The sequence below is a fragment of the Oncorhynchus kisutch genome, linkage group LG29 (assembly GCF_002021735.2).
Source record: "Oncorhynchus kisutch isolate 150728-3 linkage group LG29, Okis_V2, whole genome shotgun sequence".
In the NCBI taxonomy this organism is placed as follows: domain Eukaryota; kingdom Metazoa; phylum Chordata; class Actinopteri; order Salmoniformes; family Salmonidae; genus Oncorhynchus; species Oncorhynchus kisutch.
The window spans coordinates 876,621-948,709 of record NC_034202.2 but is presented as its reverse complement, the minus strand read 5'-3'; the positions used below and the strand labels follow the sequence as shown (position 1 = coordinate 948,709).

At 42.0% G+C, this 72,089-nt stretch overlaps 1 protein-coding gene and 1 pseudogene across 1 annotated transcript; both read right to left on the bottom strand.

The window, feature by feature from the left end:
- Positions 1-5,983: 5,983 nt before the first annotated feature.
- On the bottom strand, positions 5,984-31,950 carry LOC109873995 (serine/threonine-protein phosphatase 2A catalytic subunit beta isoform). The gene is made up of 7 exons (XM_020465731.2): positions 31,576-31,950; positions 12,691-12,900; positions 11,952-12,125; positions 9,927-10,016; positions 9,260-9,421; positions 8,343-8,461; positions 5,984-6,770 (listed from the first exon to the last, which is right to left on the bottom strand). Exons 1-7 carry the CDS (start codon positions 31,654-31,656, stop codon positions 6,698-6,700), a joined length of 909 nt encoding a protein of 302 aa, XP_020321320.1. The 5' UTR covers positions 31,657-31,950; the 3' UTR covers positions 5,984-6,697.
- Positions 31,951-45,531: 13,581 nt separating this feature from the next.
- On the bottom strand, positions 45,532-57,742 carry LOC116358310 (purine-rich element-binding protein gamma pseudogene; annotated as a pseudogene).
- Between the last annotated feature and the right edge of the window lie 14,347 nt (positions 57,743-72,089).

Sequence of the window (72,089 nt, the reverse complement as noted above, 5' to 3'; positions counted from 1 at the left end):
TCCAATTCTTCAAAATCCAGTATACCCCAGTTGGCGTATCTGATGCTGCACCTACAAAGCAGTCGACTTTGTCACAAAATAACCACCCAGCATGTTCGGGACCCTCAATGCTGGTCCCAGACAATCTTTTTTCTAGGAAGTCCAAATAGGGCATCACCTGCAATAATTTGATGACAGTTTTCCTTTAAAACAATAATGCAAATCATGAATTATACAAAATTATTAGGGATACAGGGAATGGACATTTGCAAGGGGATTACTTAAACCTTTGTGCTCTTTGGGAAACATAGATCATTCATGCTGTAGTTTCGTCGTGAATGCATCTGTAATTGGTATTATCCACTAAGCAGATGATTGGTCCACAAAGCTTTACAAGAGACCCGTTATTTAGCGTGTTGTGGATCCAGACAGGCCTTCACGGCAACCGTAGTGGCCTGGGTGGGAAAGCCACTCACAAAACTTTGCCCTGTCTGGCAGACCCCCCTCAGCTCCCAGCTGTGCCCTGGACACCATATGTGAATTGATTGCCCCCCATCTATCTTCAGAGTTCGTTCTGTTCGGTGACCTAAACTGGGATATGCTTAACACCCAGGCCGCCCAACAATCAACAACAAAGCTAGATGCCCTCAGTCTCACACAAATAATTAAGGAACCAACCAGCTACAACCCTAAATCCGTAAACATGGGCACCCTCATAGATATTATCCTGACCAACTTGTCCTCCAAATACACCTCTGCTGTTTTCAATGAGGATCTCAAACGACCACATCTCATCACTGTCAAACTCTCCCCAAAACACTTCTGCCAGCAGGCCTTTCTAATCGACCTGGCCCGGGTATCCTGGAAGGATATTGACCTCATCCCGTCAGTTGAGGATGCCTGGTTGTTCTTTAAAAGTAATTTCCTCACCATCTTAAATAAGAATGCCCCTTTCAAAAAATATAGAACTAAGAACAGATATAGCCTTTGGTTCACTCCAGACCTGACTGCCCTCGACCAGCACAAAAACATCCTGTGGCGGACTGCAATAGCATCGAATAGTCCCCGCGATATGCAACTTTTCAGGGAAGTCAGGAACCAACACACACAGTCAGTTAGAGATCTTCTGTTGAATCTGACAATTAATCTTAATGGTTGTACAGTCGTCTCAAATAAAACTGTGAAGGACCTCGGCGTTACTCTGGACCCTGATCTCTCTTTTGAAGAACATATCAAGACCATTTCGAGGACAGCTTTTTTCCATCTACGTAACATTGCAAAAATCAGAAACTTTCTGTCCAAAAATGATGCAGAAAAATTAATCCATGCTTTTGTCACTTCTAGGTTAGACTACTGCAATGCTCTATTTTCCGGCTACCCGGATAAAGCACTAAATAAACTTCAGTTAGAATCCTGACTAGAACCAAAAAATTTGATCATATTACTCCAGTGCTAGCCTCTCTACACTGGCTTCCTGTCAAAGCAAGGGCTGATTTCAAGGTTTTACTGCTAACCTACAAAGCATTACATGGGCTTGCTCCTACCTATCTCTCTGATTTGGTCCTGCCGTACATACCTACACGTACGCTACGGTCACAAGACGCAGGCCTCCTAATTGTCCCTAGAATTTCTAAGCAAACAGCTGGAGGCAGGGCTTTCTCCTATAGAGCTCCATTTTTATGGAACGGTCTGCCTACCCATGTCAGAGACGCAAACTCGGTCTCAACCTTTAAGTCTTTACTGAAGACTCATCTCTTCAGTGGGTCATATGATTGAGTGTAGTCTGGCCCAGGAGTGGGAAGGTGAACGGAAAGGCTCTGGAGCAACGAACCGCCCTTGCTGTCTCTGCCTGGCCGGTTCCCCTCTTTCCACTGGGATTCTCTGCCTCTAACCCTATTACAGGGGCTGAGTCACTGGCTTGCTGGGGCTCTCTCATGCCGTCCCTGGAGGGGGTGCGTCACCTGAGTGGGTTGATTCACTGTTGTGGTCATCCTGTCTGGGTTGGCGCCCCCCCCCCTTGGGTTGTGCCGTGGCGGAGATCTTTGTGGGCTATACTCAGCCTTGTCTCAGGATGGTAAGTTGGTGGTTGAAGATATCCCTCTAGTGGTGTGGGGGCTGTGCTTTGGCAAAGTGGGTGGGGTTATATCCTTCCTGTTTGGCCCTGTCCGGGGGTGTCCTCGGATGGGGCCACAGTGTCTCCTGACCCCTCCTGTCTCAGCCTCCAGTATTTATGCTGCAGTAGTTTATGTGTCGGGGGGCTGGGGTCAGTTTGTTATATCTGGAGTACTTCTCCTGTCCTATTCGGTGTCCTGTGTGAATCTAAGTGTGCGTTCTCTAATTCTCTCCTTCTCTCTTTCTTTCTCTCTCTCGGAGGACCTGAGCCCTAGGATCATGCCCCAGGACTACCTGACATGATGACTCCTTGCTGTCCCCAGTCCACCTGGCCATGCTGCTGCTCCAGTTTCAACTTCCACCTGACTGTGCTGCTGCTCTAGTTTCAACTGTTCTGCCTTATTATTATTCGACCATGCTGGTCATTTATGAACATTTGAACATCTTGGCCATGTTCTGTTATAATCTCCACCCGGCACAGCCAGAAGAGGACTGGCCACCCCACATAGCCTGGTTCCTCTCTAGGTTTCTTCCTAGGTATTGGCCTTTCTAGGGAGTTTTTCCTAGCCACCGTGCTTCTACACCTGCATTGCTTGCTGTTTGGGGTTTTAGGCTGGGTTTCTGTACAGCACTTTGAGATATCAGCTGATGTACGAAGGGCTATATAAATAAATTTGATTTGATTTGATTTGAGTTAGGAAAACTAAGGCTAGCTTTGTCAAACAAAAATTTGAATCCTGCAGCTCTCTCCAAAAAGTTCTGGAACACTGTACAGTCCATGGAGAATAAAAGCACCTCCTCCCAGCTGCCCACTGCACTGAGGCTAGGAAACACTATCACCACCAAGAAATCCATTATAATCGAGAATTTCAATAAGCATTTCTCTACGGCTGGCCATGCTTTCCTCCTGGCTACCCCAACCCAGGCCAACAGCTCCGCACCCGTCACAGCTACTTGCCCAAGCCTCCCCAGCTTCTCCTACACCCAAATCCAGATAGCAGATGTTCTGAAAGAGCTGCAAAACCTGGACCCGTACAAATCAGCTGGCCTAGACTATCTGGACCCTCTCTTTCTAAAATGATCCGCCGCGATTGTTGCAACCCCTATTACTAGTCTGTTCAACTTCTCTCTCGTATCATCCGAGATTCCTAAAGACTGGAAAGCTGCCGCGGTCATCCCCCTCTTCAAAGAGTGAGACACTCTAGACCCAAATTGCTACAGACCTATATCGATCCTGCCCTGCTATTCTAAAATCTTTGAAAGCCACGGTAACAAACAGATCAATGACCATTTCGAATCCCACCGTACCTTCTCCGATGTGCAATCCGGTTTTCGAGCTGGTCACGGGTGCACCTCAGCCACGCTCAAGGTACGAAACGATATTATAACCGCCATCGATAAAAGACAGTACTGTGCAACCATCTTCATCGACATGGCCAAGGCTTTCGACACCGTCAATCACCGTATTCTTATCGGCAGACTCAACAGCCTTGGTTTCTCCAATGATTGGTTCACCAACTACTTCTCAGATAGAATTCAGTGTGTCAAATCGGTGGGCCTGTTGTCCGGACCTCTGGCAGTCTCTGGGGGTACCACAGGGTTACATTTTCGGGCCGACTCTTTTCTCTGTACATATCAATGATGTCGCTCTTGCTGCGGGTGATTCCTTGATCCACCTCTATGTAGACGACACCATTCTGTATACATCTGGCCCCTTCTTCAGACACTGTGTTAACAAACCTCCAAACAAGCTTCAACGCCATACAACACTCTTTCCGTGGCCTCCAACTGCTCTTAAATGCTAGTAAAACTAAATGCATGCTCTTTAACTGATCGCTGCCCGCACCCGCCCGCCTCACTAACTTTAAGCATCAGCTATCTGTGCAGCTTACCGATCGCTGCAGCTGAAAGTTTGCTGGGCCAAAGTGCCTAAAGTTGCAGAATCAGTTATGTCAATTATTATTATTATTATTATTTTGACCTTTATTTAACTCGGCAGGTCAGTTAAGAACAAATTCTTATTTTCAATGACAGCCTAGGAACAATGGGTTAACTGCCTTGTTCAGGGGCAGAACGACAGATTTGTACCTTGTCAGCTCTTGGATTCAATCTTGCAACCTTGCAGTTACTAGTCCAATGCTCTAACTACTAAGCTACACTGAGCCTTGGATACAGCTGGTATTGCACCAAATGCACATCACTCATTCGCTTACAGCCAGTTGTGATCCAAAGCCCCACCCCCAAACGTTTCTCATTTGATCTACACGAATCACATAGGTCACCTATTTTGGATTCGAAACTGAGAACTAGCTTGCGTCCCTGAATAATAAAAATAAAAATAAATTGCAAATATTGTACAATGCAGGTGTGCAAACCTCTTAGACTTACCCACAAATACTGTAATCGCTGCCAAAGATGATTCTATACTGAACAAAAATATAAATGCAACATGCAACAATTTCAAAGATTTTACTGAGTTAGAAGGAAATCAGTCAATTGAAATAAATGAATTAGGCCCTAATCCATGGATATCAGATGATTGGGAATACAGATATACAGTGGGGCAGAAAAGTATTTAGTCAGCCACCAATTGTGCAAGTTCTCCCACTTAAAAAGATGAGAGAGGCCTGTAATTTTCATCATAGGTACACTCCAACTATGACAGACAAAATGAGAAAAAGAAATCCAGAAAATCACATTGTAGGGTTTTTATGAATTTATTTGCAAATTATGGTGGAAAATAAGTATTTGGTTACAGACACCTTAAAAAAAGGTAGGGGCGTGGATCAGAAAACCAGTTAGTATCTGGTGTGACCACCATTTGCCACATGAAGCATGACACATCTCCGTCGCATAGAGTTGATCAGGCCGGTTGGACGCACTGCCAAATTCTCTAAAACGATGTTCGAGGCAGCTCATGTTAGAGAAATGAACATTTGATTAACTTACAATATCTCTGGTGCACATGAATGAAGTCTGCATGCCAATTACATGCTCCCTCAAATCTTATATCTGTAGCATTGTGTTGTGACAAAATGCACATTTTAGAGTGGCCTTGTATTGTCCCCATCACAAGGTGTACCTGTGTAATGATCATGCTGTTTAATCAGCTTCTTGATATGCCACACCTGTCAGATGGGTGGATTATCTTGGCAAAGGAGAAATGCTCCCTAACAGGGATGTAAACACATTTGTGGACACAATTTGAGCATATGGAACATTTCTAGGATCTTTTATTTCAGCTCATGAAACATGGGACCAACACTTTACATGTTGAGATTATATTTTTGTTCAGTATATAAACCTGTTAAATAAATCCATATTGCCAGGATTTTACAGCTCAATGTCAGGACAGTCTACAACCCTAGTGTCAGTGGTGTAAAGTACTTAAGTAAAAATATTTGAAAGTATTAGTCATTTTCTTTACTTTTAATATTTTTGCCAACTTTAACCTCACTACATTCCAAAATAAAATGTACTTTTTACTCCATACATTTTCACTGACACCCAAAAGTACTAGTTACAATTTGAATGCAGTACAGGAAAAAGGTCAAATTCACACTTATCAAGAGAACGTCCATGGTCATCCGTACTGCCTCTGATCTGGTGGACTCACTAAACATAAATGCTTCGTTTGAGTGTTGGTGTGCCCTTGGCTGTCCAAAAAAGTAATTAAAAAGTCAATTGTGCCATTTGGTTTGCTAAATATAAGGAATTTTATGTATAGCATTTACTTTCTACTTTTACTCAAGTATAACAATTGAGTACTTTTTCCACCTCTGCCTAGTGTACTCGTCCCAATGCTCAAACAAGCTTTATTAAGACATTCTGCTACACAGATTTACTGTATGAGTGGACCATTTTGATTGAAAATATCCCTGGGAGTCAGCGATTTGGTGTCATTTACAATTATAAGTACTTTATTAGTTCAAATGCATCAAAGAGGCAATCATTTCATGACAAATATACAGAGGAAAATAAACAGGTAGATTAGCCCAAGGGGAAGAGTAGGAAGAAGTATGGTGAAGAAGAGTGGGCTGGGGATGTAAGCTTGTGCATCTGTATAAAATACCGTTATTCACATTCCAGGCATTGCCAATGGAAAATGTATCATTGTCCAGTGATATTTGGGTGGGGAAAGTAAGCAAGTTATCATGTTTTTTGTGCAGAGTAATGTACAGTTGCTCCCCCCCCGTTGGAAATCATGGCCAACCGGGTAATCAGGAGAGATCAGCCAATCGTGAAGAAAATCGACCACTTCAAAATAGAGATTGCCTCAATGGCAGTGCCTGTGCGCTCAGACGCAATAATGGGAAATACTGTATATAGGGATGCTTTCTCTCTGTGTGTAGAGCCCATGAACAAAATAACATTGCGATCAATATTATACAGCAGGCAACTACAGTAAAGGCTCAAACAGAACACTGTGTTGCATTACTGAGACACAGGGCAATTTGTATTATGTACTAAATGCGTATATGGCACATTTTGGTCCATGTCAGTGCTTTCATATTTTAACAGGTCAGATGCACACAGGTTTTGGGGGTTTGTTGATTGCTGTAGCGGTCTTGCAGTCTTCTTCCTCCACCACCAGGCCAGTGGGTGTTTATAAGAAGTAGTCGGGGGTACGGCGGGTGACATGGGGCTCCCCGCGTCGAGGTGCAGGGTCAAACTGAAGGCTGGAGGAGGACGGGAAATACAACATTAGGATGGCTCCAATGAAGACCATTACAGAACAATTACAATCAATTACAATAATGCCGGCATTTTTACCCATCTACCAATAGGTGCCCTTCTTTGCGAGGCATTGGAAAACCTCCCTGGTCTTTGTGGTTGAATCTGTGTTTGAAATTCAATGCTCGACAAAGGGACCTTACAGATAATTGTATGTGTGGGGTACAAAGATGAGGTAGTCATTCAAAAATGATGTTACACACTATTATTGCACACAGAGAGTCCATGCAACTTAAGCAACATTTGTTTTACTCTGGAACTTATTTAGGCTTGCCATAACAAAAGGGGTTGAATACTTGCCTCAAGACATTTCAGCTTTTCATTTGTAAGTGAAATAATTCCACTTTGACATTACGGAGTATTGTGTGACAATACCAGTGACAAAAACATCTCAAATGAATCCATTCTACATTCAGGCTGTAACAAAAATATCTGGAAAAAGTCCAGGGGTGTGAATCATTTCTGAAGGCACTGTATATATTTTTATTTATAATATAATCACTGAGAACTAAAAATCATCCAAATAAATGCTACACAGCTGAGAAACAACAACTATGAATTCAGCAGCATTGATAGTTATGTTTGTGCATTGATAGCAAAAGAACACAGCATTCATGGAAAAATGCATCAAATTTTGGAAAATTAGCACAAATCAAACAGACTTATTGCGGATACAGGACTATGCGTGTAGACGTACTGCAAATAAAAATAATGTAGTGTCACAAATACTGTTGCATTAAACAACAAATGTATCCACTCTGGTCTTGGCACGTGCACTATAGCAAACAGCTGGCAGATACAGTGCAGGTACCTGGACGAGATTATTAAGGACAATATGTATGTCAAACGGCAGCCATGCATTGATAAATAAACATCACCAGAATAAGAAAGGTGCATCAAGCTCCCCACCATGCACTTTCACCACTCTGTGCAGTTCATTATCATTTATTTAATCTGTGGCCTAATAAACTGCATGCTTTCCCGAGTCGCAGTGGGAGGACCACACAACATATCAAGTTGACTTCAATATGATGGTTATTATACCAATATTTGCACATAAAATGCATTTCCACCGCCATTTCTCACTTTATACATTTTACAGACACAAAAATGCCGCCCTGACGTTACTCATCCATGAATGTATATATTCTTATGCCATTCCTTTACTAGATTTGTGTGCATTAGGTATTTGTTGTGGAATTGTTAGATATTACCTGTTAGATATTGCTGCACTGTTTTTACTAGAAGCACAAGCATTTCACTACACTCACAATAACATCTGCTAACCATGTGAATGTGACCAATAAAATTTGATTTGAAAAGATCCCGTGTCGAACCAACAAATTGTCTGTCGACATTTATACAATTGTACCAGCATATCCTGTTTCCATCAGTCTGGTAGTGACTCTAATGCATCAGGTAATTAATCTGTATGAACTGGTTGGATGGAAACCTGGTTATAAACACTCATCTGAGTTCACCTGTCCTTAGAGCCTCAGAACCTCAATGTCACTTACAAAGAGTATTTAAGAGTATCGTCCAGTTCCATGATGGCAGCTTGGTTGCCACAGCGATAGCAGTAGTTTGGTGCACTGAAGATGGTGACAACGTTTCGGTCATGACACCAGTTGTAGCCCTGGAAAACAAAAATCAGCATCACCATAAAAAGTTAAGTGAACCTTAAATTGCTTATTCTAATCATTAGTTAGATCTTTCTGAGGGAATATGCCATATATGTATTTTAGGTACTTAAACCCTTCCCTTACAAGAAGTAGTTATATGTATACAGTACACAGCTTAATTTCCAACTCTACATTCTGGCCCTGGAATTCTGAGTCAGGTGAACTCCCAGGATGCGTCCCAAATAGCAATCTATTCCCCTCAGCAAATTTTAAAGAGAGGCCTGTTCAAAAATAGTGCACTACGTGCGGGATAGGGTTCCATTTTGGACACAAGCCGCCAGCTCCTCCCTCAAAGCCGGTAGTGGATAATACTATAAATGAAAACGGCGTACACAAGACTCCTGAATTATTTATCCATGTTAAACAGCTAACATTTGCACAGTAGCTTCCAGCTGAAACATCTACAAAGACATAGAGGGCAAGCTAACTCAAGTGTGTGTAGGCTACATCTGCTCTTACCGCGATATCTGTTCATTTTGACATCTCAAATTCAATTCCCCCTGGGCTGTCTTAACAGACCTTCAGGTTCCATGTACAGAACGGAAGTACTACAATATTTGACTTGAAACATTTAGAAAAATTGTCCTCTCTTCCATGGGAGAATTCAAATTCTAAACCATCTACAGAAGCATTTTACTCCCAGAATCACTGTAATTGCTACATGCTTTGATACTAAAACTACACCAACCAAGTATATAAAGACACTGAGCATAAACATTAACTGCCTAAACTAAAAGCATAACTGGGTTTACCTCCATGACAAGTTGGTGGGCACGGGACACAAGGGTAAGACCGTTGGCATGGTTGAAGGTTTCCGAGATGTCCTGCCCAAAGGTGTAGCCAGCACCTCGGGGGGAGATGCCCCAGCCCCCGCGGTCATCTGGGTCTGACCACAGCAGGTCACACATGGGCCCCTGAAATACACCCGAAAAGCAGCCCTCAATAAATTGCCGCACAGGGATTCTGACCTTATGGAGGATGGCTTGAACACAGAGATCATATTAAATATGTAATGGGCAGTAGGATTGCAAAGGAGAGAAATAATCCTAATATTTGTCATAAGACTGCAGCCATCAATGACATTGATGCATTGGAACCTGAATAGTCTAAGCCTCGAAAAGAGACCAGGGCCATGTTCATTATGGCACGACGTAGCAAAACAGACAGAAAATAAAAAGGATTATTTCACCATGGACAAGTCCAGTTAAGGTCTCCCTATTGTACTCCATTTGGTGCCTACTGAACACAACCTGGGGCTTAGCTCGAACACTGCGGTAGGTCAACACCACCACACCATGCAGTCGACCTCATACCATCTGACAGCCCCTCTCGGTGCTGACAGCTAGCTAGTATCCTACCCCCACTGTCTGCATGGTTGACAGGGCTGACTAATTAGTTCCTCTGTCAGACAACACTGACCTCGTGTGGAACTTCCTGCAGGCGATCCAGTGCCCGGATGTGATCCAGTGTGTCTATGGAGGGGGAGAGGCCACCGTGCAGGCAGAAGATCTACAGCATAGGACGAAAGAATAGACGTGATTTACCTTTACGTGAGACAAGTCACTTTGGATAAGAGGGTTGTTCCCTACATTTAAATCACAAACATAATTAGGAAGGCTTCCTTTGAACTTATGCATAACATTCAATGTATATCCCAAATTGCACCCTATTATGTACAGTTGAAGTCGGAAGTTTACATGCACCTTAGCCAAATACATTAAAACTCAGTTTCACAATTCCTGACATTTAATCCTAGTAAACATTCCCTGTCTTAGGTCAGTTAGATTCACCACTTTATTTTAAGAATGTGAAATATCAGAATAATAGCAGAGAGAAGGATTTATTTCAGGTTTATTTCTTTCGTCACATTCCCATTGGGTCAGAAGTTTACATGCACTCAATTAGTATTTGGTAGCATTGCATTTAAATGGTTTAACTTGGGTCAAACATTTCAGGTAGCCTTCCACAAGCTTCCCACAATAAGTTGGGTGAATTTTGGCCCAGTGCTCCTGACAGAGCTGGTGTAACTGAGTCAGGTTTGTAGGCCTCCTTGCTCGCACACACTTTGTCAGTTCTGCCCACAAATCTTCTATAGGATTGAGGTCAGGGATTTGTGATGGCCACTCCAATACCTTGACTTTGTTGTCCTTAAGCCATTTTGCCACAACTTTGGAAGTATGCTTGGGGTCATTGTCCATTTGGAAGACCCATTTGCAACCAAGCTTTAATTTCCTGACTGATGACTTGAGATGTTGCTTCAATATATCCACATCATTTTCCATCGTCATGATGCCATCTATTTTCCTAAGTGCACAAGTACCTCCTGCAGCAAAGCACCCCCACAACATGATGCTGCCACCCCTGTGCTTCACGATTGGATGGTGTTCTTTGGCTTGCAAGCGTCCCCCTTTTTCCTCCAAACATAACAATGGTCATTATGGCCAAACATGTTTGTTTCATCAGACCAGAGGACATTTCTCCAAAAAGTGCGATCTTTGTCCCCATGGGCAGTTGCAAATCGTAGTCTGGCTTTTTTATGGTGGTTTTGGAGCAGTGGCTTCTTCCTTGCTGAGTGGCCTTTCAGGTTATGTCGATATAGGACTCATTTGACTGTGGATATAGATACTTTTGTACCCGTTTCCTCCAGCATCTTCACAAGGTCTTTTGCTGTTGTTCTGGGATTGATTTGCACTTTTCACACCAAAGTACGTTCATCTCTAGGAGACAGAACGCATCTCCTTCCTGATCAGTATGACGGCTGCGTGGTCCCATGGTGTTTATACTTGGGTACTATAGTTTGTACAGTTGAACATAGTACCATCAGGCATTTGGAAATTGCTCCCAAGGATGAACCAGACTTGTGGAGGTCTATTTTATTTCTGAGGTCTCGGCTGATTTTGGGGGATTTTTCCCATGTCAAGCAAGGAGGCACTGAGTTTGAACGTAGGTCTTGAAATACATCAACAGGTAAACCTCCAATTGACTAAATGATGTCAATTAACCTATCAGAAGCTTCTAAAGCCATGATATCCTTTTCTGGAATATTCCAAGCTGTTTAAAGGCACAGTCAACTTAGTGTATGTAAACTTCTGACCCACTGGAATTGTGATAGTGAATTATAAGTGAAATAATCTGTCTGTAAACAAATGTTTGAAAAATTACTGGTGTCTTGCACAAAGCTGATGTCCTAACCGACTTGCCAAAACTATAGTTTGTTAACAAGAAATTTGTGGAGTGGTTGACAAATCAAGTTTTCATGACAACCTACAAGTGTATGTAAACTTCTGACTACTTTTGACCACAGCCCTATGGACCCTGGTGAAAAATCAGGCCCTGGTCAAAAGTAGTGCACTATAAAGGAAAAAGGGTGCCATTTGGGATGCACATAATGACATAAAATAACATTGTCTTTGACAATAATAATAACTTGTGCACTTGTGTTACCTGTTCGTCGACAAGGGCCGTCAGGGGGAGATAGTCGAAGAGGTCTGTGAAGTATTTCCACACGTTGGCATTGCCGTACTTCCTCAAGCACTCGTCATAGAAGCCATACACCTGGGTGATCTGTCTGCTCTCGTGGTTCCCCCGCAGTATCGTGATGCGCTTTGGGTAACGGACCTGCGGAGCAAGAGAGAGTTTAGCTCCAAAAGCTCTAGGCCTAAAAAACTTGAGTTAAGGCATTTTTCATTACAAAGAATGTGACAGCAGCACGGTGCCACCATGTGAAAACTAAACCGCATTGTAATCAAAACCATTTACAATTATGCACTCTCCGCCGCATTTGGAAAAACACACACACTTTTTTTCTACCAGTAGACTATATTTCGGAGGTGGAGGGGCAGGTAGCCTACATGCACTGGCAAAGATTTTTTACTGGCAGATAGAAACGTATTTGAGTGACAGAGTGAGGGCTTTGTATAGGCGCTTTGTTGCGCTTTTTTGTGTGACTGAAAAAAATGCCTGGAACGTAAAATAACATTATTAAGTGGTTCCCATGTGGAAAAAAAAATAATAATCGCACTTTCGCTCCTGGTTGTTTCGGTTCCTCTAAAAAATTACTAATTTTCCGGTTTTTGGTCCTGTTCACTGAACCAGTTCCAACCCCTGGCAGCAAGACAGACTTTATACTAGAAAATGAAATACTGTGGTTTCAGCCCACTCATCAAGTTCAGAGTTCACTTGCCTTTAGTGCGACAAGCAGCGAGACTGTTTCCACCGAGTAGTAGCCTCGGTCTACGTAGTCCCCCATGAATAGGTAGTTGGTGTCGGGCGATTTGCCCCCGATTCTGAAAAGCTCCATGAGGTCATGGAACTGGCCGTGCACATCTCCGCACACCGTGACAGGACAGCGCACCTCCTGCACGTTGGACTCCTTGGTCAGGATCTCTTTAGCCTGAAGAGGGGAACAAAAAGTGGATTACAGAAAACATCAGTGACTGGTGTATACAAATGTAAACATTTATTCAAGAGGGTGAATGAAAGGCTGCAAGACAAGTAACCCGACAGAGGGTTCCCCCGCTTCTTGCTCTTAGGAAACTTTGCAGTATTTTGGTTTATTAATGTATTTTTATTTCTTACATTACTAACGACATCCAAGATGACATAGCAGTCAGACGTCCTTTGTCCTCGTCTTATATATTATACAGTGGGGAGAACAAGTATTTGATACACTGCCGATTTTCCTACTTACAAAGCATGTAGAGGTCTGTAATTTTTTATCATAGGTACACTTCAACTGTGAGAGATGGAATCTAAAACAAAAATCCAGAAAATCACATTGTATGATTTTTAAGTAATTAATTTGCATTTTATTGCATGACATAAGTATTTGATCACCTACCAACCAGTAAGAATTCCAGCTCTCACAGACCTGTTAGTTTTTCTTTAAGAAGCCCTCCTGTTCTCCACTCATTACCTGTATTAACTGCACCTGTTTGAACTCGTTACCTGTATAAAAGACACCTGTCCACACACTCAATCAAACAGACTCCAACCTCTCCACAATGGCCAAGACCAGAGAGGGTGTAAGGCCATCAGGGATACAATTGCAGACCTGAACAAGACTGGGATGGGCTACAGGACAATAGGCAAGCAGCTTGGTAAGAAGGCAACAACTGTTGGCGCAATTATAAGAAAATGGAAGAAGTTCAAGATGATGGTCAATCACCCTCGGTCTGGGGCTCCCCATGCAAGATCTCACCTCATGGGGCATCAATGATCATGACGAAGGTGAGGGATCAGCCCAGAACTACATGGCAGGACCTGGTCAATGACCTGAAGAGAGCTGGACCACAGTCTCAAAGAAAATGATTAGTAACACACTATGCCGTCATGGATTAAAATCCTGCAGCACACGCAAAGGTCCCCCTGCTCAAGCCAGTGCATGTCCAGGCCCGTCTGAAGTTTGCCAATGACCATCTGGATGATCCAGAGGAGGAATGGGAGACGGTCATGTGGTCTGATGAGACAAAAATAGAGCTTTTTGGTCTAAACTCCACTCGCCGTGTTTGGAGGAAGAAGAAGGATGAGTACAACCCCAAGAATACCATCCCAACCGTGAAGCATGGAGGTGGAAACATCATTCTTTGGGGATGTTTTCCTGCAAAGGCGACAGGACGACTGCACCATATTGAGGGGAGGATGGATGGGGCCATGTATCGCAAGATCTTGGCCAACAACCTCCTTCCCTCAGTAAGAGCATTGAAGACGGGTCGTGACTGGGTCTTCCAGCATGACAACGACCTGAAACACACAGCCAGGGCAACTAAGGAGTGGCTCCGTAAGAAGCATCTTGAGGTCCTGGAGTGGCCTAGCCAGTCTACAGACCTGAACCCTATAGAACATCTTTGGAGGGAGCTGAAAGTCCGTATTGCCCAGCGACAGCCCCGAAACCTGAAGGATCTGGAGAAGGTCTGAATGGAGGAGTGGGCCAAAATCCCTGCTGCAGTGTGTGCAAACCTGGTCAAGAACGACAGGAAACATATGATCTCTGTAATTGCAAACAAAGGTTTCTGTACCAAATATTAAATTCTGCTTTTCTGATGTATCAAATACTTATGTCATGCAATAAAATGCAAACTAATTGCTTAAAAATCATACAATGTGATTTTCTGGATTTTTGTTTTAGATTCCGTCTCTCACAGTTGAAGTGTACCTATGATTAAAAAAAAAAAACTCTACATGCTTTGCAAGTAGGGAAACCTGCAAAATCGGCAGTGTATCAAATACTTGCTCTCCCCACTGTATATGGAAATATATATTTTTACCAAAACAAAAACAAATGGGGGATTGGAAATGATGCAGAGAATTACATTGATGGAATCAACAATCTTTCCACAACATTAAGCTGACCCCCCCCCCCTCAAAAAAAAAAAAAAAACATAAGTTCTATATTCATAATTAAAGAGCAGCAATAAAATAACAATAGTGAGGCTATATACAGGGGTACAGAGTCAATGTGTGGGGGCACCAGTAAGTCAAGGTAATATAGTAAAGGAGGTAATATACACATATGTGGTTAGAGTTATTAAAGTGACTTATGCATAGACAATAACAGCAGCATAAAAGAGGGGGGTAATGCAAAAAGCCATTTGATTAGATGTTCAGGAGTCTTATGGCTTGGGGGTATAAGCTGTTTAGAAGCCTCTTGGACCTAGACTTGGCTCTCCGGTACCGCTTGACGTGCGGTAGTAGAGAGAACAGTCTATGACTGGGATGGCTGGGGTCTTTGACAATTTTGAGGGCCTTCCTCTGACACCGCCTGGTACAGAGGTCCTGGCTGGCAGGAAGCTTGTCCCAAGTGATGTACTGGGAAGTGCGCACTACTCTCTGTAGTGCCTTGCGGTCAAAGGCCGAGCAGTTGCCATACCCGGAAGTGATGCAACCAGTCAGGATGCTCTCGATGGTGCAGCTGTAGATGCTTTTGAGGATCTGAGGTCCCATGCCAAATCTTTTCAGTCTCCTGAGGGGAATAGGTTTTGTCGTGCCCTCTTCATGACTGTCTTGGTGTGCTTGGACCATGTTAGTTTGTTAGTGATGTGGACACCAAGGAACTTGAAGCTCTCAACCTCCACTACAGCCCTGTCAATAAGAATGGGGGCGTGCTCAGTTCTCCTTTTCTTGATTACGTTGAGGGAAAGGTTGTTGTTGGCCAGGTCTCTGACCTCCTACCTATATGCGGTCTTGTCATTGTTGATCAGGCCTACCACCGTTGTGTCATCGGCAAACTTAAATTATGGTGTTGGAGTCGTGCCTGGCCGTGCAGTCATGTGTGAACAGGGAGTACACATGAGGGGACGGAGCACGCACCCCTGAAGGGCCCCCGTGCTGAGGATCAGAGTGGCAGATGTGTTGTTCCATACCTTTTTTTGTAGCATTGAAGGTCCCCAAGAACACAGTGGCCTCCATCATTCTTAAATATAAAAAAGTTTGGAACCACCAAGACTGTTCCTAGAGCTGGCCGCCCAGCCAAACTGAGCAATCAGGGGAGAAGGGCCTTGGTCAGGGAGCTGACCAAGAACCCAATGGTCACTTTAACAGTGCTCCTGAGTTCCTCTGTGGAGAAGGGAGAATCTTCCAGAAGGGCAACCATCTCCGCAGCCCTCCGCCAATCAGGCCTTTAGGATAGAGTGGCCAGACGGAAGCCAATCTTCAGTAAAAGGCACATGACAGCCCGCTTGGAGTTTGCCAAAAGGCACCTAAAGACTCTCAGACCATAAGAAACAACATTCTCTGGTCTGATGAATCCAAGATTGAACTCTTTGGCCTGAATGCCAAGAGTCACATCTGGAGGAAACCTGGCACCATCCCTAAGGTGAAGCATGGTGGTGGCAGCATCATGCTGTGGGGATGTTTTTCAGCGGGAAGAGGAGTCAGGATCGAAGAAAAGATGAATGGAGCAAAGTACAGAGAGATCCTTGATGAAAACCTGCTTCAGAGTGCTCAGAACCTCAGCCTCGGCGAAGGTTCACCTTCCAACAGGACAATGACCCTAAAGCACACAGCCAAGATAATGCAGGCGTGGCTTCGGGACAAGTCTCTGAATGTCCTTGAGTGGCCCAGCCAGACCTGAGACCTGAAAATAGCTGTGCAGCGATTCTCCCCATCTAACCTGACAGAGCTTGAGAGGATCTGCAGAGAATGGGAGAAACTCCCCACATACAGGTGTGCCACGCTTGTAGCGTCATACCCAAGAAGACTTGAGGCTGTAATCACTGCCAAATGTGCTTCAACAAAGTACCGAGTAAATATTCTGAATCCTCATGTAAAATGTCAATTCAGGGTTTTTTTGCAAAGAAATCTAAAAAGTTGTTTTTGTCTTGTCATTATTTTGTGTGGATTGATGAAAACAAACAATTTAATCCATTTTAGAATAAGGCTGTAAATGTACCAAAATGTGGAATAAGTCAAGGAGTCTGAATACTTTCCAAAAGCACTGTTTTGGAACTATGTGGTCAAGTTTGAAGCTACACAATACAATGAAATGCCTACTCGCAATAAAGTTGTCCTCGCAAACAGTGCAATGATATTTACATTTATATTAGGCTATAGCCTATAAATAGCTATATCACGTAGTCATAGGCATATTGTTGTTTGTTCCTGAACTGGTCGAATGTGCAGAGCTATCCTTCAGCACCACAAGCTTGTTCAACTTCTTTAACCCAATGAGTCCCACCGTATGGCTGGAGCATTTTGGACTTCCAACCACTTTTAAACATAGTGTGTTTGAGCTACAGACTTTAAATAGTTGTACACTTGGATTTGTCCATTTCTTCTGCATCCGTAGATACCAAACATTAGTCTGCATGATTAACGGGGGGCTGAGCAAGTGCAGTTTGTGAGACCGGGGCTTTTATACAAAAACGTCTGTAGAGTCCGAACTGGAGCCCGAATTCTCACTGCATAACAATCACCATGAAAAGGCATAATTCTTGTCTACCCCAGTCACGGTTATTCAAGTCTTAATGTGAACAATGGGTCTGGTCACCTCTCTTGGCAAGGGCATCAAAGTCTGGTGTCATCTTTGATGTAGAGATTCTTTGAACAGCTGACAAGTGGTAATTTGTTAAATTTGACCTATGACGGGATTGTAATTCATGACTGAGAACAACACACATATGGGGACCCAAATAAAACAAACATCCTTTGTGTGTGCTTTTTAACGTTTGGAAACTTTGTTTCATTCAGTGAGCCATAGAACTGGTCTATTGTTGCCGTTTTGTACTTCTCCTTCAGAGCACTGTCACGTTGGATGTCAATGAGCTCCAATTGTGGTGTGTGGCTGGTGGTGCTCTCACTGTCGAAAGATACAAGCTCCAGCTCAGGTCTCGGGCCGCGGCTTTTGTGGAGCGATGGGTAACGATGCTTTGAGGGTGGCTGTTGTTGATGTGTCCCTGGTTCGAGCCCAGGTAGGGGCGAGGAGAGGGACGGAAGCTATACTGTTACACTGGCAATACTATAGTGCCTATAAGAACATCCAATATTCAAAGGTATATGAGGTCTCGATCTTGGTGAAGCGGGGGGAAAACTCAGCATGCAGGTAGATTAAAGTGCTACTGTATGTCTCAGTGCGGCACTGCAATGTGGGCGCGTTCAGTGCAGGCAATGTTGGAAAATGAGTGAGACCGGCTGTTCATTTGTCTGGATAACAACATAAGTTTGGCCTTGAATGCTTCCACATTGGAATACCATTCATGCACAAAAACACAATTTCCCTGCAGTTTCACATTCAGATCGTTCAGATGCCCCAATATGTTCGCACCGAAAGCTAAGTCGCCCAGCCAGTCAGCCTCAATTCGGAGAAGTCGTCAGCTTTACCAACTGTATCAAGGAACATACCCATTTCCTATACCCCCTCTCAAAATCGTAACTCAAATATAATATTTAATGCATAAAAAAATATATATAAATTTGCGGGCTGGATTGAAGTAGATCATTGGAAATCCCAGGACATGGTGTCTATAATAGAGGTCGACAGATTAATCAGGGACGATTTCAAGTTCTCTTAACAATCAGTAATCTGCATTTTTGGACACCGATTGTGGGCGATTACATTGCACTCCACGAGGAGACTGCGTGGCAAGCTGACTACCTGTTACGCGAGTACAGCAAGAAGCCAAGGTAAGTTGCTAGCTAGCATTAAACTTATCTTATAAAAAATATCAATCTTAACATAATCACTAGTTAACTACACATGATTGATGATATTACCAGTTTATCTAGCTTGTCCTGCGTTGCATATACACAAGTATATATTTGTAAACCTGCATATTTAGTTAATATTTCCTTGCTAACATTAATTTATTTTAACTAGGGAAAGGGTGTCACTTCTCTTGTGTTCGTGCAAACAGAGTCAGAGTATATGCAGCAGTTTGGGCCGCCTGGCTCGTTGTGAACTGTGTGAAGACCATTTCTTCCTAACAAAGACCGTAATTAATTTGCCAGAATTGGACATAATTATGACATAACATTGAAGGTTGTGCAATGTACCAGCAATATTTAGACTTAGGGATGCCACCCTTTAGATAAAATACGGAACGGTTCCGTATTTCACTGAAAGAATAAATGTTTTGTTTTCAAAATGATAGTTTCCGGTTTTGACCATATTAATTACCTAAACCTAATGACCTATTTGATAGAGCAGTCTAACTGAGCAGTGGTGGGCAGCAGCAGGCTAATAAGCATTCATTCAAATAGCACTTTCGTGCATTTGCCAGCAGCTCTTCACTGTGCTTCAAGCATTGAGCTGTTTGACTTCAAGCCTATCAACTCCCGAGATTAGGCTGGTGTAACCGATGTGAAATGGCTAGCTAGTTAGCGGGGTGTGCGCTACTAGCTTTCCATCGGTGACGTCACTCTCTCTGAGACCTTGAAGCAGTTATTCCCCTTGCTCTGCAAGGGCCGCGGCTTTGAGGGTGGCTGTTGTTGATGTGTCCCTGGTTCGAGCCCAGGTAGGGGCGAGGAGAGGGACGGAAGCTATACTGTTACACTGGCAATACTATAGTGCCTATAAGAACATCCAATATTCAAAGGTATATGAAATACAAATGGTATAGAGAGAAATAGTTAACGCGTCATAATTCCTATAATAACTCCAACCTAAAACTTAACGGGGAATATTGAAGACTCATGTTAAAAGGAACCACCAACTTTCATATGTTCTCATGTTCTGAGCAAGGTACTGAAACTTTAGCTTTCTTACCTGGCACATATTGCACTTTTACTTTCTTCTCCAAAACTTAGTTTTTCCCTTATTTAAACCAACTTAAAAACACGTTTCATTATTTATTTGAGGCTAAATTGATTTTATTGATGTATTATGTTAAAATAAGTGTCCATTCAGTATTATTGTAATTGTCATTATTACAAAAAAGAGAAAAAAGTTGATTAATCAGTATCGGCTTTTTTTGGTCCTCTGCGTTGAAAAATCATAAAAATCGGTCGACCTCTAGTCTATAATTCAGTAATAAGCTCACATAGTTGCTGTCCCAAACGCCACGCAGTTGTCACCGACCAGTATATTAATTTCCCAGTGAGCAAACCATTTCTGTACTTACAGAATTCATAAACATTTATATTTAATCAAGTTTTTGCTTTGGCAGACTTTTTGTTGTTGTCAATAAAACTCATGAATGTAACTGTTTATGTCAAATTGTTTTGTGTTCTACTTCTACGGTCCTGAAAAGAAAATGGTAAAACACTTCATTGTAAGGCTAAATGTGAGGGCTGGACATGCAGATACATTAAAAGCAGATTTTTGCTGGGGTCTCAGGACTGATAGGGTTAACATCATTGCATCAAGATCTGTTACCTATGCCTAATAGTCACTCAACACTTATTATTAGAATGAATTTTATATTTATCACTTTTCACAATGGTGCTTGTTTAGTAAAGTTGCAAGATCACAATGATTAATTTGTATTTTACATAACAGAATATAATATCAGAGCATAGTAGACCTATAATGTTACTGTTCATTTCTAAAAAGATTTTAGGGTGGTTAGCTGAAGCTGAATAGTCCTCAAAAAATACAAGGCTAATAGTTAACACCTGCTCTAATTCGTTCACAAACACAGTAATTCAAGATCTAAATGCATATTCCATGAAACTGATTGAGGTCAAACAATCAAATGACTGATGTAGTTTGGACATTTCACATTTGTCAAATCCTTTCGGGCTAAATTCCAGGTAAACTTGGTGAAGACAATTAATTACAAAAAGCATGCTTCTAAAAAAGAGCTACAAAACTAAGTAAAAATACGTATTAGGCTGAAAGATATTTGCCTGGCTACCCATCCACATCGCGTCGGCCAACTGATGTTTCTTTCCACAATGAATGCATGTAGCGATCGATTGAGCAGCGGAATTAAATTCAGGGTGAGTCGCCAGGCAAGAAAGGTATAAGCCTAAAGGATTTTGACAAACTTGCTCATTAGTTGCTTATTCAACATATTTGCTGCCACTTCACTTAATCCCGTTTTTAAAATTTCCCTTCCTAACGGTTTTACATTCCGAGACCAACCAGAAATGTTTCCTTTGCCAAATACCCAGCAAACACGTTACGTAACCACGACCAACCCCCACGAAATGGATTGATAATGTCATGACCTTCCCAAAACATTAAGGCAACATAATCTGAAGATAATATCTCAACCACTGCATTTGGTGATCTTCATTATCTCAACACATGACAGCAATGTATATTCATAACGTTAGATATTGGCCACGATTCCTGATTATACCCAAGGAGAACGTCACAGTATGACTAATATGTTTTTCAAGGCTGCATGCACATTTGTATTGCTGTATTTATGAAATCATTCAGTATTCCAATTGCTGTATAGCTCACACTATTTGAGATGTGAAGAATGCACCGCATTTTGGGGGGAATGCATAGATGTACGATTTCAGTCAATTCTATGTTTAGATTGTTTTTAACAAGAAATCTGTGGAGTGGTTGAAAAACAAGTTTTAATGACCCCAAACTTCCGACTTCAACTGTTTATGCTGTGTATCGTATGGAGAGAAAATATAGCATTTTGGCTTGTATAACAATAAGACACTGGAGTGTCCACTATAAAAATAGACTTCTGCTATTGGCCCAGATCATCTGAGAGAGAGAGAGAGAGAGAGAGCGAGAAAAGTGTTTTCTGACTGGATATTTTCCTTTGCTTTGGTGAGACTCTTAGCTCTGTCTACATTGTTCGCTCTCTTTGTGTAAATATAACATATTCATTGAAATGGCCTATATCAAATAGGAGTCTTGGCAATTTACTCAATGTCAACCATGCACTGCCTGATCCAGTTCGGCAATATTTTTTGTCAATTGGACAACGCTCTGTGTTCTTCCACACGTATTGTGTGGAAGGAAATTTGCAACACAAACAAACATGGAGGAGAGTGAATGTGACACAGAGCTCATACCTAAGAGGTGCTACTTCGGTCACATGGATGTGGTTTGGGTATGAAAAGTCTGACGGACCAGAAAACCATCCTCTGCAAAATATGCTGCAGGCCAGTCCCGACAACAGGCTCAAACACCACTAACCTCTTTTACCACCTACGCAAGTATCATGTGAAACAGTACGGAGAGAGTCTACGGTCGAGTGCTCAAAACAACCCCCCCGACTCAGACGTTGCAAGAGGCTTTTGCCCTCGTCACACCATATGTCAAAGACTCACGAAGTTGGAAGGAGATAACAGCTGCCGTTACAACTTACAACTGCAAAGACATGGTCCCAATTTACACGGTCAAGAAACAGGGGTTTCGTGAGTTGGTGCTAACACACGACCCAAGGTACCAAATGCAAATTGATGTGACACGTATTAATGCCCAAAAAAAACATGCAAAACAGGCAAGCCGCTAAATATATATTTTAGGCCTATATTTATATTCTTTACAACTATAGTTACCTTTTATACATTCATATTGTATTACATGCTTAATTGAAAAAAGTACCTTTTATTTGTTGAGCATTATTAACAATGTAATAAGAAATAGGCCTTTACACGTGGTCATTTAATACATTTACAGAAAATGGGCTATATCATGATATGTATCGTTATCGGGATATGAAATGACCTATATCGGGACATGAGATTTAAATGTGCTATATCATGATATGTATCGTTATCGGGATATGAAATGACCTATATCGGGACATGAGATTTAAATGTGCTATATCATGATATGTATCGTTATCGGGATATGAAATGACCTATATCGGGACATGAGATTTAAATGTGCTATATCATGATATGTATCGTTATCGGGATATGAAATGACCTATATCGGGACATGAGATTTAAATGTGCTATATCATGATATGTATCGTTATCGGGATATGAAATGACCTATATCGGGACATGAGATTTAAATGTGCTATATCATGATATGTATCGTTATCGGGATATGAAATGACCTATATCGGGACATGAGATTTAAATGTGCTATATCATGATATGTATCGTTATCGGGATATGAAATGACCTATATCGGGACATGAGATGTTGGCCATATCGCCCAGCTCTAGTTATTGGTAGCCTTTTTTTTTGGCAAGGAAAATACCCGATATCGGTATTGGCCAAAAATATCATATCGGTGCATCACTAATACTAAATAATGTGTGTGAATTTTGTTTTGATTTAGAATGGACCATTATCATGCACCTGTCTAGAAACAGTGGCCGGGTGGAAAAAAAACACTTGTCATATGCACTTAAACAGCAAATGGAGGATGCGTTTTCCTGTGGTTCATTTTCATACCAACCAGGTAGGCTTTACTCCAGTTGTAAAGCAAAGCAATGTGCTTAATATTAGGAAATGATAAATAAATATAGTAGGCCGAGCCTATAGAAAGCTGATGGTACCTCTTTTTAATAGAGGTCATCACTCAGTTCTCAAACAATTGCATAGCCTATAGAAATATTGCGCAACATGAGCATATGGGCTCTGATTTTCGACAACATTTGCATTGATGTCAGAGTAACTAGAGGGACAATAGAGTGCTGAGTACCAAGCATTTAGCAAGTTTGGTTTGCTACTCATGAGCATCAGCAGCATCAGAGCTTGGAGAAGCCCAGTTACCGTAACTAAACGGTCACGTGGAATTTGACTGCGGTCATGATTCGTGAACGCTGGTGTGACAGTAATACGGTCACCGTAACAGCCCTGTGTTGACTATACAGCTTTTACGGTTATAATCGGACCCTGCTGGTCATCCATGAACGTCTTTGTGTCCTCTATCCTGTCTGATCATCCATCCGTCAGAGAGGACGAGGGAGGGAGGAGTGGAAGGAGAGGGGAGTAGAGAGGAGGAGCATCTATGGGGAGCAACAGCCCAGCCTGTTGTGTCTGCCCTGTGTCTCACCATTCCTTGCACAACCCAGCCTGGGCCTAAAGTGACATGCCAATGAGGTATTGAAGTGTTTTTTGAAAGCAGTAGGAGTCTGTTTTTTCCCACCAAATATGGTGTTTAACCCATAAGAGTCTACGCCCCATCTAAGCAGGAGGAGGAGGGGGGGTTTTACTAAGCTACATGGAATCGTTTAACGAAGGTTATACTAAGGATGATTTTTCTATTTGATTTAGAATTTTACGACCCCTTAAAATATTTTTTGTAGGGATACTTCATGTACATTTTATTTGACCTTACTGCTATTAGCCCACACCAACAAATTCCATAGGTATGTCCTTCTGTAGTGTCTGTCCTATATTTACAGTCTACATTTATACTTCCAGTACAGGGGACCTTCAGACCAGTCTTGTGAGGCCTGTGGGCATCCTAGAGAAAAACATGTACGTGAGAGTCTCACCTTTCCACAGAGGGATCATACTAGTGTGTAGCCCAAACTGTTTGGACGCTTCAGACGGAAGTTGGCAGATCGGCTGTACCGACTTCAGACAAGTCCTAAGACGCTTGTTGTAGAGCGCCATCGTTTTCTTGAGTCTCATCTTTCCATAGATGTGTTTGTAGTCCATACCGTTCCGACGATCCAGGCGATTTTGTGAGAAGACCGATTTTCAAGATGTCTCATGGTCTGACAAACAACGCTCTAACTCTGTCACCTTTCAACGCAGATATGGAAGTGTGACATAGGCGGATGCAGACGCATCCAAATCGGCCAATATTAGCTAAAAATGCCAATAGCGGCCCGATGTCTAGTCTAACTCCGATGTGCAAAACCAATGTCAAAGCTGACGTGCATACCTATATAAACGTAGGTAGATGACGTAACGACGCCACAAAAAAATACTGCGCTACAGAGAACAAAAGCTGAAAAATACTAAGTGCACACTTCCAACAACTAAACAAGTCAAGCAGTCATTCGATTTTTTTTTTTTGCCCTGGCGGAGTTACGCATTATTATTATTGAAAAGCACAACCATGAGCTACTTGTTATGGGCGTCACTGCTATTAGCTTCACAACTGACATTTGGACCAGCGATGTCAGCCCCATGAACATGCCGAGTGTGACAGTACAGTGGGTCGACGAGGATTTAGTAGAGGAAAGCACAAGACTGTGCTGGTTCTCATACCGCTGCTGCCATTTCAATGGCATTTGAGAACATGTTTGAAACATGAACACACTCCTAGCTCCATTCAAATAACTGACTGGAGAAATAAGCTTATCAACTGTGCCTGCAGCAGACGTGATGCCCTGTCATGGCATTGAAATGCATGCTCAACAAAACTGCCCACACAGACCGTGGGGTTAAACTTACAAAAGTACTGAACAAGCGATTTGGTGGCATTCTCTCTGAGCCTCCACTGTGTCACCACCATGCTCGATGCTAGGTACAAGGACTGCTACTTCTTTAACAGGCACTCTCTCTGAGCCTCCACTGTGTCACCACCATGCTCGATGCTAGGTACAAGGACTGCTACTTCTTTAACAGGCACGCTCTCTGAGCCTCCACGGTGTCACCACCATGCTCGATGCTAGGTACAAGGACTGCTACTTCTTTAACAGGCACTCTCTCTGAGCCTCCACTGTGTCACCGCCATGCTCGATGCTAGGTACAAGGACTGCTACTTCGATGCAGACAAGAAACAGGGTTTATGTGAAATATTAAATACAGCTGGACAAGATGGAAACGGACACAGTGACAGTGCGCACGGAGGAAGAGGCCACGGACAGACAGAGCTGAAACTTCACTGATTGACATGTATGATGAAATCCTGGTTGAGACTGAACAAAACAACACAGCAAGTAAGTGAAAGAAATAGGTTTTACTGGAAATGGGGACATATGTAGATGGCAACAAAATAACTTTTTGGTCAGTGTGTTTCAACTATTTAACTGTACTATAATACTTAAAAAGGCCACAATTATTTAAATATCGGTTATCGGTACCGGTTTTTTGGCAAGGAAAATATCGGTATCGGCCAAAATGACAGTAAATACATGTACTTCTTCGATCTAAATTCAGCCAATGTGACAGAAATTACAAAGTCAGGCTTTTTATCAGAAAACTGCAAGAGAATTTCCCCAAACTACTTCAACTACTACGTCATCTACCAACGGTAGGCTACTGTGAAAGCAGTAAATGCCCCAAAAAAGTGGGGGATAAAAATATGGTGTCTGACTCCTTGACTGGCTACTGCCTTACTTTCAGTGTGTACACAGATCAGGGGGATGAAGCAACAGAGCTTGGCTTAGCCTTAGGTGTCATAGAGCTCATGTGGGGCTCTCTCTTGTCAGATCACCAGGTCTATGATGACAACTTATTTTCCCTCAAACCCCTGGTGAGAGATTTTCTTGGCACTAACACATACTATTGTGGTAAGGCACAATAGGAAGAATTCCCCCAAGGCCATTATGGAGGGCAAGCTCCACAGAGGTCAGATTCTAAAATGGTCTGTGGATAATGTTATGGTGTGCTGCGGGAGGGACAAATGATGTGTACTTTGCAGCAACTAGTCGTTTTATGTAACGCAGACACGTGTAGAAGTGGACGACAGTGCCACACAGTTCGCCCCAAAACAAAGACCTGCACAACATGGAAGATGCATTTCTCACTCTAAACTATACAAAATATGGATTTAATATAGGAGTTCTGTTTTTTGTAGAATCACCTACAACTGGACACGGATGTTTATAAGATACATTTAGACTTTGAGAATATAGACAGATTATTAAACTAACCTGCTCTGGGCGATACTATGTCGGCATTTTGGATGATAGCTAAACTAACCTGCTCTGGGCGATACGATGTCGGCATTTTGGATGATAGCTAAACTAACCTGCTCTGGGCGATACGATGTCGGCATTTTGGATGATAGCTAAACTAACCTGCTCTGGGCGATACGATGTCGGCATTTTGGATAGCTAAACTAACCTGCTCTGGGCGATACGATGTCGGCATTTTGGATGATAGCTAAACTAACCTGCTCTGGGCGATACGATGTCGGCATTTTGGATGATAGCTAAACTAACCTGCTCTGGGCGATACGATGTCGGCATTTTGGATAGCTAAACTAACCTGCTCTGGGCGATACGATGTCGGCATTTTGGATAGCTAAACTAACCTGCTCTGGGCGATACGATGTCGGCATTTTGGATAGCTAAACTAACCTGCTCTGGGCGATACGATGTCGGCATTTTGGATAGCTAAACTAACCTGCTCTGGGCGATACGATGTCGGCATTTTGGATAGCTAAACTAACCTGCTCTGGGCGATACGATGTCGGCATTTTGGATAGCTAAACTAACCTGTAACGCCCAGTAATGGAAACATAGAGTGCGTTCCTAAATTCACTCTGGCTTGTAGGCTGTATCTCGGTCGTGATTGGTCCCATTTGGCGGCGCACAATTGGCCCAGTGTCGTCCAGGTTTGGCCGGGGTAAGAATAAGATTTTTTTTAATGGACTTGCCTAGTTAAATAAAAGGTTACATAAAAAATGTATTAAAAAAATATACTTTGATTTCAGAGCGCTCTCATCTGAGTGTGCCAGAGCGCAGAATAACTGATGAATTTACAAACGACCAGAGCGCACTCCAGCACTCCAGATTGAATTTACGAACACACACCCATAGTTATCAATTCATATTTGTCACATGTGCCAAATACCATGAAAAGGTAAGGTCTACAGACCTTACAAGCCCTTAACTCATTCTTGAACTGCATTGTTGGTTAAGAAAATATTTACAAAATAAACAACAATAATAAACGTAACACAAAATAATAATAATAATAATAATGAGGCTATATATAGGGGGTAACGGTACCGATTCAATGTGCGGGGGTACAGGTTAGTAGGTAGGGGTAAGGTGACTGTGCATATATAATAAACAGCGAGTAGCAGCAGGGTAAACATTTTTAAATAATTTGGAGCCTTCCTCTGACGCCGCCTAGTATATAGGTCCTGGATGGCAGGAAGGTTGACCCCAGCGATGTACTGGGCCGTACGCACTGCCCTCTGTAGCATTTTAAGGTCGGATACCGAGCCGTTGCCATACCAGGCGGTGAGGATGCTCTCAGCGGTGCCGCTGTAGAACTTTTTAGGATCTGGGGACCCATGCCAAATCTTTTCAGTCTCCTGAGGGGGAATAGGTGTTGTCGTGCCCTCTTCACGACTGTCTTGGTGTTTTTGGACCATGATAGTTTGTTGGTGATGGGGACACCAAGGAGTTTGAAACTCTCGTCCCGCTTCACTTCAGCGCCGTTGATGTGAATGGGGGCGTGTTAAGCCCTCCTTTTCCTGTAGTCCAGCTCCTTTGTCTTGTTCACGTTGAGGGAGAGGTGGTTGTCCTGTCACCACACTGCCAGGTCTCGGACTTCCTCCCTATAGGCTGTCTCATCATTGTCGATGATCAGGCCTACCTGTGTTGTCACCAAACTTGGTGTTTAAGTCGTGCTTGGCCACACAGTCTTGGGTGAACAGGGAGTACAGGAGGGAACTAAGCACCCACCCCCACATTGAGGATCAGCGTGGCAGATGTGGTTGCCAACTCGTACCACCTAGGGGCGGCCCGTCAGGAAGTCCAGGATCCAGTTGCAGAGGGAGGTATTTAGTCCCAGGCTCCTTAGCATAGTGATGAGCTTTGTGGGCACTATGGTGTCGGACGCTGAGCTGTAGTCAATGAATCCCTGCACATTGACTCGGTACCGGTACACCTGTATAAAGCCTGATTTTTCTTTTATTGTTACTTTAGTTTATTTGGTAAATATTTTGGTAACTCTTCCTTTAACTGCACTGTTGGTTAAAGGCTTGTAAGTAAGCATTTCACAGTAAGGTCTACACATGTTGTATTTGGTGCATGTGACAAAGTTTGGTTTGATTTGAACAGCATTCTGGGGGGGTATGCAAATTGGAGTGGGTCTAGGCAAGGGTTTGAGGGATGATAGTGTTGATGTGAGTTCTTAGCTAACGACGTGAGTGCTAGGGCGGTAGTCATTTTTTTTAAAACATTTTATTTCACCTTTATTGAAGCAGGTAAGCTAGTTGAGAACAAGTTCTCATATACAACTGCGACCTGGCCAAGATAAAGAAAAGCAGTGCGACAAGACAGAGTTACACATGGGATAAACAAACAAATAGTCAATATCACAATAGAAAAAAAAGTCTATGTACATCGTGTGCAAATGAGGTAAGATAAGGGAGGTAAGACAATAAAAAGGCCATAGTGGCGAAATAATTACAATTTAAAAACTGGAGTGATGAATGTGCAAGTAGAGATACTGGGGTGCAAAGGAGAAAAGAAGAAAAAAAATAACAGTATGGGGATGACATAGTTGGATGGGCTATGTACAGGTGCAGTGATCTGTGAGCTGCTCTGACAGCTGGTGCTTAAAGTTAGTGAGGGAGATATGAGTCTCCAAACAGTGATTTTAGCAATTCGTTCCAGTCATTGGCAGCAGAGAACTGGAAGGAGAGGCAGCCAAAGGAAGAATTGGCTTTGGGGGCGACCAGTGAAATATACCTGCTGGAGCATGTGCTACGGGTGTGTGCTGCTATGGTGACCAGTAAGCTGAGATAGGGCGGGGCTTTACCTAGCAAAGACTTGTAGATGACCTGGAGCCAGAGGTTTTGGCGACAAATACGAAGCGAGGGCCAGCCAACGAGAGCATACAGGTCGCAGTGAAGGGTAGTATATGGAGTTGTGACAAAATGGATGGCACTGTGATAGACTGCATCCAATTTGCTGAGTAGAGTGTTGGAGGCTATTTTGTAAATGGCATCGCCGAAGTCAAAGATCAGTAGGATAGTCAGTTTTACGAGGGTATGTTTGTCAGCATGAGTGAAGGATGCTTTTTTGCGAAATAGGAAGTCAATTCTAGATTTAATTTTGGATTGGAGATGCTTAATGTGAGTCTGGAAGGAGTTTACACTAACCAGACACCTAGTTATTTGTAGTTGTCAACATATTCTAAGTCAGAACCGTCCAGAGTAGTGATGCTGGACAGGTGGGAAGGTGCGGGCAGTGATCGGTTAAAGAGCATGCATTTAGTTTTATTTGCATTTAAGAGCAGTTGGAGGCCACGGAAGGAGAGTTGTATGGCATTAAAGCTCATCTCGAAGTTAGTTAACACAGTGTCCAAAGAATGGCCAGAAGTATACAGAATGGTGTCGTCTGCGTAGAGGTGGATCAGAGAATCACCAGCAGCAAGAGCGACATTATTTGATGTATACAGAGAAAAGAGTCAGCCCGAGAATTGAACCCTGTGGCACGCCCAGAGACCACCAGGGGTCCGGACAACAGGCCCTCCGATTTGACACACTGAACTATCAGAGAAGTAGTTGGTGAACCAGGCGAGGCAGTCATTTGAGAAACCAAGAATGTTGAGTCTGCCGATAAGAATGTGGTGATTGAGTCGAAAGCCTTGGCCAGGTCGATGAATACAGCTGCACAGTATTGTCTCTTATCGATGACGGTTATGATATCGTTTAAGACCTTGAGCGTGGCTGAGGTGCACCCATGACCAGCTCGGAAACCATATTGCATAGCGGAGAAGGTACAGTGGGATTCGAACTGGTCAGTGATCTGTTTGTTAACTTGGCTTTTGAAGACCTTAGAAAGGCAGGGAAGGATAGATATAGGTCTGTAGCAGTTTGAGTCTAGAGCGTATCCCCCTTTGAAGAGGGGGATGACCGCGGCAGCATTCCAATCTTTGGGGATATCAGACAATACAAAAGAGGTTGAACAGGCTAGTAACAGAGGTTGCAACAATTTCAGCTGATATATTTTTTGAAAGAGGTTAGGCAGGTTACCTTCACTTTCTTGAGTACAGGGACTATTGTGGCTGCGGTTCAAACTCATAAAAGACATACCCTCGTCCACTTACCCTTGACTTATTCCCTTGGGGGAATCCCCATCACCATCTTGGAGGGTGGTACAAATGATTAGCCAAGCAAGGGAAATTTGCAACGTAAGCCCCACAGCCCACGTTTTTAGTTGAGTTTGCGAGTGTACAATTATGTTCACTCCGGGGCCTGAAATTCCCCATAATACAATTTGTGACAATTGCACAACCGCTAAGAAAAGCCTGACAAAACTTTTAAAAAACATGAATAGAGGAGTCTACATACAAATTGTAAGTAAAAACAAATGCAAATATTTAGAAATTGTGCTACTAATGCACATGACTACACAAACACATCTCCTAAAAGCAAATATGTTTTTTTTGCTATCTTTTGGAAATTTTCCTTCTGAAGTTTCAGATAGGCAGGCTAACGTTAGTTACCTAATTAATTTGCTAGCTATCATACAGTAGGCATATATTAATAATTATATAGCTAATATAAGTAGACATGCACTCATAATTGACTGTAGCGCAAATAAAGCACCACCGGTGGCTGAATACACAACCATCGCGGGATGAACTAGTGACACATTTCCGGGCAAGGGCGATCCATTTAAAAATCACTCCTCCCTTGCCCTGCAACTGTATACTCGTCAGACGTCATCAGAAGTGTCCACTTCCTTTGAGGGCTGAGGGGATAGGGTGTGTCTTTGTGTTTGGACTGCAGCCCTCGGTCAGGGAGAGCTATCTGACATACAAATTGTCCGCTAGTTATCGGTGAGAAGCTAGCGTTGAAGAAACGCACTCAGTTGGATGTCCTTACCTTTTCGCAGAGCGTTCTGACTTGATTCTCCGATAGTTGCTTGCATTCATTCAGTTGCTCGACCCATTGGTCTAATTCCATCGTAAAGACTTTATCGTCTTTTAGCTAACTGGTGGATATGGTGAAGTAATGAAATAACGTCAACCGGAACTATGGATGGCGTTGTAGCTAACCTAATGATGCGCAGCTCTCTATCATCAACGAGCTCATCACTGATTATTGTCGGTACCGATATCCTCAATACAAAGCTAGTTAATCTTCCTGTTATTTGTATGTCCCACGTATACACCGTGTGGGACGGCACTGTTAGTTCCCTGTCGCCCCCTACAAAGGAAACTCGCTGTATAATGGCCGCTCTGATCGACGTTTTCTTCATCAATGAGGTTTAACGGCAGTTGGCATCCAATAAATGTTGCATTACCGCCATCTACTAGACTGGAGTATAACTCCCTTATACTTTGCTTAAATAGTTACAAAAATATATATAATACAACAAATACCCTACCATATAACACTACACTCACAAAAAATAAAATGATATAATAATAAATACCCTACTCCACAATTTAAATGTATTTAGTCCTACTTCAGGCCAACAGCCTGAAAGGATGGGACAATCACTGCTAAACACACTGTAACACTTCCTTCTAATGTTAAGTCTCACACACCCAAACACCTCTCTGCAGCTGCCAACACAACCTTTATTTTCTGCGACTTTACGTTCCATCCATGGAGTATAGTCAATAATCATTGCTGTTAATACAAAAAAATCCAATTTTGCTGAAACATATATCACTTGTTGGAAGTGGCGGATTTAGACATGGGCAGCCACCCAGGGCGGTATTTTGCCAGGGGCGGCATGGGGCGCCCACATAAAAAAAATATATAAATTCCAGAATGGTGTCATTTGTGCAGTCGGTTTCACTCATTTGCATGTCACAGTGTGGGACTTTGGGTCAATTAACCTTTTCGGAGAGGGCGCCTTGATTCAAAGCAAAGTTTATTTGCCATGTGCGCCGAATACAACAGGTAGTAGACCTTACAGTGAAATGCTTACTTACAGGCTCTAAGCAATAGTGCAAAAAAAGGTAAGTAAAGAAATAAAAACAACAGTGAAAAACAGTAGCGAAGCTATAAAGTAGCGAGGCTATATACAGACACCGGTTAGTCAGGCTGATTGAGGTACTATGTACATGTAGATATGGTTAAAGTGACTATGCATATATGATGAACAGAGAGTAGCAGTAGCGTAAAGAGTGGGTGGTGGGACACAATGCAGATAGCCCGGTTAGCCAATGTGTGGGCGCACTGGTTGGTCGGGCCAATTGAGGTAGTATGTACATGAATGTATAGTTAAAGTAAATGTGCATATGATAAACAGAGAGTAGCAGCAGCGTAAAAGAGGGGTTGGGAGGGCACACAATACAAATTGTCCGGGTAGCCATTTGATTACCTATTCAGGAGTCTTATGGCTTGGGGGTAAAAACTGTTGAGAAGACTTGTTGTCCTAGACTCCCGTAACACTTGCCATGCGGTAGTAGAGAGAACAGTTTATGACTGGGATGGCTGGGGTCTTTGACATTTTTTAGGGCCTTCCTCTGACATCGCCTGGTGTAGAGGTCCTGGATGGCAGGCAGCTTAGCCCCAGTGATGTACTGGGCCGTACGCATTACCCTCTGTAGTGCCTTGCGGTCGGAGGCCGAGCAATTGCCATACCAGGCAGTGATGCAACCAGTCAGGAAGCTCTCGATGTTGTAGCTGTAGAACCTTTGGAGGATGTCAGGACCCATGCCAAATCTTTTCAGTTTCCTGAGGGGGAATAGGCTTTGTCGTGCCCTCTTCACGACTGTCTTGGTGTGTTTGGACCATTCTAATTTGTTGTTGATGTGGACACCAAGGAACTTGAAGCTCTCAACCTGCTCAAATACAGCCCCATCGATGAGAATGGGGGTGTGCTCTGTCCTCCTTTTCCTGTAGTCCACAATCATCTCCTTATTTTTGGTTACGCTGAGGGATAGGTTGTTATTCTGGCACCACCCAGCCAGGTCTCTGACCTCCTCCCTGTAGGCTGTCTCGTCGTTGTCGGTGATCAAGCCTACCACTGTTGTGTCGTCTGCAAACTTAATGATGGTGCTGGAGTCGTGCCTGGCCATGCAGTCGTAGGTGAACAGGGAGTACAGGAGGGGACTAACCGCGCACCCTTGGGAAGCTCCAGTATTGAGGATCAGCATGGCAGATGTGTTGCTACCTACCCTCACCACCTGGGGGCGGCCCGTCAGGAAGTCCAGGATCCAGTTGCAGAGGGAGGTGTTTAGGGCAGTGTGGAGTGCAATAGAGATTGCATCATCTGTGGATCTGTTTGGGCAGTATGCATATTGGAGTGGGTCTAGGGTTTCTGGGCTAATGGTGTTGATGTGAGCCATTACCAGTCTTTGAAAGCACTTCATGGCTATGGACGTGAGTGCTAAGGGTCTGTATTAATTTAGGCAGGTTGCCTTTGTGTTCTTGGGCACAGGGACTATGGTTGTCTGCTTGAAACATGTTGGTATTACAGACTCAATCAGGGACATGTTGAAAATGTCAGTGAAAACACCTGCCAGTTGGTCAACACATGCCCGGAGCACACGTCCTGGTAAACCGTCTGGCCCCACAGCCTTGTGTATATTGACCTGTTTAAAGGTCTTACTCACATCGGCTACGGAGAGCGTGATCACACAGTCATCCGGAACAGCTGATGCTCTCATGCATGCCTCAGTGTTGCTTGCCTCGAAGCGAGCATAGAAGTGATTAAGCTCGTCTGGTAGGCTCGTGTCACTGGGCAGCTCGCGGCTGTGCTTCCCTTTGTAGTCTGTAATAGTTTGCAAGCCCTGCCACATCAGACGAGCGTTGGAGCCGGTGCAGTATGATCCAATCTTAGCCCTGTATTGACGCCCTGCCTGTTTGATGGTTCGTCGCAGGGCATAGCGGATTTCTTATGCAAGCTTCCAGGTTAGAGTCCCGGTCCTTGAAAGCGGCAGCTCTACCCTTTAGCTCAGTGTGAACGTTGCCTGTAATCCATGGCTTCTGCTTGGGGTATGTACGCACAGTCACTGTGGGGACGACGTCCTCAATGCACTTATTGATATAGCCAGTGACTGATGTGGTGTCATCAGAAGAATCCCGGAACATGTTCCAGCCTGTGATAGCAAAACAGTCCTGTAGTTTAGCATCTGCTTTATCTGACCACTTTTTATAGCCCGAGTCACTGGTGCTTCCTGCTTTAATTTTCGCGTGTAAGCAGGAATCAGGAGGATAGAGTTGTGGTCGAATTTACCAAATGGAGGGTGAGGGAGAGCTTTGTATGCATCTCTGTGTGTGGAGTAAAGGTGATCTAGATGTTTTTTTCCCCTCTGTTTGCACATTTAACATGTTGATAGAAATTTGGTAGAACTGATTTAAGTTTCCCTGCATTAAAGTCTCTGGCCTCTAGGAGCGCCGCCTCTAGGTGAGTGGTTTCCTGTTTGCTTATTTCCTTATACAGCTGACTGAGTGCGGTCTTAGTGCCTGCATCTGTCTGTGGTGGTAAATAAACAGCCACAAAAAGTATGGCCTGCAATCTATCACAATATACTCTACTTCAGGCGAGCAAAATCTAGAGACTTCCTTAGATTTCTTGCACCATCTGACCCTCCCCCCCCCACCCCCTCGTCTTACCGGAGTGTGCTGTTCTGTCATGCCGGTGCAGCGTATATCCTGCTAGTTGAATAACCATGTCGTCATTCAGCCACGATTCTGTGAAACATAGGATATTACAGTTTTTGATGTCCCGTTGGTAGGATATTCGTGATTGCACCTTGTCTAGTTTATTGTCCAATGATTGCACGTTGGCGAGTAGTATTGACGGTAATGGCAGCTTTCCCAGTTGCCTTCTGCGGGTCCTGATGAGGCATCCGGCTCTTTGTCCTCTGTACCTGCGTCGCTTCATCTTGAAAATAACGGGGATGTCGGCCCTGCCGGGTGTTTGGAGAATGTCCTGTGCGTCTTGCTTGTTGTAGAAAAAATCCTTGTCTAATCCGAGGTGAGTGATCGCTGTCCTGATATCCAGAAGCTCTTATCTGCCGTAAGATATGGTTGCAGAAACATTGGGTACAAAATAAGTTACAAATAACGCGAAAAACCCCCACATAATAGCACAATTGGTTGGGCGTCCGTAAAACTGCTGCCATTTCTTCCGGAGCCATTTTAGAGATTTTTATTACTACCTCTGAGGGTTTAGAGCTTGAGGTAGTCACCTCATACAAGTACTTGGGAGTATGGCTAGACGGTGCACTGTCCTTCTCTCAGGACATATCAAAGCTGAAGGCTAAAGTTAAATCTAGACTTGGTTTCCTCTTTCACCCCAGCTGCCAAACTAACCCTGATTCAGATGACCATCCTACCTATGCTAGATTACGGAGACATAATTTATAGATCGGCAGGTTCTTTACCATTCGGCCATCAGATTTGCCACCAATGCTCCTTATAGGACACATCACTGCACTCTAAACTCCTCTGTAAACTGGTCATCCCTGTATACCCGTCGCAAGACCCACTGGTTGATGCTCATTTATAAAACCCTCTTAGGCATCACTCCCTCCTATCTGAGATATTTATCGCAGCCCTCATCCTCCACATACAACACCCGTTCTGCCAGTCACATTCTGTTAAATCTCACCAAAGCGCACACATCCCTGGGTCACTCCTCTTTTCAGTTCGCTGCAGCTAGCGACTGGAACGAGCTGCAACAAACACTCAAACTGGACAGTTTTATCTGAATCTCTATATTCAAAGACTCAATCATGGACACTCTTAATGACAGGTGTAGCTGCTTTGTGTGATGTATTGTTGTTTCTACCTTCTTGACCTTTGTGCTGTTGACTGTGCCCAATAATGTTTGTACCATGTTTTGTGCTGCTACCATGTTGTGTTGCTACCATGTTGTTGTCATGTGTTGCTGCCTTGCTATGTTGTCATCTTAGGTCTTTCTTTATGTAGTGTTGTCTCCCTTGTTGTGATGTGTGTTTTGTCCTGTATTTATTTATTTTTATACCAGGCCCCCGTCCCCGCAGGAGGCCTTTTGGTAGGCCGTCATTGTAAATAATAATAATTTGTACTTAACTGACTTGTCTAGTTAAATAAAGGTTAAATCAAAAATAACAGACACAAACCAGATGGGATGGCTGCAGAATGCTGTGGTATCCATGCTGGTTAAGTGTTCCTTGAATTCAAAATAAATCACTGACAGTGTCACCAGCAAAGCACCCCCACACCAACACCCCTCCTCCTCCATGCTTCATACGTTCACCTACTCTACATCTCACAAAGAAATGGCGGTTGGAACCAAAAATCTCAAATTTGGACAAATTTGGATTTCCACCGGTCTAATGTCCATTGCTTGTGTTTCTTGGCCCAAGAAAGTCTCTTCTTATTATTGGTGTCCTTTAGTAGTGGTTTCTTTGCAGCAATTTGACCATGAAGGCCAGATTCAAGCAGTCTCATCTGAACAGTTGATGTTGAGATGTGTCTGTTACTTTACCTCTGTGAAGCATTTATTTGGGCTGCAATCTGAGTTGCAGTTAACTGTAATGAACTTATCCCCTGGTGCAGAGGTAACTCTGGGTATTCATTTCCTGTGGCAGCACTCATGAGAGCCAGTTTCAACATAGCGCTTGATGGTGTTTGCGACTTTGGAAGAAACTTAAAAGATTTCTTGAAATTTTCCGGATTGACTGACCTTCACGTCTTAATGTAATGATGGCCTGTCATTTCTCTTTGCTTATTTGAGCTGTTCTTGCCCTAATATGGACTTGTTATTTTACCAAATAGGGCTATTGTTGGTATACCACCCCTTCCTTGTCACAACACAACTAATTGGCTCATACGCATAAATTAGGAAAGAAATTACACAAGGCACACCTGTTAATTGAAATGAATTACCTCTTGAAGCTGGTTGAGAGAATGCCAAGAGTGTGCAAAGCTGTGATGAAGGCAAAGGGTGGCTACTTTGAAGAATTTTTATGTTCAACACTTTTTTTAGTTACTACATAGTTTTGATGTCGTCACTATTATTCTACAATGTAGAAAATAGTAAAAATAAAGAAAAACCCTGGAACGAGTAGGTGTCCAAACTTTTGAATGGTACTGTATATTAAACTAAAAAAGTAAAGTTGTGGGGCTTGCTGAAGTTCTTGAAAGTTATTTTTGTGGTAGTGCAAGCAGTTTAAAAAGTTGTACTTCAATTATGTTATTCAAACAGTGAAATCATTTCCAATGCCCATCGATAGTCAGTAGTGGTTAGTGGTTTTAGTCAGTACGTGTGGTCAGTAGTTGTGTGGTTCAGTAGTTGTGGTCAGTAGCTGTGGTCAGAAGCTATGTGGTCAGTAGTTTTGTGGTTAGTAGTTTTGTGGTTAGTAGTTTTGTGGTTGTGGTCAGTAGGTTAGGTCAGTCGTTGCGTTGCCAGTAGTTGTGGCCAGTAGTTTTGTCGTTGTGATCAGTATTTGTGGTCAGTAGTTTTAGTATCTAGATGTGTGGTTCAGTAGTTGTTGTCAGTAGTTCTGTAGTTTTGGTCAGTAGGTTACGTCAGTGGTTGTGTGGCCAATAATTGTGTGGTTGTGGTCAGTAGTTCTGTGGTTTTGATCAGTAGCTGTGTGGTTGTGGTCACTAGAAGGGGTCAGCAGTTGTGGTCAGTAATTGTGGTGGTCAGTAGTTATGGTGACTAGATGTGTGGTCAAATCAAATTTTATTGGTCACATACACATGGTTAGCAGAAGTTAATGCGAGTGTAGTGAAATGCTTGTGCTTCTAGTTCCGATAGTGCAGTAATATCTAACAAGAAATCTAACAATTCCCCAACAAGTACCTAATACACACAAATCTAAAGAGGTGAATGAGAATATGTACATACAGTTGAAGTCAGAAGTTAACATACATCTAAACTCAGTTTTTCACAATTCCTGACATTTAATCCTAGTAAGAATTCTGTCTTAGGTCAGGTAGGATCACCACTTTATTTTAAGAATGTGAAATGTCAGAATAATAGTAGAGAGAATGATTTATTTCAATTTTTCTTTCTTTCATCACATTCCCAGTGGGTCAGAAGTTTACATACACCCAATTAGTATTCGGTAGCATTGCCTTTAAATTGTTTAACTTGGGTCAAAGGTTTTGGGTAGCCTTCCACGAGCTTCCCACAATAAGTTGGGTGAATGTTGGCCCATTCTTCCTCATAGCTCTGGTGTAACTGAGTCAGGTATGTAGGCCTCCTTGCTCGCACACGTCGTTTCAGTTCCACTCACACATTTTCTATAGGATTGAGGTCAGGGCTTTGTGATGGCCACTCCAAAACCTTGACTTTGTTGTCCTTAAACCATTTCGCCACAACTTTGGAAGTATGCTTGGGGGTCATTGTCCACTTGAAAGACCCAAGCTTTAACTTCCTGACTGATGTCTTGAGATGTTACTTCAATATATCCACATAATTTTCCTACCTCATGATGCCATCTATTTTGTGAAGTGCACCAGTCCCTCCTGCAGCAATGCACCCCCACAATATGATGCTGCCACCCCCGTGCTTCACAGTTGGGATGGTGTTTTTCAGCTTGCAAACCTCCCCCTTTTTCCTCCAAAGATAACAATGGACATTATGGCCAAACAGTTCTATTTTTGTTTCATCAGACCAGAGGACATTTCTCCAAAAGTACGATCTTTGACACCATGTGAGGTTGCAAACCCTAGTCTAGATTTTTTTATGCCGGTTTTGGAGCAGTGGCTTCTTCCTTGCTGAGCGGCCTTTGACGTTATGTCGATATAGGACTTGTTTTACTGTGGATATAGATACTTTTCTACCTGTTTCCTCCAGTATATTCACAAGGTCCTTTGCTGTTGTTCTGGGATTGATTTGCACTTTTCACACCAAAGTATGTTCATCTCTAGGAGACAGAACGAACGCGTCTCCTTCCTGAGCGGTCCCATGGTGTTTATACTTGCATACTATTGTTTGTATAGATGAACGTGGTTCCTTCAGGCATTTGGAAATTGCTCCCAAGAATGAACCAGACTTGTGGAGGTCTTGGCTGATTTCTTTTGATTTTCCAATGATGTCAAGTAAAGAGGCACTGAGTTTGAAGGTTGGCCTTGAAATACATCCACAGTTATACCTCCAATTAACTCAAATTATGTAAATTAGCCTATCAGAAGCTTCTAAAGCCATGACATCATTTTCTGGAATTTTCCAAGCTGTTTAAAGGCACAGTCAATTTAGTGTATGTAAACTTCTGACCAACTGGCATTGTGATACAGTGAATTATAAGTGAAATAATCTGTCTGTAAACAGTTGTTGTAAAAATGACTTGTGTCATGCACAAAGTAGAGTTCCTAACCGACTTGCCAAAACTAAAGTTTGTTAACAAGACATTTGTGGAGTGGTTGAAAAACAAGTTTTAATGATTCCAACTTAAGTGTATGTAAACTTCCGACTTTAACTGTAAGTATATGGATGAGCGATGGCTGAGCGGCATAGGCAAGGTGCAGTAGATGGTAAAACAATACAGTATATGTTATGAGAAATGTAAGATATGTAAACAATATTAAAGTGCCATTATTTTGGCGCCCCCCTTGGGTTGTGCCGTAGCAGAGATCTTTGTGGGCTATACACGGCCTTGTCTCAGGATGGTAAGTTGGTGGTTGAAGATATCCCTCTAGTGGTGTGGGGGCTGTGCTTTGGCAAAGTGGATGGGGTTATATTCTGCCTGTTTGGCCCTGTCCGGGGTTATATCCTGCATATTTGGCCCTGTCTGGGGGTATCGTCGGATGGGGCCACAATGTCTCCCGACCACTCCTGTCTCAGCCTCCAGTATTTATGCTGCAGTAGTTTATGTGTCGGCAGGCTAGGCCCAGTTTGTTATATCTGGAGTATTTCTCCTGTCTTATCCGGTGTCCTGTGTGCATTTAAGTATGCTCTCTCTAACTCTCCTTCTTTCTTTCTCTCTCTCAGAGGACCTGAGCCCTAGGACCATGCCTCAGGACTATCTGGCCTGATGACTCCTTGCTGTCCCCAGTCCACCAGGCCGTGCTGCTGCTCCAGTTTCAACTGTTCTGCCTGTGGCTATGGAATCCTGATGTAATACCTGTCCCAGACCTGCTGTTTTCAACTCTCTAGAGACAGCAGGAGCGGTAGAGATACTCTGAATGATCGGCTATGAAAAGCCAACTGACATTTACTCCTGAGGTGCTGACCTGTTACACCCTCGACATCCACTGGGATTATTATTATTTGACCATGCTGGTCATTTATGAACATTTGAACATCTTGGCCATGTTCTGTTATATTCTCTACCCGGCACAGCCAGAAGAAGACTGGCCACCCCTCATAGCCTGGTTCCTCTCTCAGTTTCTTCCTAGGTTTTGGCCTTTCTAGGGAGATATTCTAGCCACCATGCTTCTACACCTACATTGCTTGCTGTTTGGGGTTTTAGGCTGGGTTTCTGTACAGCACTTTGATATATCAGCTGATGTAAGAAGGGCTTTATAAATACATTTGATTTGATTTGATTTGAGGATGATGCTGGTGAGCATTAGAAATGTTCACTATAACCTTCCAGGTTGTCTAGACCGGGGGACACATTAGAAATCTTAATGCTAGCTGTTTGGTCTGAAAAAGACTCACAAATCATGGGAATTTGTCAAGCTATGAAGACATTCTCTCCCTCCCGAGTCAAGCATTGCTAGGCAACAGTAGCCGTGCCAACACAGCTGCCTTATGGCTAAAGCCAGTATGAGAAACATGCTAGATAACAACAAACTTTTAAAAATGTTTAACTAAATAAATACTGCACTCTGACCCACAAAACTACATTCATGATAGTGTTGTTATACAAAGCAAGGAAGGTGAACTTCAAAACGTGATGTAGTTTTATTCTGCTAGCTTCTGACATGAAAAGAGAGCAGTTGATGGGTTACTAAAACAGCTTGTTCTATTGGTACCAGCTATTCCTTTTTAATAAAGTAGATGACTTGTGTCTAAAGTTGTATTGTTGCATTGAAAGTGAATGGAAGTTGGAAGTATAATGTCTCAATTGGGAGCTTTAGAATGCTGAGGAAATCCCATAGAAGGTGAAAGAGGACAAAAAGAAGGACAAAAAGTAGTATATTTTAACAAGTGAGACAATTCTTCACGTTTTAAAGTTTGAATAGCGTTTCTAGCTTAAACAGTGTAGGAAGAGTAGCGCACTAAAAATAACTAGATTGTAACTTTACAAGTAAAGTTGTGGGGCTTGCTAAAGCTCTTTAAAATTATTTTTGTGGTAGTGCAAGCAGTTTAAAAAGTTATACTTCAATTATGTTATTCAAACAGTGAAATAATTTCAAATGCCCATCCCTTCTCAGTAGTTTTGGTCAGTAGTTGTGTGGTTGTGGTCAGTTGTTGTGTGGTTCATAGTTTTGGTCGGTAGTTGTGTGGTTGTGGCTAGTAGTTTTGGTCAGTAGCTATGTGGTTGTGGTCAGTAGTTGTGTGGTTGTGGCCAGTAGTTGTGGTCAGTAGTTGTGTGGTTATGGTCAGTTGTTGTGGTCAGTAGTTGTGTGGTTGTGGTCAGTAGTTGTGGTGATCAGTAGTTATGGTGATTAGATGTGTGGTCGGTAGGTGTGCAGTCAGAAGTTGTGTGGCTGTGCTCAGTAGTTGTTTGGTTGTGGTCACTAGTTGTGTGGTTGTAGTTGTGGTCAGTAGTTTTGTTCAGTGTTTGTGGTCAGTAGTTTTGTGTGTGTGGTCAGTAGTGGTCAGTTGTTTTAGTAAGTAGGTGTTTGGTTCAGTAGTTGTGTGGTTGTGGTCAGTAGGTTAGGTCAGTAGTTGTGTGGTCAGTAGTTATGTGGTTGTAATCAGTAGTTGTGGTCACTAGTGGTAAGTAGTTTTGTGGTCAGTAGCTGTGGTCAGTTGTGTTTGGGTCAGTAGGTGTGTGGTTGTGGTCAGTAGTTGTGGTGGTCAGTAGTTATGGTGATTAGTTGTGTGGTCAGAAGTTGTGTGGCTGTGCTCAGTAGTTGTTTGGTTGTGGTCACTAGTTGTGTGTTTGTAGTAAGTAGGTTTGTGATTGTGGTCAGTAGTTGTGTGGTTGTGGTCAGTAGTTTTGTTCAGTGGTTGTGGTCAGTAGTTGTGATCAGTAATTGTGGTCACTCTTCACCCTTGTCATAATTTTTGCCCTTTGAGTCTGTGTATCCAAATCGAATCAAATCAAATCAAATTTTATTTGTCACATACACATGGTTAGCAGATGTTAATGCGAGTGTAGCGAAATGCTTGTGCTTCTAGTTCCGACAATGCAGTAATAACCAACAAGTAATCTAGCTAACAATTCCAAAACTACTACCTTATAGACACAAGTGTAAGGGGATAAAGAACATGTACATAAAGATATATGAATGAGTGATGGTACAGAGCAGCATAGGCAAGATACAGTAGATGGTATTGAGTGCAGTATATACATATGAGATGAGTATGTAAACAAAGTGGCATAGTTAAAGTGGCTAGTGATACATGTATTACATAAAGATGCAGTAGATGATATAGAGTACAGTATATACGTATACATATGAGATGAATAATGTAGGGTATGTAACCATTATATTAGGTAGCATTGTTTAAAGTGGCTAGTGATATATTTTACATCATTTCCCATCAATTCCCATTATTAAAGTGGTTGGAGTTGAGTCAGTGTGTTGGCAGCAGCCACTCAATGTTAGTGGTGGCTGTTTAACAGTCTGATAGCCTTGAGATAGAAGCTGTTTTTCAGTCTCTCCGTCCCAGCTTTGATGCACCTGTACTGACCTCGCCTTCTGGATGATAGCGGGGTGAACAGGCAGTGGCTCGGGTGGTTGTTGTCCTTGATGATCTTTATGGCCTTCCTGTGACATCAGGTGGTGTAGGTGTCCTGGAGGGCAGGTAGTTTGCCCCCGGTGATGCGTTGTGCAGACCTCACTACCCTCTGGAGAGCCTTACGGTTGTGGGTGGAGCAGTTGCCGTACCAGGCGGTGATATAGCCCGACAGGATGCTCTCGATTGTGCATCTGTAGAAGTTTGTGAGTGCTTTTGGTGACAAGCCAAATTTCTTCAGCCTCCTGAGGTTGAAGAGGCGGGTGGAGATGTTGTTGCCTACCCTCACCACCTGGGGGCGGTAGTTGTGTGGTCAGTAGTTGTGTGGTCAGTAGTTGTGTGGTTATGGTCAGTAATTGTGGTCACTTCACCCTCGTCATAATTTTTTGTCCTCTGAGTCTATGAGTATCCATAGCAATGGCTCTGTTTGGGCTGCTCAATGATGACACAGAAGGCTGTTAGCTGACGTTAGCGAGACACTTTTTGTCAGCCTAAACTCAGACAAACAGCTTTAACTTTTTATTGGTAGAAACTATTCCTAATCCGCTTTATCCAATCAGAGGGGTACAGCCTATCCTTCTCTTTAGACAATTGAGTAATTTAGAGCATGGAGGATGATCCTGAGTAGGAGATCAAAGCTAGTGATCGTTAGAAATCTTCTCTTTATCATTCCAGGTCATCCTATTGATTAGTACAAGCTATTCATAATCCATTATTGGATTTGAATATCAGAGAAGCAGAGGAAGTTTTCATGTCCTTTGTTTTTGTGTGACTTGTTGGGGGAATGTTCAAAACGGCAGTTGTTCTCAAAAAAAGTTACAGAAAATGTTGTTGCGGTTACTAAAACAGGTGTATTGTTAGATCCCTACTGGATATTTCAGTTATTTTTACAGATTTGGGTAACTTTTTAGAAAAGTGGTCAACGTACAGTAGCTGATTCGTGTCTAAAGTTGTATTGTTGAATTGACAGTAAATGGAAGTTGGAAGTGATCCCATACAGGGGGATGGAGGACAAAAATATAAATAGTTACATATTTTTAAGATGTCAAGCAACTCAAGCGTGACCATTCTAAACGTTTTAAAGTTTGCGTTTCTAGCTTAAATGGTGTAAGAGGAGTAGCGTGCTAAAGAATAAGAAGAAAATAAGAAGTATGTCGAAGATGGAAGCTGGCGCTTTTGCTTTGCAAACCCCACAATAATAAGAAGAGGTATGTTGAAGATTCATGTAGGGGCTTTTGCTTTAAGACACAACTTCTTAATTCTGTACATGTTTCTCTACAGCTGACATATTTGGTTTTGACTGAATCTACAATCAATTGCTCTTTAATAGGTTTTAAATAGTTTTCTTACTGCATAATGAATTACGTGATGAATCATGGAAAGGGTACTGATCAGAGGGATAAAAACCTGCACTGCTGGTATGATAATGACAAACAACGACAGATGTCTCTTTATAGTGTGACCGGGGAAGCAGGTAGCCTAGTGGTTAGAGTGTTGGTCCAGTAACCGAAAGGTTGCTGGACTGAATCCCTGACCTGACAAGGTAAAAATCTGTCATTCTGCTCCTGAGCAAGGCAGTTGACCCACTGTTTCCCGGGCACTGAAGACGTGAATGTCGATTAAGGCAGCCCCCCTCTGATTCAGAGGGTTGAGTTAAATGCAGAAGAAATATTTCAGTGTAAGGCATTCAGTTGTACAGCTATCCCCCTTTCTGTGTGTTGACGTGGTAGTTTATAGGCAGGTACATGATGTGTACCTGTACATATAATTAGTGTGGATAGGTACACATTATGGTGGGTACTAGGTAGACACACCTATGTAAATACATGTTTGTCAACAACTGCGGCATCTTCCAATGAGCAGACAGACATGGCACACTGACTGCTATCGGCATAGAATACCACCTTAGTCCTGCACTGAAGCTGGTACAGAGCTGATCAAGATGGTTAAACTGGTCAACCTGGATTTTCCAGCAGGGTATGTATTAGGGACACTTATTCTAAAGTGGTACCAAGCTTAACATTGAGATAGCGCACAGGAAACTTCACAACTACATTCATCTGATCAAACTTTTATTGAAAAATAAAAATAAAAGGAATGGTTAATACAACTGTAAAACTACCACATTTTCCTGTAAAAGCTGTTCAAAGACAAACATTTGAATCAAAAGCATAAACAAACAAATAATTAGATTGTGATTATGCACCAAAATATTTATAGACAAAGGGAGCGTAACAGTAAATTGGCATCACTGATGCAATCTCTATTTCCTTTACCGAAAGTATCAGCCACCTTGGGACTGTCTGTCTGTCTGTCTGTCTGTCTGTCTGTCTGTCTGTGTCTGTCTGTCTGTGTCTGGATGTCTGGATGTCTGGATGTCTGGAGGTCTGTCTGGATGTGTTTTGTTGATAGAAAAACACAACTTGATCAATGCTGTAGTAATGACAGACTGGGGCCAGTGTAAACTGGTGGCCAAGTGTTGGTAGTAAATGTCTTGATAGGTGATGAGGCTTCCATTGTCAGTATTTACAGTTACACCATACCATTTGTGTTCTGGGAAGAGATCTTGTGAGTCATTTGATGACTGCACAACATGTATAAACATGACATTTCCTCTTTGAATGCATGCATCTGGGGTCCATATAAGCACCTTCATATGTTATAGCACCATTTTCTAGTTCATTTTTGACCGTTTTCAGTTTCGGACCCAACTGTTGTCATGCATACACTTGGGTTTTTTCAGATTGGTTTTCTAAACATTGTAACCTTTTACAAACATTACAAGGCATTGAATGAATATTCATACAGTACATACATGTAAAACATGAAATAATACAGTGCACATGTTAAGGAAAGTTCTAGAACACAGAACAATTGCTTTCTTGTTTTGAGTCATCTAATATTCTATATAACTACAGGACACGTTTTAACATGGCATTTATCCAAAGATACACTCAACTTTTTAGCTTCACCATTTCATTTTTATATCACTACCATAGACATTTAGTTTAAAATTCTACTGCAAAAATGGCATGATAAACACACCAACAAAGCTTCTTCAATACCCATACTTCTCACAGCACACTACATACACAACCATAAATTAGTAACATATTTAAAGATGTCCTTACATTTCCTTAGTGAAGCCTGAACTCTTTTTGTCTCTTCTTTTAGTTGATACTACTGCAGTTAGGTGGTTAATAGTGTTTTGTGGAGCTTGAGTGCTAAGTAGCCTATGCTTCTGAAACTATAATCTCCTAAACATGCTTGAACATCATTGGTGTTTCATGCAATAGAAATCTGTTGCAATAAACATCTGCCTCTTATTTCATTCACCAGACTGACAGGTAATCTTTTCCATTTTCTAAACATACCTTTTGTTCTAAAAACTAATACAAATCATCATCCAAATCAAAACAATAGAGTCAAATTGTAAAGGAGTTCCAAAGCTTAAAGGGTAGAAACCTTTTGCTTGGATGATAACAGTCCAAATTCGAAACATTCAACTTATTTATAAGAGATCAACACAGCCCTCAGTGAGGACCTTGCTTGCTCTTACAAGGACTTTGAGACCATTCACACTCCTGCCCAGGTCTAGTTGGATATTAGGCCTAGTATTACTTTTTTGTACACATTTCATAATAATTTATCCTATATTTTAGTTTGGAAGATAAATAAGGGGCAAGATAACCTGTTCGCACGTAATCTAAAATGCTTATTTGATCATGTTGGGTTGATAGTTCCTGGGAATTTTTTGCAGCAAGAGTTGGAGCATTTTAGGTTTTGTCAAGACAATGTGTTTGGCCTATACGTGATTAAGTCCAAATGCACAACAATTTAGTACCTTGCATTGAAAATGTTAACCCTTGTTACAACCATAAAGATACACTAAATTAATTTCATTTTCTGATCATCACGACACTTGTACAACATGGTTGAATCCTTAAACTTGACAATCAAAAAATATAAATTGCACTCAAATAAAATGTGCGTGTCTTCAGCAGTCAGAAATGTAGGACATTTCATTTTGTTCAATTTCACAAGAAAACAGAGATTTTTATTTAACTAGGCAAGTCAGTTAAGAACAAATTATTATATACAATGACAGCCTACCAGGGAACAGTAACTGCCTTGTTCAGGGGCAGAACAAAATATTTTCACCATGTCAGCTCAGGGATTCGATCCAGCAACCTTTCAGTTACTGGCCCAATACTCTAACCACTAGGCTACCTACCACCCCTCAAAAAGCTCAAGTCTATTCACTTAAATTGTGAAAAAAAAACAAATTAATTTGGGGTAGACAACTCCATTTGACATTGCTAGCTGCCGTTATTACTACAACAAAACAATCCAAGTAGATAAAACAATAGCATCGGAAAGCCATAACACTGTAAGACATTGACCTTATTTCAAAAGTGTCACAGTGGTTCAGGTAAAACTAAACTTAAAGATGAAGGGTAGGCTAGTGACTTCAGGGACAATATCTGGATCAGCTTATCTCAAGGTGCAGCTCTTTTGAGATTAACATGGATGATATCAACATCTAGGCAAAGATTAGCTTCATGGTATGGCAATTTAAGTGCATGATTGTCACTTCAAAGTTTAAACCAATGCATGGATCATGTGGTTGCTCCATATGAATTGAGTAAGAAGCAGCAGAGTAAAGTGCTGTTTTTTAAAGTGCTTTCTTAGGGAGGCTTGTGTTTCGAAGAGCAAATGAGCTGTGCATCCCCCTTCATATTCTCTCTCCATCTCCAAGATAGGAAAAAGGCCTTTGTTTTTAGAGATATTCATGATGCAGGCAAAATTTGCCCCAAAGGTTCTGTGATCATCATTAAAGCCTTAATCTGAAACACAAAATCACTGGGCACTCTAAAATATTGATATAAATTAAAACATGTGGGAACAAACAAATTTTGAAGGAAAGTTGTGCTTTGAATGATTTTTCTATAATGAGTTGTTAAACTTGTCCTGTTAGACTAAATGAAATCATTCAAATGGAATTTCCATACCACACAATAGATCATTCAAATAAAACACACTGAAAAACCTTGTGCTTTTCATGCACTTCTTTTTTATGCCTCTCCCTAATGTCAATATGCCTTGTCTATTGCTGTTTTGGTTAGTAATTTTTGTCTTATTTCAATGTAGAGCCTCCAGCCCTGCTCAATATGCCTAAGCTAGCCCTTATGTTACACCCCCCACACACACGGTGACTGCACCTGGCTTAAATGGTGCCTCTAGAGACAAAACCTCTCTCATCATCAAATCAAATCAAATGTATTTATAAAGCCCTTCGTACATCAGCTGATATATCAAAGTGCTGTACAGAAACCCAGCCTAAAACCCCAAACAGCAAGCAATGCAGGTGTAGAAGCACGGTGGCTAGGAAAAACTCCCTAGAAAGGCCAAAACCTACATCTATGCGCAAACAGTTTGAGCTTCTAATTTTAAAAATGAATCTCTCCAGAAATAAGTCTCTCACCTTTGCCGCTTGTTATAGACCTCCCTCCGCCCCCAGTTGTGCCCTGGACACCATATGTGAACATCATACAACACTCCTTCCGTGGCCTCCAACTGCTTTTAAATGCTAGAAAAACTAAGTGCGTGCTCTTCAACCGATTGCTGCCTGTACCCTCCTGCCCGACTAGCATCACTACTCTGGATGGTTCTGACTTATGTGGACAAATCAAATACCTTGGTGTCTGGTTAGACTGTAAACTCTCCTTCCAGACTCACATTAAGAATCTCCAATCCAAAATTAAATCTAGAATTGGCCTCCTATTTCACAAAAAAGCCTCCTTCACTTATGCCGCCAAACTCACCCTCGTAAAACTGACTATCCTACCGATCCTTGATTTCGGCGATGTTATTTAAAAAATAGCCCCCAACACTCTACTCAGCTAGCTGAATGTAGTCTATCACAGTGCCATCCGTTTTATCACCAAAGCCCCATATACTACCCACCACTGCAACCTGTATGCTCTCGTTGGCTGGCCCTCACCAAACCCACTGGCTCCAGGTCATCTATAAGTTTTTGCTAGGCCTTATCTAATTTCACTGGTCACCATAGCAGCACCCACCCATAGCACACGCTCCAGCAGGTATATTGCACTGGTCATCCCCAAAGCAAACACTTCCTTTGGCCTCCTTTCCTTCCAGTTCTCTGCTGCCAATGACTGGAACGAATTGCAAAGATCTCTGAAGCTGGAGTCTTACATCTCCCTCTCTAACTTTAAGCATCAGCTGTCTGAGCAGCTTACCTGTACACAGCCAATCTGTAAATAGCACACCCAACTACCTCATCCCCATATTATTACTTACCCTCTTGCTCTTTTGCACCCCAGTATCTCTATTTATACATCATCATCTGCACATCTATCACTCCAGTATTGATACTAAATTCGAATTATTTTTTTGCCTACCTCCCTACTCTTCTACATTTGCACACACTGTACATAGATGTTTCTATTTTTATTTTATTTTGTGTTATTGACTATGTTTGTTTATGTGTAACTCTGTGTTGTTGTTTTTGTCGCACTGCTTTGCTTCTATCTTGGCCAGGTCGCAGTTGTAAATGAGAACAGTTCTCAACTGACCTACCTGGTTAAATAAAAGGTGATTTTTTTTTTTTTTTATAAATTAAAAAGTTTGGATTGCCACCTCTAAGAATACAAAATAAAAAAACACATGGTCTTTAAAAAATCATAATCAAGTTTAACCCCCTCTTTTTTTTGTCATTGCCTCTTTTTTCATTATACACATTACCTCATCCCTTGAGATTCGAAATTCAGTCAACTGCATTCATGAGGAAACTACTTTGTCTTTAAGATATCAAAAATCATAATATCAAGTTTTGTTTTAGAGGCAATGATTTTTAACCTTGCCTTTTTTGTAATTGACCCATCCTTTTTTTTAATCATATCCACAGTACCTCTTCCCTTGAGATTCAGTCAACTGTATTCTTGTGGAAACTACAATATGTCTTAACACAGAGTAGCATGAGTATGAGGCATTCTGACTGTTATATTTGGTTCATCTCTCCTCAATGGATCTTCCATGCAGAACAAACATATGGCGAGCTAAATGTACAGCAAATTAAATTGGTCAATTTCAGCTCTGCAGAAGAATCGCTGTTTTATAGACCCTGTAACACAAGGGGCATAGTTGCTGGGGAGTTGTAGTCAAAAAGAAAACTAAGAAATATGAACGTCAGACTATTTCATACATCATTTGTCACCAGATGCAAAGGAAAGGTCAAATTGGAGTTTCGGCACAGAACGTTAGTTAAAACTAGAACAAACCATTTGAATTGAAGCCCTGTTTAAGCAAGATGTTAAGCCCTTACTGGTACTGCAAGATCGTTTGTCTGCCACTCAGACATATGAAGAGATGTTTAGACTAAAGAGGTGTGTGGATTAGGTCAATCAGCATAGGACATTTTATGTCACTGAACATATCAGCCCCATCACCTTATCTGGCAATAAGTCTATGGTGCTGTTTCCTGAACAGCCCCTAAATGATAAAAATGGTCTAATAAAGCTCCAGGGGTCTAAAATGTGGCAACAAATTAGATGTGAAGGAAGTTTGTAACAGAATATCACCTGTCTTTTTTAAAGACCTCATTTGGGCATGTGACAAGGGCACATTTTTTAACTGTCTGCAGTCTAACCAGCCTCTACATGTGTTGAGACTATTACAAGTTGGCAACAAAGCCTATATCAATAAAGATGATCTGTGTTAGGAGCTCCTTTCTATAGCACCAGAAGTGTCAGCATGACTTGAAACTCAAAATATAGTAGGGCAGATCATTTCTCCTCACATGGATTTTTGATTATGTTTTCACTTAAAGTAATTTGTTAATATGTGGTGCTGAGCGATTAGTGCTTTTTGAGGTTGGTTCGGTTTCGGTTCGATTATTAAAAAATAATCATGGTTATCGATTTTGATAATATTTTTAGACATTAAATGCACTATGCAATATGTGGGCTGAATGCTGTAACACAGAAATCTTTTTTTTTTTTTTAAGTCCCATGATGGTAGTGACTGCCCATTACTGCGTATCACATATTAACCATAATTTAATCAAATATTTGTATTATTTGATTACTTTTATTTCATTCTAAGTCCTCAAATTGAGCTGCTGCCTATGATGTCTGACAAAATCACTACTTTAGTAGTTCTTCAAAGTAAATAATGCATACTTTTATTAATGCTGAATACTAACTATCAATCACTTAGATCATGTATTTTCAGGTTCACTAAGCGACTGCTTTTTATACCTCTTGAAGGCATGTTCTCTCCTCTCAATCTCTGTGTCTTGCTCCGCACAGACCAAACAATTTCAAGTGGGCATCCAATGGATTATGGTCATTGTAGTTAATTACCATGTTTCCTGCTCTAAACTATGTAGAATATTGGCCCGTTGGAAACTACAACTCCCTACTACATCGCACAGTTCAGGCTTGATCTGATTTATCTTTACAGAAACTGCACATCAAGCTCACAGAAAGAAATAAAAAATGTAATTCAAATGACTGAACTGATATCAATTAGTTGTTTGAAAACCGAAGTTTCGGTTAGTCACTCAGCACAAATACTATGCTAATAAATTACAGTCAAATGCATTAAATAACTTGTAAAAGACAATAGCTGTGTTCGAATACTCATACTAACCTCACTAACCGTACTATTCGTGACGTGAAATGAGAATATAGTATGCTTATTGGTCATAGAATTTACAAACGCTCAACACCTGTCAGTAAACCTCTGGCAAAAAAAAGTGTAATTAAATTGTTGCCAGCAGCACAGTTACAGTCACCAACGCTCTGGATAACATGAAAACATTCTAACCAGCCCGGCTAGGGCGAGTAAAATGGTCAGAGTGGGGTGTTCTCTCATTATGTGTCTGGAAGTAGCTAGCCAATGTTAGCCAGTTAGCTTGGGTGCTTCACTGCTGTTGAATGCTCAGATCAACCCGACTCCTCGGCCAGAGCGTCCAGCGTGTGCGCTCAATACTCCGAGACCAAAACACTGAATTTGACAATGCTCTGGATTTACAAACGCCCAGAGCGCACTCTGGCACTCCAGATTGAATATGTGTTATGCTAAGAAGCTAGCAAGAGGTTGCATAGCAACAGCATCAACTTCCAGTAGACAGGCGAAGCGCTAGTACGCTCAACTGAAACGATACCGTTCGTTTACAGTATACTAAAATGAACTAATAGTATATAGTATACAGTATGTTAGTATGGGTATTCGAACACAGCTAATGAGATAAGGATCATTTTGGGGCCACACTGACTAAGTTGCACCTGTAAGTAATTAAATGTTACGATTTGCAAATGCACAATATGTTACAAATTTGCAAAATGTAAGATATGTTCCAAATTGTAGCTAGGTGGCTAATGTTAGCTAGCTGGCTAACGTTAGCTAGGCTAGGGGTTAGGAGATACGGTTAGGGTTAAGCTTAGGAGTTAGGTTAAAGGGTTAGCGTTTGCTAAAAGGGTTAGGGTTAGCTAACATGCTAAGTTGTTGAAAAGTTGCTAATTAGCTAAAATTGTCTGTGATGAGATTTGAACTCACAACCTTTGGGTTGCTAGACGTTTGTCTTATTTGCCTACCCATACATTCCAACCAACCCCCCCCAAATGTTTTTCCCCCTTTAGTAACCATATGCCTTATGTAACCATACCAAAGGTAACATATCATACTAATTGAAGTGTCACGGATTTACGTACAGAATAATACAAAATGCTCTGAAACCAGGTTGAGTACAGAAACACTGCTAGCCTAACACAAATGTACTATGGCTTAAACTCGGCTGGGACATGCTTTCAAGGGTGCTCTGCAACACCTGGCTGATACCAATATAGTGGATTAGGGGGTACCCTGACTGGGACTCAAGCCCTGGTCCCTGCGACTGTCATTCCAAAACCATTATACTATCCCAATCCTTGCTATATGAGCCATGATACAATTCCGACTAAGTGGGTTACCCCTATTGGCACAATGCATAGCGTGTTTGGCCTTCAAGCCAGGAGCTGTGTTCGAATACTCATACTAACCGCACTAACCATACTCTTTGTGATGTAAATTGATTCTGTAGTATGCTTATTTTTCATAGTATGGTCATAGTTAGCATGCCAAAAGTCCCCGGATGTCTTACTAAATTCTCTAAAATACGAATTATACAAACAGTGGACACTATTTCCGTGCTTTTAGGGCCTATAATGCAATTCTTCAGACAATGGGCGTGGCTTCACAACGTTTCCAGATTTTTTTTTTAAATGGCGGAAAATATGCAGTCGAATTCCAACAAGAGCGGATACACCTGTTGAATATGGCCGGTGTCGGTAAACGTTGCAAAAAAAAAAAAGCTAAATTAAACTGTTGCCAGCAGCACAGTTACAGTCACCAACGCTCTGGATAACATGAAAACAGCCTAAGCAGCTCTGCTAGGGCAAGTAAAATGGTCAGAGTGAGGTGTTTTCTCATTTGTGTCTGGAAGTAGCTAGCAAGCTAGCCAACGTTAGCCAGTTAGCTTGGGTGCTTGACTACCGTTGTGAGGGCAGAACGCTCAGTTCAACCCTACTCCTCAGAGCTTCCAGTGTGTTCCCCGAGATTGAAAACACTGAATTTACAAATGAACATGACAAAGCTGTGGATTTATGAACACCCAGAGCTAACTCTGAGCGCTCTCTGGCACTCCATATTGAATTTACGAACACACCCGAAATCGTAAAATGTCTAGCTAGTCATGTGTTATGCTAACAAGCGAGCAAGAGGTTGCATAGCAACAGCATCAACTTCCAGTAAACAGGCAAAGCGCTAGTACATTCAACTGAAAGGCTGCAACACCTGGCTGATACCAATATAGTGGATTAGGGGGTACCCTGACTGGGACTCAAGCCCTGGTCCCTGGTCCCTTACAGTATACTAAAATGAACTAATAGTATATAATCATTAAGTATGTCGTATACAGTATGTTAGTAGGGGTATTCGAACACAGCACCGGTTTTACATCTTTGTCCTGCCGTTTGCTACACTAGTGTCAAAAGTGGGATGGCGGCTAAGCGATGGCTCAGACATGCTAGGGGGCTGAGTAGTCAAGGCACAGGGATGTGCCTTCGAGTAAGGAGGGGGCAGTGTAGCAAACCTTGCTATATGTGCCATGTTACAATTCCAAGCAAGTGGGTTAACCCTATTGACACGATGCATATGGTGTTTGTCTGTCACGCCAGGTATCTGAGTTCTATTCCCTGCCCCACTGTTCACTACAATCCCAAAAGGCTCATATCATGGTGAGGTCGCTAGGTGTTGTAGCCTACAAATGTTGTTTAGTATTATTACATGGGGTACACCTTTTATTTCATCTTTCAATTATGTTATTTTTTTTTATTGCTGGCTCTGTTATACAGTGAATTACATGTGTATGGCCTTGGGGACAATAAAATGATCCTACCTAGACTAGCCTACAACACCGCAATGCAATTAATATTTGAATTATGATTTTCAAGTAAGTACAAGTAATAATGTCATTTGAATAAAATCAGTTAATTGAACGTTTCATTCCATTTGGATAAATTGTGGGTCCACTCTCGGCAGATTATAAGGTCTAGAAAGGCATCGTGCAGGACAGTCAGGCTGTATTTGAATTTCTGTGGCTGATCATCATTCTCCTGAGTCGTTTTAAATAGTGCAGCCACATAGGCCTATGCTTCTAGCAGGCCCAGTTATTCAGGAAACGTTAATGTGCGTTGTATCTCCTTTTCCACACGAGCAGCTATTTCTCGACCTTGAACCTAACGCTTCAATATAGCCTAAATATTTGTAATTTAACTTTAAACATGTATTTTATGTATGGCATAAACTCAATCAGTCACAATGTTTTAATCTGATTAGGCTACTTCAACAGTCTCCTGTACGTTACCTGCGCACATTCATCCACTCCACTCTGATATAATTCCAGCATCCAAACTGCACACCAGCCATTCGATGAATGGAAAAAGACATCTGTTACAAAATAGCAAAAAGTGAAATGACATTCAGAGATTGTCAAGCCAAGCCATCGATACTGAGTAGGGAAAGATGTATTCCCGGTTTGTCCGGATTGACATACTCTATTTGAATGGGGTGTTGAAAACGCAAACCATGATGATGTGCTCGAAGTCGATATTCGGTATGTAGTTCTGAATTGCTTATTGGTTGCGTGTAGTGCTTTGGCACATAAACCTGTGAATGAAAAATCGTTGCATATATTTTATATAATTATAAATATAGCATCAAAATGAATTCCCCCTAGTTGATAATTGTCTGCAGCCGGCTCTGATTATAGAGTAATGACATATGCAGGGAGTTTGAGCTCGTCCGTGATGGTCGGCGAATCCTCAACCAAACTGTCCCTTATTCTATAAAACGAAATTATGAAATCTTGAAGCGCTACCTACACAAATTATTGTTACTGTTTAAACAACAATATCATGTCTAGCATTCAGCAGTATATCTAACATTAACCCCCTACCAATGATTGTGGGGGACAGGACGTGCACACTTTCATGTCTCACCTTTTTTTCTCAATCAGACAATCACATGCGCACACGTACTTTCATTCGCACACTCAGTCAACCACAATGAAAAAAAAGAGATTTGATTCACATAAATTACCTATATCATCATTTTTTTCCCATTTTTCAATAGGCAACACGTCCTGCTGCACCAATTTCAAAACGGATGCCATAATCGAAATGTATGATTGAAACAGGAATGACCATGAACAAAGCAAACGTGCTAGTTGACCAGAGACATAGGCCTAATAGAGGTACATTAAATAATACTTTTTCATATGTTCTAGGATATTGTCACGTTTAGCTTTTTCCATCCCTGTTTTAACCCACCATCACTAGAAACCTCTTACAGCCATATAATGCCGTTGTCAATCCTCTTGTTCTCCAATGTCCTCGCGAGTCTCTGTCCTCTTCTCCTTGTGACAGGTGAACATTCGTTGCATTTCTTCCTCATACCTAATGAAATTATCTCCAAATTTGGCCCAGGCTTTCATGGGAACCGTTATGGTGTTCCTGTATGGCTGTTTTACCTCGCTAATCTTTAAAAAGACACCATACCGATTGGAACCAACGTCGAAATAAAACCTCTTATTGTCCACTCGGAATGATGCTGCCTCGGGAAACTCGGTGTATTCTTCATGGTTCCCATTGCCTCTTCCAAGCTCATCCGTGGCATCATCATCGCCGTAGTCTTCAATCAGCTGCGACAGTGCATCTCTGAATTCGATTAGCCCTTGAGCCGGCAACACTATGGTTTGATCGATGCCCTGGCCGTAGTAACCGATGGCCCCATGCCCTCTGCTGACAGTCTGTCTGATGCGGAGGAACCTGCCTCGCTGGTTTTCTTTCAGGTCCAGATAGTACTTTCTATTGTCTCTCTCAATGAATTCACTCTTCAGGACCCGATGAGTATGTTCCTCCGACACCGCAGAGCCAGTGGGAGACACTGATGCTGCGTGGTGATCCTGCGGTCTTCTGCGGGAATCGTGCGGGCGGCCCTGGCCATTGCTCTGCTCTTCTGGCCGTGGTACCAGGCCACCTCTCAACCCAATATGAGCGTAATAATCAATGAAGTCCCCCAGGCAATAACGTAGATCGGGTGCCATTGACATGGACAGCGTTAATTTGCTTTTTCTGATGTTATCATGACGTTCTCTTCCAATCCAAACCTCTGCAATTTTTAGGAATCGGCCCCGTGCACTTTGTTTTACATCCAAATAAAACCGTTTCTTCTGGATGTCGACACGTTTAGAGGCAAGCTCCTGAATGTCTATGCCCTGCTGCTGACTGCCAGGGTGGACATACTGTTGAGGATATGCGCCTCTCGCCATAGAATCTGATGTAATCCTTCCTCTGTCTCTTTCCATCCCTCTTGAATATGTTGTATCAGACATCATTATTTCGTTTCCAACACAGTTAAGCACACGACAAATTGCCTGCCACTACCAGACAACATGCTGTCTTTCATGTAACCTTATTCGTTTCGCTAGACAGACCGTTTATTGCTAGTAGGCTAAATATAGTAGGCTAAATTTGAAAGATACCTGGAATGACCTGAAATGGCCGCTACCTGACAGGAGTATTCAGTTGATCGAGTTTCTGCGTCCGGATTTAAAGGTCAAGCGTTAGTACGGTTTGGTGCCATTTTCATCGTAACCCTTGGCCAGACGGGTTACCTAGCTACCCCCTTTCCTGCGTCTGACAGTTCTCCCGGACAGTCTCTTCAGAGGGCGCTGCTTCGGTGGTTTCCACTAGTTACTACAGCCACAAAGTCAACATTGGTTTTATCGTAAAAAATAATGATAAAAAAATAGCGTTTGGGTCTTAATTCAAGGTTAGGGTTAGGCATACGGTTATTGGTATGGTTAAGGATTAAAATCGCATTTTAAGATGATAGATTTTAGAAATAGGCGGGGTTTATGATGTTGTGGCTTTGTTAACTAGTGACGACCTGCTTCGGTAGCGGTAGATTGAGGAACCCAATGAACCCATCCAACTCTCTCCCCTTCCGATTCCAGCAGCGAAATCCCAATTTAAAGAGACAACATAATCCTAGTTTGAGCAGTACAGTTTAATTTGACACAGCAAGCGAATTTACTGCAAAGAACTGCCTTTATAAGGTAGACAGTTGCGATAACGTTGTCGCCGGGGACAAAGATCCTGTCAAGGAAAATAAAGGCTTACCTACCAATCTTTTCAACATTAAAAGTAGAGGAAGGCACATGGTAATTCATTGACAAAATATAGCAGTGCGCTGACCACCAGCATAGTCCCAGTCGGTATTTGATGAAAGGTGGGGGAAACAAATTGTGGTTACCATTGGCTCACAGCAAAAATGTTACCTTTTTTCAAACATAATTTTCTTCTTACCTACTTGTTTTAGTCAATTACAAAACTACATTTAAGAAAAGAAAAGTACAACATGTTTAATGATTACTTTTCAACATTGCCTGCTCCCCAGCATTCTCACGTAATAGAGCTTCCTTCATGCCGCCTTTCATGATGGTGCTAGCAGCCACATGAGTGAGTGAGTGCTAGTTAGCTAGCTACCAACCACAACATTAAAGCTACAATATATTTTTTGGGGGCCAACCCGACCAAATTCACATAGACTTGAGTTGTGAGTTATTTTATTGAACCTTTATTTAACCTGGTAGGCTAGTTGAGAACAAGTTTTCATTTACAACTGCGACCTGGCCAAGATAAAGCAAAGCAGTGTGAACAGACAACACAGGCTTGCTAGCTAACGTTATGTGTATGATCTTATCATTCGTATCTCAGAGCCATTTTCTTTGCTAGTTATAGCCTAATGTTAGCTAACATTGAACCTGGTTGTTTAGCTATCTGCAGATTCATGCAGGGTAGTAACGTCATGAGTTGGGATTATGGTTAATTGTTTAGCTAGCTAGCTAGCCACATGTCTTAACAAAAGACCCCACTATGCAAGTAACAATTTTAATAGAATGTCACTGCGACAACTGTTGATAGACGTAGCTAGACACAGAATAACTGATGAATTTACGAACGCTCACGTTGAATATGGCCGGTGTCAGTAAATGTTGGCAAAAAAAGAGTAAATTGTTGCCAGCAGCACAGTTGCAGTCACCAACACTCTGTATAACATAAAAACATCTTAACCAGCTTTGCTTGGGTGAGTGAAATGGTCAGTGAGCTGTTCTCACATTTGTGTCTGGAAGTAGCTTGCAAGCTAGCCAACGTTAGCCAGTTAGCTTGGGTGCTTCACTGCTGTTGTTAGGACAGAACCCTCAGATCAACCGTTAAAGACATGGGTGAGGATAAAGCTTAAGAGGGTGTGAACGAGGCTGAATGGCTGTTGACAAAGACGAGCTCTCCAGTAGGTACCAAAACATTTAAACATGAAACTTTCTCAATAAAGCAGTGAATTTGGAAGCTTCAACAGAGTGCGGGCCTTCTTGTTCTTAACTGATAACACGGACAATTTGGCTTACTAAGGAATAAAAGCTGTATTTGTAAGAATAACATGTTGGAAGGATATGAACTCATGTCACTGTTTTCTTCTGCTGTAACTATTAGCTAACTATTTCCCCCTGACAAATTCAAACATGATTTACAGGAATTTACCTGAGCTGATGTTGAAGAGAAACTACTGAAAAATATTAACTTAAACAGCTAATTGAAGACTAAACAGTACTCTCATGTATGGTCCAAGATAGTTAACAAAAACATGTTTTTTTACCAGATGGTAATATCACAGACAGAGTATGTCAACTTCTCCAGTAGTACAGGTCTACGGGCCTCCACATGCTTTCCAATGGCTGTCTGAGTTTGGCTATCAAGGTGTGGTTCATTTTCAATTCAGTGAGGCTCTCTAATGTGCTTATGTTTACCTATCCACCTGAGCTGTGCAGAGTCATAATTAAATAAAACCATCTCACTGTTTCTCTCAACCCATTTCAATATTCAGTGTTATGAGTGCATGCAATATTTATTTTAACCACCACTGTTAACTGGTTGTATTTGTAATATTATCAATACTAACTGAGTTTAATTAAAGTGGTTCATAGGTACACCATGTGTTGCTGTATAGAGGTTTATTAGATGAGTCCTTACATATGGTTCAGCTGTAACTCTTCTATAATTTGCATAGGAGATGTATGTACTGGAAATGTACATTTATGTACAAGCAGCAGGAACAGGTGCACAATGACGGACATTAGTGAATAGTATTTTATTTGCATATTTCCTTCGAGACAGAGTAAACCTGACTATTCCCAATTCTGTGGAAAAACACAAGAATGATAATGAAACATTCTCCCATGTGTTGAACATGGCGGGTAATACAGTATAGTCTACCCACCTATGGGGGTAATAAGTCACTTTTTTTTCTCTCAACAGGTTCAAACAATGTTCTGGAGGATGACCTACCTTATCTGGAGTTCACTGGCACAGTCAGCTAGGATAAAATTGACTGCTCGTTTCTGTCTGAGGATTTAAGGTAATCAAGACTCTCACTACCTGTACATGGAATTAACATGTAGTCAATCATTGCAAGTCGTTTGTACAGTGGTAAGCAGGTAGGACTAGCATGTGGATACTGGCACAGTCAGCTAGGATAAAATTGACTGCTCGTTTCTGTCTGAGGATTTAAGGTAATCAAGACTCTCACTACCTGTACATGGAATTAACATGTAGTCAATCATTGCAAGTCGTTTGTACAGTGGTAAGCAGGTAGGACTAGCATGTGGATACTGGCACAGTCAGCTAGGATAAAATTGACTGCTCGTTTCTGTCTGAGGATTTAAGGTAATCAAGACTCTCACTACCTGTACATGGAATTAACATGTAGTCAATCATTGCAAGTCGTTTGTACAGTGGTAAGCAGGTAGGACTAGCATGTGGATACTGGCACAGTCAGCTAGGATAAAATTGACTGCTCGTTTCTGTCTGAGGATTTAAGGTAATCAAGACTCTCACTACCTGTACATGGAATTAACATGTAGTCAATCATTGCAAGTCGTTTGTACAGTGGTAAGCAGGTAGGACTAGCATGTGGATACAAGGGTTTAGCATGCCTTTATTTACATAGAAATAGTAGTTCTACTAGTGTGTAGCCCCCAATATATTTACCAGACCTCTAGCATACCGGTTTTCAAATAACATTTCCTGTCTGAAGAAATATCTATAATTTGAAACCGTCTGAATTGTAAACCATGTTAATGTAGGAGGCAGCTGGTCTGCCTAGTGAGACCTTGTTAGCTGCTGTAAAATAAATGTCTGAATCCAACTTTTGGGGCAAACAAATGTGTACCAACTAAGGTTGCAAAGGGTCAGAAACGTTCTGGTAAATTTTCCATCGGAAGTTAAGCCCGGGATACACATAAGGCAATTCTAGGTCTTGTGGCATATTTCAACTATCCCCATTTCAATGGAATTGCAACCCTCTGCATGCACAGTGCATTCTTCCATCAAATGTACAGCTGATCCACTAATGAGATGCTATTGAGCCCACACTACTAATCAAATTGATTTATATAGCCCTTCTTACATCAGCTGTAAGCACAAAGTGCAGCAAAGTGCTGTACAGAAACCCAGCCTAAAACCCCAAACAGCAAGCAATGCAGGTGTAGAAGCACGGTGGCTAGGAAAAACTCCCTAGAAAGGGCAGAACCTAGGAAGAAACCTAGAGAGGAACCAGGCTATGAGGGGTGGCCAGGCCTCTTCTGGCTGTGCCGGTTGGAGATTATAACAGAACATGGCAAGATTTTCAAATGTTCATAGATGACCAGCACAGTCAAACAATAATAATCACAGTGATTGTAGAGGGTGCAACAGGACAGCACCTCAGGAGTAAATGTCAGTTGGATTTTCATAGCCAATCATTCAGACTATCTCTACCGCTCCTGCTGTCTCTAGAGAGTTGACACCAGCAGGTCTGGGACAGGTAGCACGTCCGGTGAACAAGTCAGGGTTCCATAGCCGCAGAACAGTTGAAACTGGAGCAGCAGCATGACCAGGTGGACTGGGGACAGCAAGCCAGGTAGTAGGCCAGGTAGTCCTGAGGCATGGACCTAGGGCTAAGGTCCTCTGAGAGAGAAAAAAAGAGAGAGAGAATTAGAGAGAGCATATTTCAATTCACAAAAGACACCGGATAAGACAGGAGAAATATTCCAGATATGACATACTGACCCTAGCCCCCCGACACATAAACTACTGCAGCATAAATACTGGAGGCTGAGACAGAAGGGGTCGGGAAACACTGTCTGAGCCAAGGACTCCATGCTTTCTGGTAAATTTTGATTACAGTACTGGGTGGGGTGAATATATTTTATATGACATGTTAACTAGTAAATAGTAGCTTACAGCAAAGTGTGTGTAAATCATTTCTAACTTGTTAACAATTTCTGCTAGTTAGTTTTTGCTACCATGTTGGTTTTAGCTTGCTTAAGCCTGCTAACTGAGGAGTGTTAATTCACCTGTTTCCATACATGTTTCATTTTAAAACATGTATCTTACAAAATAGTTGTTTAATCTAACTGCTTAACTATTTATCTGTACATGGAATTGTATTTGGTTGTTTTTACACGAAAATGCCACGGGCACTATCTGATGTGTGGAGACATTTCACTGCAGCTAATGTAGAAGGAAAGGCTGTGTACATTTGCAAATACTGTGCCAATCATATCTGAAGAATGCAACAAAGATGCAGAATCATCTGAATCATCTGGCCAAGTGCATAAAGTTCCCTCAGTGCTCACAACAAGCAATCTCTGACAAAAGTCGCTCTATTTCTATTCGAGGTGAAAATGATGAATCAGACACCTTATCGATAGCAACAGCTCATAGTCCTCCTTGACTCAGAAGTTTTTTTGACTCAATTCTAGGAATGTAGTCAGATAAATGCTGATGAATGTCTTGCTCGAGCTGTGTATTCAACTGGTTCAAATCCAACTGGTAAAATCCAAGATGGTGTAGCAGTCAGATGTCTTTGTCCTGTCGTGTCCCTTGTATATATCGTTTTACATCTTATTCTTTGCGTATCTTTTAAACCTCAACTAAACCTCAACTTGAAAATACTCTCCTGCAACCCGCCTCACCCAATGTGGTGTGGATCTTTTCCAAAAGTATTTATATTTACTTCGGATCTGGAATCCCTCAACTGAAGCTAACCAGCTAACTACCAGCTATCAGTCAGCAAACCATTGCTAGCGGTCATCAGCTAACCTTTAGCTCGGAAAGCTCTCGCCAGTTTCGAACAACGTGACTCTAACCAGAGCATAAAGGACCTATTATATATTTATTTATTTTATTCCCCCCCTCCATATCCCCAGACTTACCCCCATCACGACGTCCCCCAAAGACTAACTTGCTAGCCCGGTCTGCTAACTGCTAGCTTGCCTGCCCGGTCTGCTAACTGCTAGCCCCTGGTAACTGCTTGCTTGCTAACCCGGTCTGCTAACTGCTAGCTTGCCCCAGTCTACTAACTGCTAGCTTGTTTAGCCCCATCCATCTAACTGTTAGCTTGTTAGCATCGGCCTGCTAACTATCTGAATCGCAGTGTCCCCAGTCAGCCCAACCACTCACTGGACCCATATGTTGACTTGGCTACGCATGCCTCTCTCTAATGTCAATATGCCTCATTCCTTTACTGTCCTGGTTAATGATTACTGTCTTATTTCACTGTAGAGCCTCTAGCCCTGGTCAATATGCCTTAACCAACCATGTTGTTCCACCTTCTACATATGCGATGACATCACCTGGTTTAAACATCTCTAGAGACTATATCTCTCTCATCATTACTCAATCCCTAGGTTTACCTCCAATGTACTCACATCCTACCTCACCTTTGTCTGTACACTATGCCTTGAATCTATGCTATCGTGCCCAGAAACCTGCTCCTTTTACTCTCTGTTCCGAACGTGCTAGACGGCCAGTTCGTATAGCCTTTAGCTGTACCCTTATCCTACTTCTTCTCTGTTCCTCTGGTGATGTGGAGGTTAATCCAGGTCCTGCAGTGCTTAACACCCCGGCCATCCAAGCTTGATGCCCTCAATCTCACACAAATTATCAATGAACCTACCAGGTACAACCCCAAATCAGTAAACACAGGCACCCTTATAGATGTCATCCTAACTAACTCGCCCTCCAAATACACCTCTGCTGTTCTCAATCCAGATCTCAGCGATCACTGCCGCATTGCCTGCATCCGTAATCGGTCTGCGACCAAACGACTACCCCTCATCATTGTCAAACGCTCCCTAAAACACTTCTGCGAGCAGGCCTTTCTAATCGACCTGCTCAGGGTATCCTGGAATGACATTGACCTCATCCCGTCAATAGATGATGCCTGGCTATTCTTTAAAAGTGCCTTCCTCACCATCTTAAATACGCATGCCTCACTCAAAAAACGTAGAACTAGGAATAGATATAGTCCTTGGTTCACTCCAGACCTGTCTGCCCTTGACCAGCACAAAAACATTCTGTGGCATTCTGCATTAGCATCGAATAGCCCCCGTGATATGCAACTTTTCAGGGAAGTTAGGAACAAATATACACAGGCAGTTAGAAAAGCTAAGGCTAGCTTTTTTAAGCAGAAATTTGCATCCTGTAGTACTAACTCAAAAAAGTTCTGGGACACTGTAAAGTCCATTGAGAATAAGAGCACCTCCTCCCAGCTGCCCACTGCTCTGAGTCTAGGAAACACTGTCACCACCGATAAATCCTCTATAATTGAGAATTTTAATAAGCATTTCTTTACGGCTGGCCATGCTTTCCACCTGACCACCCCTCCCCCGGTCAACTGCCCGGCACCCTCCACAGCAACCCGCCAAAGCCCCCACAATTTCTCCTTCACCCAAATCCAGATAGCTGATGTTCTGAAAGAGCTGCATAATCCGAAATTGTTGCAACCCCTATTACTAGCATGTTCAACCTCTCTTTCGTATCATCTGAGATTCCCAAAGATTGGAAAGCTGCCACAGTCATCCCCCTCTTCAAACGGGGTGACACTCCAGACCCAAACTGCTACAGACCTATATCTATCCTACCCTCTCTTTCTAAGGTCTTCGAAAGCCAAGTTAACAAACACTCCAGTTATCACTCCAGTGTTAATCTGCTAAATTGAAATTATTTGCTCATATGGCCTATTTATTGCCTACCTCCTCATGCCTTTTGCACACACTGTAAATATACTTTCTTTTTTCTACTGTGTCATTGACTAGTTTATTGTTTACTCCATGTGTTTTTTGTTAGCTAGCTAGTGATTTTTTTGCCATATTAGAAGAGACATGACAGTCTAAAAACCTAAAAACAAGACATATTTATCTGAAAAGAGCCACAGCTGACAGAGCACGTCAGAGCAAAAACCAAGCCATGAGGTTGAAGGAATTTCCCATAGTGCTCCGAGACAGGATTGTGTTGAGGCACAGATCTGGGGAATGGTACCAAAAATGTCTGCAGCACTCCACCAATCAGGCCTATATGGTAGAATGGCTAGACAGAAGCCACTCCTCAGTAAAAGGCCATGTTGGAGTTTGCCAAAAGGCACCTAAAGGACTCTCAGACCATGATAAAATAGATTCTCTTGTCTGATGAAACCAAGATTATTTTGTGCCAAGCGTCACATCTGGAGGAAACCTAGCACCATCCCTATGGTGAAGCATGGTGGTGGCTGTCATGTGCCTTTTACTGAGGAGTGGCTTCCGTCTGGCCACTATAACATATAGGCCTGATTGGTGGAGTGCTGCAGAGATGGTTGTCCTTCTGGAAGGTTCTCCCATCTCCACAGAGGAACTCTGAAGCTCTGTCAGAGTTACCATCTGGTTCTTGGTCACCTCCCTGATCAAGGCCCTTCTCCCCTGATTGCTCAGTATGGCCGGGCGGCTCACTCTTGGATGAGTCTTGGTGGTTCCAAACTTCTTCCATTTAAGAATGATGGAGGCCACTGTGCTCTTGGGGACCTTCAATGCTGGAGACATTCGTTGGTACCCTTCCCCAGACCTGTGTATCGACACAATCCTGTCTCGGAGCTCTACAGACAATTCCTTCAACCTCATAGCTTGGTTTTTGCTCTGACATGCACTGTCAACCTTTGGAACCATATATAGACAGGTGTATGCCTTTGCAAATCATGTCCAAACAATTGAAAATACCACAGTTGGACTCAAATCAAGTTGTAGAAACATCTCAAAGATGATCAATGGAAACAGGATGCACCTGAGCTCAATTTCGAGTCTCATAGCAAAGGGTCGGAACACTTCAGATTTTTCTTTAGAATAAGGCTGTAACGTAACAAAATGTGGAAAGAAGGGAAGGGTCGGAACACTTTCAGAATTCACTCTACATCGGAGTTGCTAACCAAGAAGACAGTGAAAGTTAGTTTTGACTTAAATCTGCTGGAAAATCTATGATCCTCAACATCTTGACAGAGCTTGAAGAATTTTGAAAATAATAAATGGGAAATATTGCACAACCCAGGTGTGCAAAGCTCTTATAGACTTACCCAAGAAGACTTACAACTTATCGATTCTGTCACGTTCTAACCTTAGTTCTTTTGTTAGGTCTTTGTTTTAGTATGGTCAGGGCGTGAGTTGGGTGGGTTGTCTATGTTCCTTTTTCTATGTGGTGTTTTTGTGTTTGGCCTGGTATGGTTCTCAATCAGAGGCAGGTGTCGTTAGTTGTCTCTGATTGAGAATCATACTTAGGTAGCATTTTCCCACCTGTGTGGTGTGGGTGATTATTTTCCCTTTCTGTGTTTGCACCATTCTGGACTGTTTTGGTTTTCATTTTGTTTCTCTTGTTCTCTTTTTGTATTCTGTATTCATTCTCATTCAATTACATTATGGATACATAACACGCTGCATTTTGGTCCTCCGATCCTTCCTACTACTCCTCCTCAGAAGAGGAAGAAGAAAGCCGTTACAGATGCCAACGGTATTTCTAATATGTAGACTCAGGGAGCCGAATACTTATGCAACAACTATTTAAGTCATTTAATTTCTATTGATCTTAAAAAAAAACATATATATATATATATATATATATATATATATATTTGAATCCTACTTTGTACCACAAAATGTGAATAAATCCAAGTGGTCTGAATACTTTTGTAAGTTAGAAGCTTATGCATATTAACCCATCATCAATTAGCAACAATATAAGGCTAACATTACATTGACTGTATTATAAAAGAGGTAGGCTAGGACATCTGAGTGTACTGAACATTAGGAACCTTCCAAATATTGAGTTGCACCCCCCTTTGCCCTCAGAACAGCCTGAATTTGTCGGGGCATGGAATGTATAAGGTGTAGAAAGCGTTCGACAGGGATGCCCATGTCTCCAATGCTTACCAGGGTTGTTTCAAGTTGGCTGGATGTGCTTTGGGTGGTGGACCATTCTTGATATGCATGGGAAACTGTTGAGCATGAAAAACCCAGCAGCGTTGCACTTCTTGACACTCAAACCTGTGTGGCTGGCACCTACTGCCATACCCCGTTCAAAAGGCACTTCAATATTTTGTCTTGCCCATTCAAACTCTGAAACTCGGAACACATACACATTTTGGGGCGACAGGGTAGCCTAGTGGTTAGAGCGTTGGTCTAGTAACCGAAAGGTTGCAAGTTCAAATCCCCAAGGTACAAATCTGTCGTTCTGCCCCTGAACAGGCAGTTAACCCACTGTTCCTGTTTATTGAAAATAAGAATTTGTCTTCTCCCCTTAAACTACACTGATAAAGGTGGATTTAATAGTGACTTCCCATCCCGCATGAGGGAGCGTAATCATCGACTGACACTAATTAGCATAACGCAACGGATATGAAAATCACAAGTGAAATATATTGAGACACAGCTTAGCCTTTTGTTAATCACCCTATCATCTCAGATTTTCAAAATATGCTTTACAGCCAAAGCTAGACAAGCATTTGTGTAAGTTTATCGATAGCCTAGCATAGCATTTTGTCCAGCTAGCAGCAGGTAACTTGGTCACGGAAATCAGAAAAGCAATCAAATTCAATCGTTTACCTTTGATGAGCTTTGGATGTTTTCACTCACGAGACTCCCAGTTAGATAGCCAATGTTCCTTTTTTCCCAAAATATTATTTTTGTAGGCGAAATAGCTCCGTTTGTTCTTCACGTTTGCCTGAGAAATCGCCCAGAAATTGCAGTCACGAAAACGCAGAACAATATTCCAAATTAGCTCCATAATATCGACAGAAACATGGCAAACGTTGTTTATAATCAATCCTCAAGGTGTTTTTCAAATATCTATTCGATAATATATCCACCGGGACAATTGATTTTTCAGTAGGACTGATTGGAATAATGGCTACCTCTGTATTTTACACGAGAATCACTCTGGGAGCCATCAGGTGACCAGTTGCGCAATGTAGCCGCTTACGGGTATTCTTCAACATAAATGCGTAAAACTACGTCACAATGCTGTAGACACCTTGGGGAATACGGAGAAAAAGTAACCTGGTTGATAGCCCATTCACTGCTCAATAGGGACGCATTGGAACGCAGCGCTTTCAAAACAATGAGGCACTTCCGGATTGGATTTTTCTCAGGCTTTCACCTGCAATATCAGTTCTGTTATACTCACAGACAATATTTTTACAGTTTTGGAAACTTTAGAGAGTTTTCTATCCTAAACTGTCAATTATATGCATATTCTAGCATCTTGTCCTGACAAAATATCCCGTTTACTATGGGAACGTTATTTTTCCAAAAATGAAAATACTGCCCCCTAGTCACAAAAGGTTATTAACAAGTGACATCAAGGGATCATACCTTTCACCTGGTCAGTCTGTCATGTTTTGTACACTCAATCCCGTTCAAGATTAATATATACATGATCTATTTTGCATGCAATTTGAATGGAATTGATGGAAAGAGAAAGACAGAACGTGCTCGCGTGCACACTGATTTATAGCAACAACACTGAAGCTGTTTTAAAACTCTGCAGCTGCATAAAATGATTATATATATACATAAATACACACACACATACATACACACACATACACACACATATACAGTGGCTTGCGAAAGTATTCACCCCCCTGGCATTTTTCCTATTTTGTTGCCCTTACAACCTGGAATTGAAATTGATTTTTTGCCTACCCCTTTGAAGATGAAAAATATTTGTTCTTGTAAAACAAACAAGAAATTGTAACGCCCGGGGTGTAGTGGGTGAGAAGTCAGGCGCAGGAAGCAGAGAGTTCAGGGTAGTGCTAACTTTTAATGCACAACAACGGTGAACATACGCCAACCAAAACAAATGCCCCAAACACGGGGGACTTAAACAGTCAAGCAAAAAACCCAAACACATGGGAAAACCGTAACACACAGACGTGTACCCACGTACATCGAACAATCCCGCACAGGCGGGCCTGCTGGTAAATAAAGCCCAACCAATCAGCCTAAAACAAACACAGGTGAAACCAATAAACAGAAAAGGGGAAAAGGGATCAGTGGCAGCTAGTAGGCCGGTGACGTCGAGCGCTGATGAGATGGTACTGCGCTCCATTTGCTGTCTGTCCCCACCCTGAGTGTTGATAATTGATCATGAATATATGGGGCGGCAGGGTAGCCTAGTTGTTAGAGTGTTGGACTAGTAACCAAAAAGTTGAAAGTTCAAATCCCCCAGCTGAAAAGGTACAAGTCTGTCGCTCTGCCCCTGAACAGGCAGTTAACCCACTGTTCCTAGGCCGATATTGAAAATAAGAATTTGTTCTTAACTGACTTGCCTAGTAAAATAAATAAAATAAATATATCAGAGAAGGCCGTAGATGTATTGTTGTTTTGCATTTCTCTGCACTGTCTGTAAAATCGGGTCATGGCATTATCCATGTAATTTTTGATAGCCTGATGATGGGTTGTTTGAGTCTGTAGGTTCATCTCAGCTCTTGTATTAACCGTAGTTGCACTCTAGATGGCAGTGTTGCCCATCTATGAGCGACAACGACGTGAACAAAAGCAAGTTTTCCTCTATATAGGCTTCTACATCTCTACTACATAAGTCTCCTGATACTGTATACCACAACAATTATTATAGATATCAAACACAAACGGCTTATACATTGTCTTTCATCTCCTTTTCCAAACAAACTCAGAAAACCTCTGTAGCCTCCTCTCTGCTCGACCTGGACAGATTACAGCCCAGCGTTGTGGTTGTAAAATAGGCCCTTTGTGTCCTCGACAACCAAAAACATGACTGATCTGTGGCAGAAGAGAGATAGATAAAACCCATGGAACAATATGGCTGCTTCTCAAACGGCACCCTATTACCTATATATCCTAATGCACGTATACAGTTGAATTTGGAAGTTTACATACACTTAGGTTGGAGTCATTAAATCTTGTTTTTTCAACCACTCCACAAATTTCTTGTTAACAAACTATAGTTTTGGCAAGTCGGTTAGGACATCTACTTTGTGCATGACACAAGTCATTTTTCCAACAATTGTTTACAGACAGATTATATCACAATTCCAGTGGGTCAGAAGTTTACATACACTAAGTTGACTGTGCCTTAAAACAGCTTGGACAATTCTAGAAAATGTCATGGCTTTGGAAGCTTCTGATAGGCTAATTGACATCATTTGAGTCAATTGGAGGTGTACCTGTGGATGTATTTGAAGGTCTACCTTCAAACTCAGTGCCTCTTTGCTTGACATCATGGAAAAATCAGAAGAAATCCTTGTTTACCCGTGTGCCGACGCTGTGCCTGTCTTGTTACCTGTTTGTTCCTGATTATATTTTGACTCCCCGTACCTGCTTTTCATCTCCTGTTTTGGTCCTTACAACTTTACAACTGCTACACCCGACTATCAGCGGAGCCTTGTCTGGCAGTGAAACAGGTCATTCAGCCTCATTTACTGCCTTTTAATGAAACATATCTGACATGGATGACTTGCTTAAACAAATGTGGTTATACTGACAATTGAGATGTACAAACTATGACATAAGGGGACGACAAGCGGATACGAGGCAATCAATAATTTCGATTAAGACATTAATGAGCGAGCTAGGACGAACGTAGTCAGTATAACTATTTGTTCAGCACTTTTGAAATGTACAGCGACAGAATATGGGCCATTCTTAGTGTTCTCCCTGTACACCAAGTCAGAACCATAGGATAAATAAATGGGTTATAAGCAGACAATGAAAGCTCTTACAATATTCAATGATTACATTTATCTAAAACAGGTTATAGGCTACATGTGCACCACCAAGTCAGAACAGTAGGCAAAATTAAGAGAGGAAAATAGACCAAATTAGGGTGAGGCACATGGGCTACTAACAGTTTACTACACACCATATACTGTAAGTAAGAAAGTAATACTAAGTGTACATATCTGCCTGGCATATTATATAATTTATAATTATATAACTTTTGACCGGTAGTGTATCTCAGCCCAGACCTACAGTGGCAAGTGGCAGAGAAACGCTGCTGACAGTGGGAATTCTTTTTAATCCCTCCTGCTGTGTCAAGACATCCCTCCCCAAACAAAAAAAACCCTGACTCTCAGAATGAATGAGTGTAAAATTGGTCAAATAGTCACTGATATTTCAGTGAGATGTCTAGCCAGCTAGAAGTATGAAGCTAGAAGCTAACGTTGAACGGAGCCTGACCTCAGCAGGAGCAGTTGACTGAAATTAAGCTAGCTATAAACAAAAGATGGACTACTTTAAGTTCTCATAAAAAAATATTTTTTCTTTACAGAGAGTAGTGAGACCGACAGTGGGCTGTAATGATGGAGACAAATGAGATACACAGAAACCGGAAGCATTGAAGCAAGCAGGGAGAGAGGTTATTAGTACAGTGGTTCCCAAACTGGGACCCCACAGAATTTTAATAGGGTCCCCTGGGAGAATCTTTAATCTTATCAAACAAATGAATAACTTGTATTCTATATCCATTTGAAGAGAAACAACATTAGAAGTTATTCATGCGTTTGATAAAATCTTTAAAGGATAGCCCGCTTTTTTTCAATTTTCACCTAAAATGACCCACATTTAATGCTTGTAGCTCAGGCCCTGAAGCAAGAATATGCATATTCGTGGTACCATTTGAAAGGAAACACTGAA

Coding starts and splice junctions, on each gene's coding strand:
- LOC109873995 (XM_020465731.2), bottom strand. CDS start 31,656: ATGGAATTAGACCAATGGGTCGAGCAACTGAATGAATGCAAGCAACTA. Junction 10,017..11,951: donor CGGCCCTTGTCGACGAACAG/GTAACACAAGTG, acceptor CCTATGCTGTAG/ATCTTCTGCCTGCACGGTGG. Junction 8,462..9,259: donor CCCACCAACTTGTCATGGAG/GTAAACCCAGTT, acceptor TTTGTTTTCCAG/GGCTACAACTGGTGTCATGA.